Source organism: Triticum aestivum, chromosome 3D (genome assembly GCF_018294505.1).
Source record: "Triticum aestivum cultivar Chinese Spring chromosome 3D, IWGSC CS RefSeq v2.1, whole genome shotgun sequence".
Classification (NCBI taxonomy): domain Eukaryota; kingdom Viridiplantae; phylum Streptophyta; class Magnoliopsida; order Poales; family Poaceae; genus Triticum; species Triticum aestivum.
The window spans coordinates 424,861,742-424,933,830 of NC_057802.1; positions in this window are offsets into that span (position 1 = coordinate 424,861,742).

Genomic DNA, 72,089 nt, shown 5'->3' on the forward strand with positions numbered 1-72,089 from the left:
AGGAAGAAGAAGAGGGCGGCTCCGGTGCATCTGGAGGCGGAGGCACCCAAAAAGGGGAAGGGCGTTCCGGCGGCCAACACCGCGTGGGACGTGGACAGTAGTCCGGAACGACGCCCCCGCACAAAGCCCCATGCCGCATCGTAAGTGACATGGCTTATTTATGCGCACATCCAACCCTTTCTCTCCATTATCTTGATGCAGTTAGCTGTACTATTGCAGTCCGGCCCGCGACCTAATCCAGCGATCCTCGTCTGGAAGTTCGTTGGCTCCGTCGGAGATGGAGAGCCAGTCGCCACCGCCCGCTTACTCCCCCGGGGCCGGGGACGACACCGAGGTGCTATCCTGGAGGGCTGATCCGAGCCGGGGAGGAACCCAGGACGCTATCCGGGAGGCGCCACGAGGCGAAGCCTCCACTGCCGGACACATGGAGGAGACGATCCCCATGGAGACTGGCGAGGAGGGCCGCATCCAGCTTGGCCCTCAGCCGAATACGATTCCGGAGACCCATATGGCTCCGGAGTCGGGCGGGCAGCCCCCTTTGAAGGAGGGGGTGCACCATTTCCGCGGTGGTCCCTGTCCATCCAGGGGCGCCGGATAACCTGATGGAGGTGCTACGAGGCACCTCCGTTAGGGACGAGCACCGTGTTCTCATGAGCGCGGTGATCGAGAAGGTTCAGTCTGCCAAGAGTGGACTGAACGAAGCCTGCAGCAACCTGTTGACAGGTTTCAAGGTAAGTGACAGAGAAAAAAACCTATAGTCAGTAGCCCCTGAGACACTCTCCGGTGCTTGGTAAGAGGAACCGGACAGAGGATCAATCCTCTAGTGTAGGAGACTAATGTGGTATGTGTGCATGAGCAGACGTCGCTGTTGGCCGCGACATCACATGTTGCTGAAGTCTCTGAACTGAAGCAGAGGCTGGAGCGGACCGAGAACGAGCTCGGCGAGGTTAGAGTGCAGCTGCAGGAGAAGCAAGGTAAGTAACGTCTTGCTGTGTGTTTGGAAAGCGGAGCGCTGTGTATTGACTGTAATGTCAAAATGTATGCAGGAGCCGCGACCGAGGTTGAGGCCCCAAGGAAGGCCCTGGGCGAGGCCGAGGAGAAGGCTGTCTAGCAGCAAGCCGCCCGTAAGAAGCTCGAGGCCCGTGTCAAGGAAATCTAGCAGGAGCTCCAAGATGCAGTGAAAAAATGTGAGACCTTGGAGAATGATGCGTCGGCTCAGGAGGCCGAACTCACCAAGGCTCGTCAGGGCGCGGAGACCGCGTGGAATGAGGCCCAGGCCGTCATCCAGGAGATCCAGGAGGCCAGGAAGATCACGGCGGGTAAGGCTTTTAAGATGCAAAGCAAGTATGTGGAGAGGCAGTACCTTTTACTAACCCGAGTTCGGAGTTCCCCAGGAGCTTTTGCGGATCTACCACACAGCGTATCAGACGCTGCAGCGTTCTACCGAGCCGAAGGAGGAGGTTCTACAGAAAAGCTATTCTGGTCACAGTATGCGATGCCAGAGCATCCCGTGTCCTTCACCGATCAGCTGAAGCAGCTGGTTGAGCTGCACAGGGTGGCCGAACTAGCCATGAAGGATTTGACAATCCGGCCATGGCCAGCCAAAGCTATACCCGGCAGCTACTTCGGACTCGTGAGGCGGCTAGTGGAAGCCTGTCCGTGTCGTCAAGCACTCTGCATGTATTGAAGGCGCCCGTATGGCCTTCGCTCGCTGCAAGATGTGGTGGGCAAAGATGAACGTTGTTGAAGTGGCCAGCGGGCCGCCGGAGGGCAAGGAGCACCGCACACCCGAGAAATATTTTGCGGATGTCATAGAAGGGTCTCGACTTGTGGCAGCTCAATGTTCGCAGGACGTTATTTTCGAATGAATACATTCGTATTGAGCCTTTGCCTTGTATTGTAAAGACAGAGCCTGTTTTGTAATGTAATTTCATTATGCTTTAAATTGTTTCCTCCTGTGCGGCCGTGTTATATGCAATCTGAGGGTTGGCCAGTCGTCGGCTTCTGCCCTCGCGTAATTAGTACGGAGGTGTTCGGGATGGGATCTAAACAATCTTGATCCAATTGTATGGTCCTTGAAGGAGTTGTTTAGCGCAACGAACAAGGCAATCAGACTATACGGCTTAAACGCCCTCACTTAGCCATAGGAGTTTTATAATTAAGCAAGTGCACAGCCCCTGGTCCAAGCCAGGGTGCTGTCAGCATCTGATCGGGAAGTGCCGATCCTTCGCGTGAGGCGGAAAAAATCTCCAACGATTTTGTAACCCATGAACAGCTGACTGGCTCTCGCCGTATCATGACAGTCAGTTTTTGGCTTTCTCTACTGAGGTGCTCATTCGGTCAAGGCCAGGGCACAATCGCAGTAGTTCTCCCTTTACTACCCTAGCCGATAGAGCGGAACGTAGGGTAGCAAGCACAGGAGCCGGGCAACCCAACTATTGACCAAAGACATGATTCAGAGCCAATGCATATAATGCTAAATTCGGGGTGCCAAACTTTTATACAAAAAGTGTTCAGACTTATTGTGGGGCGATAAGCAGCCCCTGGCGAATATGAAACATATAAAAGAGTATCGATGTAGCTAATAAGCAGATCGAAATGAAATGAAGGGGCGAAAACCACAAAAACTGGGCCACAAATCATTATCATTATAACTGAATGGATACGTTAAGGCGTATCTTGTACAAATAGCGTGATAAGCACCCGGGCTCTGTAATATGCCGGAATCAAGAGGGGGGCAGCGTACGATTCTGAGAAATAAGTAAAAATACCATCAAGAAGAACGTATGGAGTTTACCCTACGCACCTATGCTGCATGTCCCCTTTGTATGCCAATCCTTCGAAGGGGCTTGTGATCAGGCTCACGGGAAAAGGAACCTGAAACAGAAAGAAAAAGGTGTATCCGGGGTCGGCCTAGCCGAAGTGTAGGTCCTGGTTGAGCTTGGGCCTCCGTTGATGTCCATGGAATCTCGAGTGCGTAATTATGTACGCGTGGTACGAATGCCACTACTTCATCCGGACTGGGACGGAAGCCGAATTGCTAGTCGAGCTCTTGACGAGCCTTGCTGTCCTGCTGCAGTGTAGTTCGAGACCTCTTGATGGTGTCCAGGGGCTCGGTAGCCGCACTATGGTGCTTCTTGAGAAGGCCGCTCTGTACCTATGCTGCTAGGGCGGCGGTGTGCTCCTCTGTTCGGAGAGAGCGTTTTGTGTTGCCATTGACTATTATGACGCCGCGTGGACAGGGCATCTTGAGTTTGAGGTAAGCGTAGTGTGGCAGTGCGTTGAATCTAGCAAACGATGTTCGTCCGAGTAATGCGTGGTAGCCGCTGCGGAAGGGGACGATGTCGAAGATTAACTCCTCGCTTTGGAAATTGTCCGGAGAGCCGAAGACCACTTCCAGCGTGATTGAGCCCGTACACCGGGCCTCGACGCCTGGTATGCTCCTTTGAAGGTAGTCTTTGTTGGTTTGATTCGTGAGGGGTCAATGCCCATCTTCCGAACTGTGTTTTGATAGAGCAGGTTGAGGCTGCTACCACCGTCCATTAGGACTCGTGTTAGGTGAAATCCGTCGATGATTGGATCGAGGACCAATGCGGCCGAACCGCCATGACGGATACTGGTTGGGTGGTCTCGACGATTAAAGTTGACCGGAACTGACGACCATGGATTGAATTTGGGGGCGACTGGCTCTACCGCGTAGACGTCCCTGAGTGCACACTTACGCTTCCTTTTGGGGATGTGTGTAGCGTATACCATGTTCCCCGTTTTGACTTGAGGGGGAAATTTCTTTTGCCCCCGGGTGTCCGGCTGCCGGGGCTCTTCGTCATCGTCCTCGCTCTGTGATTCCCCTTCTTTGTTTTTGCTATTTACCTTGCTGGCTTGTTTAAAGACCCGACAATCTCTGTTAGTATGGTTGGCCGGTTTGTCTGGTGTGCCATGTATTTGGCAAGGACGATCGAGTATGCGGTCCAAGCTAGATGGTTTTCCACTGCTCCTTTTATAGGGCTTCTTTCGCTGGCTGGACTTGGAGTCACTGAATCCGGCATGAACTGTTGTGTCATCGGTGTTATCGCCATTGCTTCGGCGTTTGTTTCTGTTGCACCGGAGTTTGCCGGTGCTATTTTTGGCCTCGGAGGGGCTTGTTTCATTGGCCGTGTTTATACTTAGAGCCAGCCAACTATCCTCTCCCGCGCAAAAGTGGGTCATGAGTGCCGTGAGGGCTGTCATGGACTTCGGCTTTTCTTGGCCGAGGTGGCGTGCTAGCCATTCGTCATGGATGCTGTGTTTGAAGGCTGCCAAGGCCTCGGCATCCGGACAGTCAACGATCTGGTTCTTTTTGGTTAGGAACCTAGTCCAGAATTTTCTGGCTGATTCTCCAGGTTGTTGAACTATGTGGCTTAGATCATCGACGTCTGGTGGCCGGACATATGTTCCTTGGAAGTTGTCTAGGAAAGCTTCTTCCAAGTCCTCCCAGCTGCCGATAGAATTTTCAGGCAGGCTGTTAAGCCAGTGCCGAGCTAGCCCTTTGAGCTTGAGTGGGAGGTATTTAATGGCGTGGAGGTCATCTCCTCGAGCCTTGTGGATGTGGAGGATGAAATCCTCGATCCACACTGCGGGATCGGTTGTGCCGTCGTATGATTTGATATGGACGGGCTTGAATCCCTCGGGGAATTCGTGATCCAGTACCTCGTCCGTGAAGCAAAGAGGGTGTGCGGCACCTCTGTATCGGGCCGCATCGCAGCGTAGCTCTGATGGAGTCCGTCTGCGGCATTCGGCCCGGGCGTGGTTAGGTTTGTCACGTCCGAATAGGTAGCCATCGTCGCGACTTGAGTTACGTCCGTGCGATCCGTAGATTGATCTTGTATGTCCTGCCTTTTTGTCCAGGGTCTGCCGAAGGTCATATGTGTGACCCCGAACTCTTTCGTCTTTATTTTTTTTGGGGTGGTGGGCCAGGCTGCTGTTCGGCCTGAGTTGCCGCTTTATCCCGACCGCGGGGTGGCCGGTCGGCCACCCTGTCTCGACCACGCGGTGGTCGTTCCGCATTACGCGAGGGAGATGTGTACTCCGGTGCTTCCTCGTCGAATTGAGGTAGCAGTCTGCGTTTCGGGCAGCTCTTAGCTGGGCGCTTGAGGCCGTATTCTTCGGCAGTCAGGACATCAGTCCATCTGTCTACGAGCTGATCTTGTTTGGCTTGAAGCTGCTGCTATTTCTTTTTCACGCTCCTTGCAGTGGCTATGAGCTAAAGCTTAAAGCGCTCCTGCTCCACAGGGTCCTCCGGCACGATGAAGTCTTCGTTGCCGAGGCTTGTCTCTTCCTCGGAGGGTGGATGGTAACTATCGTCCTCTGAGTTATCTTATGTGGCCTGTTCATCAGGGTTGTCTTGCCTGTTGTCATGTTCCTCCTGTTCGGATGCCGCATGATGGGGTCTTCATTGTTTTCGGCGTCACCCGGAGTGCTATTTTCTCCGGTACCAGTGTTGCCATCCTTTGAGCGACGAGGCTTAGAACGGCGTTTGGGGCGCAGACGCTTGGACTGCGTCTCAGAGGGTTTGTTCATATCCGGCTCTTCTTTGTCGTCGCTGGATCCTCTGGGTGTATCAACCATGTACATGTCGTACGAGGAGGTGGCCGTCCAACGTCCAGTGAATGGCGGGTCTTGGCCTTGCTCATTGTCGGCATCGTCGTCCATACCTGTGATGTCTTTGGAGCCGTAGTCAAGCACGTCGGTTAAGTCTTCGACGGTGGCTATGAAGTGGGTGGCGGGTGGGAAGCAAAATTCCCCGTCGTCCGCCTCTAGCTCAAACCGAATATAGTTCGGCTGTGAGTCTTCCTCCAGGGTCAAGTTCTTCAAAGAATTTAGTACGCCACCCAAAGGCGAATCCTGGAAGATGTCTGTGGCGCTAAATTAGAAAATCGACAACCAATCCTGTTGAGGATATAACCATTAGAGTCACCCGCCCAGGAGGGGCCGGGTTACGTCATAATGGTCATCATGCGAAGCCCAGCACCAAACTTGAAGACGGTGGGTCAATAATGGGCTTAAGACCGGGAGATGGCTTAAGGCCCGTAGTGTTAACCGCCGTTAGGGTGAAACTTGTAGTGTAAGGCAAAAATAGTTAAGAGTCCGAGCCGGACACTGTTATGAGCCGGTCGGGGCTCTGAGAGCCGCTGGGCGTCAACCTCTCTATATAAAGGGACGACCCGGCGGCGGTTTAGGGACAAGTAAGACAAACTCGATAACCAGGCAGGACGGTTTAGCTCCTGGTCATCGAAACCCTAATCAATACCACCTCAACTGGACGTAGGCTTTTACCTTCACCGTAAGGGGCCGAACCAGTATAACCCTCGTGTTCCTTGTCCCGTTTAACCCCTTTAAGCTTCCTAGCTGCGATGGCTCCACGACTAAGTCCTTGCGCGAGGACATCTGCCGTGACAATTCCACGACAGTTGGCGCCCACCGTGGGGCCAGCGCACGGTGGATTTGAGTTCTTGAAGGGAAGCTTCGAAGGGCTCAAGGGATACGCTGTGGGCCGGATGACCAAGAGTCGTCGCGGCAAGCTCTACATCGACGATGCAAACTGGGGCCCCGATGCCGGCTCAATTGAGTATGGGTACCGGGTCCCCTTCAGCGGAATTCATGTCTTCATTGGCAAGATTGGTGAGCCGGGCCCTGAGCCGGATCTCTGCGCCGATCTCATCGAGACGGCTCAGCGTGCACGACCCGCCCGGGCTTTACCTGCCTTGAAGCATGCTTTCATGGGATGTGTCCATGGAGGACTCTCTGAAGGATCTGGATCTGGTGATGAGACGGACGCCGGCTCTGACGGCGAGTCGTCTACGGATGAGTCAAACTCGTTGTATCAACTTCAAGATGGCAGGCTCAGGGGTTGTTCCGATGGCGACAGCATTCCGGACCCCTTTGAGCCGCCGAGCCGGGTTGGAATCTTCATGGCCGGCGCGCAACCTGTTCAAAACCCCGCCTCCGGGTCAGGAAGCCCGGTGCCTTCGCCGGCTCAGGTGCTTGATGGATCTCACAGACAAGATGACGGTCCTGTTGACCGTTACGGTTGCTCCGGCGGATCAAGTTCAGCATGACGCGGAGGTGGCACAGTTAAAGTTGGATCTACAAAGGCCAAGGAGGATCTGGCGGCGGAGGGGATCAGGATGGCTGCAGAGAGGGCGGCTCTCGACGCCCAGACTCAGCTGATTCAGGCACAGTCCTTCCGGCTCACGATGGATCAAAACGCGTCCAATGAGGTCATGAGAAGGAGGCATCAAAAGGCCCAATCTCGACTCCCTCCAGTTTACGATCCTCGAAACCTCTTCAACACGCCGGGTGCAGGGTCTAGTAACCCGCCAGAGATCATAGTGCCCGGGGCTGGGACGCCAATTCAGCCCCAAGTGATGGGACCTCCCTGGGTGAACCCTGCCCCGCCTCAGTACGTACCAATACCATCGGGTCATTATGCCAACCCGTTGGAAAACATGGTCGCCGCGGCGGCGCGGCTGGCGGCTCTCCCAATTGAAGGTGACTCTCCAACGGCGGTTGAAACCCGTCGGGTTAGAGAACTCCTTCAGACGGCTTTGGCGCAGCAAGAGGCATATTCTTATAGCCGGGACAGGATTCATTCAACCCCTCGTCCAGGCCAGAGCCCGAGTTATAGCAGACACATGGTCTCAGCGACCGGCTCAAGTAATGTCCGACGCCATGACTTGCCTCCTGGCCACGGCCCGGCTCATAACGGGGCCTTTCACGCGGCAGACCAAGACAGAGCACGGCAAGAGGCGGAGCAGGTGCCTCAGTTGACGGCTTACCAGCCACCCCCGGCTTATCCGACGGCTTCCATCGACGTGGGTATCCCTACGAGGACTGGAGGTGTCCCTTGTCTAGTGCCGGCTCTCCGCAATGAACGTATGCCCAAGGATTTCAAAGGGCCTAGGAAGGTTCCTAATTACACGGCTGATTTACAACCCGGAGCCTGGATCGGGAGTTATGAGATGGCCATGGAGTTGCTGGAGGTCAGCGAAGCGGCAATGGCCAAGTACTTGACCATGATGTTAGATGGGACTGCCCGCACTTGGTTGAAAGGGCTGCCACCAAATTCTATTGGGTCTTGGGCTGAGCTGAAAGCCCGATTCATCCAAAACTTCAAAGATACCTGTAGGCAGTCTATGTCAATTGTGGATTTGACTAACTGTAAACAGCAGGAGGGTGAGTCCACAACCCATTGGGTTCGCCGGGTCAAAGAGATAATACATTCATCTGATAAGATGGATGCCGGCTCTGCAGTCTTAATGTTGGAGCAGAATTGTCGTTTCCTGCCCCTGAAGATGAAACTCGGGCAGCTCAAGCGCGATTGCAATGATATGGGTACGTTGATGGCGGCTCTCGTCAAGTACGCCGACTCTGATAGTACCAAGGACCCTGCGTCAGATGATGAAAGGACAGGGAAGGGAAAGAAGAACGGCAATGGCAAGGGTCCTCAGCATAACCCGGTGAACCAAGGAGGTAGCAAGCGTAAGGCCGATGGCAGCATAGATTTTGTGGCTAACGCCAGCTCACAGGGTAACAACCAGCGACGTAAGGGGAGGCCACCTCCCCGAGCCGGTGGGTCAGGCCCGACGCTGGATCAGTTGTTGAATGAGCCTTGTCCAAGGCATGGCTCTAGGGAGAAGCCAGCTACTCATCTATGGAAAGATTGCGCAATCATGAAGGCCTTTAAGAATTACAATGCCTTTAATGGCAACAATGGCTCGGGCGGCGGCTCAGGCGCTGGCGGCTTTCATGGCCCAGGCGGCGGCTCAAATTCCAATCCTCAGAATGTTCAAGGGGGCTTTAATCAGCAGTCCGGCCAGGGTCATCAACAGCAGCAGGGGGGATACCAGACCAATCCAAAGAAGCTCAATGGTGGACAGTATCATGTGTTTACCACCAGTCTGTGTAAGCGAGATCAGAAGCTTCATAAGAGGGCTGTGAATGCTGTTGAGCCGGCGGTTCCACGCTATTTAAGATGGTCTGAGCAGCCTATTGTGTGGAGTAGGGAGGATCACCCTCCCCGGGTTGATAATCCGGGTCACCTGGCCCTGGTGGTGGCTCCTCAGGTGGGAGGATATAAGTTCACTAAGGTGCTCATGGATGGAGGCAGCAACATCAACATCCTCTATTATGAGACCTTCCGTCGTATGGGGTTGACTGATAAGAACCTCAGCCAGTCCAATATTGTTTTCCATGGTGTGGTGCCTGGTAAGTCGGCTTATCCAGTTGGTAAGATCGAGCTGGAAGTGGCCTTTGGAGATGAGTACAACTACAGGGCGGAAAAATTGACCTTTGAGGTGGTCAAGATAAGAAGTCCGTATCATGCCATATTTGGGCGGCCGGCTTACGCCAAGTTCATGGCACGACCGTGTTACGTATATTTACAGCTCAAGATGCCGGGTCACAATGGGACCATTACGGTTCATGGCAGCCGAAAGATAGCCTTGGAGTGTGAGGAAGGCGACGCGGCTTATGCAGAATCTGTTTGTGCAACAGAGGAGTTGAAGTTTTAGAAGGACAATGTTGACCCAACAGATATGACATCTCTGAAAAAGCCGACCACGGAGCATGAGCCGGCAATGAAATTTAAGTCAGCTGATGAGACTAAACTTGTTGATTTCGTTCCAGGTGACTCATCTCAGCAGTTTAGCATCAGTGCCAATCTGGATCCAAAATAGGAAAGTGCGCTCATCGAGTTCATCCGTGAGAATAGGGACATTTTTGCATGGAAACCTTCTGACATGCCAGGTGTACCTAGAGAACTTGCTGAGCACACTCTCAATATTGATCCGAAATTTAAGCCGGTCAGGCAATTCCTTCGGCGGTTTAATGAGGAGAGGCGGAAAGCCATTGGTGAGGAGGTGGCCCAGCTCTTGGCGGCCGGGTTTATGGTCGAAGTCTTTCATCCAGAATGGTTAGCTAACCCGGTGCTCGTGCTCAAGAAGAATGGCACCTGGCGGATGTGTGTGGACTACACGGACTTAAACAAGGCGTGTCCGGCTGATCCTTTTGCTCTTCCCCGTATTGATCAAATCATTGATGCTACGGCAGGTTGTGAGCGCTTAAGTTTCTTGGATGCTTATTCTGGATACCATCAGATTAAAATGGCAGTTAAGGACCAGGAGAAGACGGCGTTCATCACTCCCTTTGGAGCCTTCTGTTATGTGTCTATGCCTTTTGGACTCAAGAGTGCACAGGCGACTTATCAGCGTTGTGTGCAGAATTGTCTTCATAACCAGATTGGGCGCAATGTTCATGCCTATGTGGAAGATATTGTGGTTAAGTCCAGGGAGAAGGAGACCCTGGTAGATGACCTTAGAGAAACCTTCGATAATCTTCGGGTTTACAAGATGATGCTTAACCCGGCCAAGTGTGTTTTTGGTGTTCCCGCAGGCAAGCTCTTGGGTTTCCTGGTTTCTAATAGAGGCATTGAAGCTAACCCGGAAAAAATCAAGGCAATCACCTCTCTGGCTAAGCCGGCGTGTATAAACGACGTCCAGCGTCTGGCAGGCCGCATCGCTGCTTTGAGCCGGTTTATAAGCCGTTTGGGTGAAAAGGCCATGCCACTGTACCAGTTGATGAAGAAAACTGATGACTTTATCTGGAATGATGCTGCTAATGCTGCTTTTGAGGATTTGAAGAGACAGATGGCTGAGCCCCCAGTTCTTGCTGCTCCGGTTGACAAGGAGCCCTTATTGCTGTATGTAGCTGCTAACACACGAGCCGTCAGTGTGGCTGTGGTGGTGGAGCGCAAGGAAGAGGGTAAGGAGTATCCGGTTCAGCGGCCGGTTTACTACGTCAGTGAAGTGCTCATCGAGTCCAAACAGCGGTATCCACATTGGCAGAAGCTTGTTTATGGTGTGTTCATGGCAAGCCGGAAGCTTAAGCATTATTTCCAGGGTCACCCCATCACTGTGGTTAGTTCTGCTCCCCTTGGAGATATCATCCAAAACAGAGAAGCCACAGGAAGAGTGGCTAAGTGGGCTATAGAGCTTGGGCCTCATGGTCTGAAATACGTACCACGCACTGCTGTTAAATCTCAATCTTTGGTGGATTTCATCAACGATTGGACAGAGCTACAGGTGCCTGAAGAAAAGCCGGATAATACAGATTGGACTATTCACTTCGATGGGTCTAGGCAATTGGAGGGCTCGGGGGCTGGAGTTGTATTGACTTCCCCTAAAGGTGACAAGTTCTGTTATGTGCTACGGTTGATGTTTCCTTGTACTAACAATGCGGCTGAGTACGAGGCCTTGCTCCATGGTCTTCGGATGGCTAAGGAGATGAGCTTGAGCCGGGTAAGGTGCTTCGGCGACTCAGATTTTGTGGCTCAACAAGTATCAGGCAAGTGGGATTCCAAGGACCCTCTCATGGCGGCTTATTGCCGTGAAGTTGATGCCATTGCTAGACACTTTCAGGGTTACCAAGTAGAGCACGTTGATCGCAGGAAGAACGAAGCGGCTGATGCATTAAGCCGGCTGGGCTCTCAGCGAAAGCCGATGCCGCCTAATACTTTTTTGGACATTTTGCATAACCCTTCTGTTAAGTTGCCTACAGAGGAAGACTTGGCTGTCCCTGACCCGGAGGCACAGTTGGTGGCGGCTCTCCACATCACCCCAGACTGGACAGTACCATACTTGGCTTACATGACCCGGGGAGAGTTGCCTGAGGATGAAACTTTGGCCAGACAAATAACCCGGCGGTCTAAGTCAATGATAATTATCAATGGTGAGCTACATCGCCGCAGTGTCACTGGAACTTTCCAGCATTGTGTTTCCCCTGAGGAAGGCCAAGATATTTTGCATGAGATTCACGAGGGGGATTGTGGCCATCATGCCGGCTCAAAATCTCTTGTGGCCAAGGCTTTTCGTCATGGTTTTTATTGGCTGACGGCTCATGCTGATGCGGAGGACTTGGTCAGTGGATGTGACGGTTGTTAGAGGTTCTCGCGACGGGCTCATGTGCCGGCTCAGGAGCTGAGGATGATTCCAATTACTTGGCCATTTGCGGTCTGGGGGCTTGATATGGTTGGGCCTTTTAAAAGGTCCAAGGATAAGAAGACCCACCTTTTGGTGGCAGTTAACAAGTTCACAAAGTGGGTTGATGCAGAGCCAGTTAGCAAGTGTGACGCAGCCACAACGATTCAGTTCATGAAAAAGGTGATATTTCACTTTGGTTTCCCACACAGCATTATAACTGACAATGGTACCAATCTGTCTAAAGGCGCCATGGAGGAGTTTTGTCAATGAGAGCATATTCGACTTGATGTTTCATCAGTGGCTCACCCTCAATCCAATGGTCAAGCTGAGAGAGCTAATCAGGAGATTTTGAAGGGCATTAAGCCCCGGCTTTTGGTCCCTTTGCAACGGACGCTGGGTTGTTGGGTGGAGGAGTTACCCTCCGTGTTATGGAGCATTAATACTACTCCTAACAGACCTACGGGTTACACGCCTTTCTTCATGGTTTATGGAGCGGCAGCAGTCCTCCCTAGCGACATCCGTCATGACTCACCTCGAGTGGCGGCTTATGTTGAGGCGGATAATGAACGGGCGCGCCAAGATGCTCTTGACTTGTTGGACGAACAGCGTGATGTGGCAGCAGCTCGCTCGGCGATTTACCAACAGACCTGCGCCATTATCACAGCCGCCGGGTTAAGTCCCGGGTCTTCCAGGAAGGTGATCTGGTGCTCCGGCTCATCCAAGATCAAACAGATGCACACAAGTTATCCCCGCCTTGGGAAGGGCCCTTTGTGGTCAGCAAGAACTTGCACAACGGGTCATACTACCTTATCGACGTTCGGGAGCACAAAGATTCACGCAAGTCGGAGGAAGAGACCCGTCGGCCGTGGAACATAGCTCAGCTTCGGCCTTATTACACTTGAGCCACCGGCTCTCATAATGTACATATTTCTATATCCATGTATATATTATGATAAATAATAAAGCGGGACCTCTGTCCTTTTCTCCTCCAAAGGTAAAACGTGTTATTTCCATTACAACATCACATGGTCACTTGGAGGTGGATCTGGCTTATGATCGTATTCGAATCTAGCCGTAAACAATATGATCACCTGGGGGCTTCCTGTTCAAACATAGGCCGCATTCGAACCAAAGAGAACATAGCTGTCGATACCCACTTGATTGGCAAATTGCCGAGTTCATTGGGGAGTTTTCTTTGATCATATTTGAATCATAGCTCAACCCCCTTTGGGAACCGACGTGGATCGTATTCGAATTAGCGTCGTTAAACAACTCTTAAGGTCATTTGGGGGCTTCCTGTTCAAACATGGGTCGTATTCGAACCAAAGAGAACATAGCTGTCGGTACCCTCTTGATAGGCAACGGAAAACCCACTGGGGGCTATATGATCACATTTGAATCTTAGCTTAACCCCTTTGGGACGGTTCTTTGGTCGTATTCGAATCAGAAGCCCTTAAGTTTGGATCTTTTGGTTTACAACAAGTTATTTTGATCATGTCAACCGTGTGCAAGGGCGATTCTGGCTCCGCCGGCTTAACTTTGGTAACACGCGCTTTACCAATGCTGGTGAACAGGAGTTGAGATATCAACCTCATTATTCGGGTTACATAAACCGGAAGAATATTTGAAGGCTTGTAAGTATGCTATTATGGTTACATCGAGGATATAATTGAGGGCCAGTCTTTGGTGACTTTGGTTCATATTCCGGGTTATATATAAGGTCTGGGACTCTCAGTGCGGTAAGCCGCCCAGAGACTTGTGATTTGTTTTCTATGCAGGATGGTTAAAGACAGTTCTTCAAGCATAAGGAAAATAAATGATCAATTGTAACCCGGAGGAATATAAAGAAGCAACTTCAATGGAGTTAAGCATTCAAAACGTGCACGATGGCACGACAAAGTTAAGTGTTTGTCCTACTCTATTACAAGACTCCCAGAGTCCAAAGATGAGGCATTGTTTTTAAGGCATGTCTGTAAGCCGCCTAACAGATCAAGGAGCTAGTTGGGTCGAAGCTTCCGGCTCATCCCTCTCCGCTTCTCCGGCTGTTCCCATGACCTAGAAGGTTGATGATTTCCAGTCAACGCCGCTCAAAGCCTCAAATTGAGCCTCATCATCAATTAACCCAGCCGGGTCAACTTCTGGGGCAAAGGTGTTCTTACGAGTCGGCGGAATCAGGCTGATTGCTTCATAGCGTGGAGTTGGGATCGTCTGATTCTCCGTGTCATAACCCGGCTGATACTTGGTAAGATCTATGTCGTTCCCGATCATGGTAGCCACCGGGCGCACGCTTTTCACACAGGTGGCAAAGTCTTTTTGGTCGAAGGGGGTGCCGTCTTCCTTCAGGCTGGGGTATCCAAGAGCGATGTCGGCCGGGTCTAGCTCCGGGAGCAAAGCCTTGGCCCGGCTCAGTGCAGCTATAGCTCCGGCTCTTGTAGAGGCCCGTCTTAGCTCTTGGAAGCGCTGAGGAAGAACGGCAAGCCGCCTGAGTACATCCGCCAGGTGAGTCGGAACCTCGTTGGACAGGGCCACAACGGCTAACGCACGCTGTGACCCGGTATAGAGTTGCTCCACCAAGGTGTACACGGCCTTCAGCTTGGTCAGAACATTCTGGTTAAGGTTGGAGCTTCTGGGACCTGTTTAACAAAGTCAGGTAAGCCGATGGCAGTAGTGGGACTTATGAGACATAAAGAATGAAAACTTGTTAAAAGCTTGCAGAATGACTTACCGAAGATTGCGGAGACCATCTGGGACACATGGCGTTTTAAGCAGGAGAGTTCGGCGGTTCTCTCAGTTAGAGCAGCCTCTGCTTTTTCGGCCCGGCTCAGCAAGGCGGTTCTCTCCTCGGCCCAAGTTTTTCTTTCTGTTTCAAATTTCTTCTTCAGCTTTTCCTGTGCAGCAACACTAAACTCGAATTTAGCATTGGCCTTCCGGGTCTCAGTTTCCTGAGTCTTCAGGCGGTTCTTCAGCTCAGAGATCTCCAATTCAAATGTCTTGCAGGCAGCCTGTACAAATTCCGGATTACAGTGTGAATAATTATCATGCAGCATTGAAGTCCCAAGCACTTTGCAAAGCAAAGACACTTGGCACTTGGGGGCTAATGTATGTTGAAAGACTATTTATAATTGCCGGTTCATGAAGGTAAGCCGGAAGTTAAGTCTACAACCTATTCTATCATAAGTAATAGACTTGGGGGCTAGCATGGTAAGGATGTTTATGGAGTAAGCAAGAGAGTTGTACCTCAGATTTTTGCTGCAGCTGCTTCACCATGTCAATCTCCAGGTCCCGGCTGTTGTGCACTTGACTAATGTAACCCAAAACAATGTCTCCAATGCTCAAATTCGCATAGTCGGTAATCTCCAGTCTGGCCCTGCGGCGCTCCAGCAGTTATTCTTTGGCAGAGCATTTGGCCAGCACAGTGGGTCTCCCCGGTTCGACAAATTCTGTCCGGGTGATTACAACGTCCGGGTCATCGGCCGACTGAGCTGGGCTGGGGATCTCCGGGTTAGTAGAAGCCTCTATGACTGGCTCGTCAGTTGGAGCAGTGGCTTCAGGATCTGAGGCAGATGGCGGCTCTTGAGCAGAAGCCTCCGGTTCAGTCAGGACCGGTTCTTCGACCGGTTTGTTCTTCTTCGCCCTCTTGCTGAGCTTTGCTTGAGCACTGAAAGGACAAAAGGTTAGTACAAAAGCATGAGTAAAGATAAGCACAACAAAAAGATGATCATCATTACCCGGGTGCGGTCTTGAAAGCCGGCAGGTTAGATTGCATAGAGTCACCAGAGGAAGGCGAAGTTTCCTGATAATTTGAATCAGACGAATTGAGCGGTTGACGAGTGACACCCGCTAAAGGATAAAAAGGGTATAAGTTGGAGATAACCTCGGTCCGGCGTTTCCTTGATGCTTCAGGTAAGCCGGAGGAGAGGTCTGCATCCTTGTTTGCCCGGGTTTGTCTCCGGCTCTCATGAATCTGTTGCTTCAAAAGAAATTGAGGATCTTGATAAGCTAAAGGATGTGAAAATCTTACTTTCCGGGTTACTCTTCGGACTTTCGGCCTTGGCAAGGGCTCCGAGTCGGAGGAAAGTATAGTTACCTCTTCAGTCACCGGGTTACTCGCTCCTGTGTCATCCTGCTGATAATCAGTGTCGATAAGGCGGTTAAGAACAAACAAGAAGCAAAGGAAGAGCCTAAAGAATCAAGGTTTACCTCTGACTCGGAGCTATCATCTAGCTGAAGCAGCTCTGAGGCGCTAGGCTTACTCCCCTTCTTGCGGGGAGCGGCTCTCCTGGCGGCTTTCTTAGCCTTCCTGGCCTTTTTAGCCGCCTCATGGTCATACTTGACCTTCCAGAATTTATCATTAGCCTGAAAAATACGACAAAGATTTCTTAAGGTTCAGAGGCAAACTATTAAAAGGGAAAGCAAGGTGCTCAGGTCAGTGGCTTACCGCCGGAGCCGGGTTAGCATGGCAGAAGGGGCTTAAGCCGGTCCTCCCGCAATCTGCTAAGCTCTCGTTCAAGAGGGACTTGGTCATGTCGTCAACAACATCCTCAGGAAGGTCGTTGGGGCTGTGCCGCAGAGGATCATCCTTCCGGCCCGTGTAATCACAGATTAAGCCGGGGCGGCGGCTCAAGGGAATCACCCGCCAAGAAATCCAAACCCGGACCAGATCAATGCCGTTGAGGCCATTTCCCAGGAGAGCCTTAATCTTGTTGATGGTGGGGATCAGAGGTTGACGCTCAGCTTGAGATAGTTTATCTGGCAGGGGGTGATTTGGCTCCAGACGCTGGGCACGAAAGCCGGGCAGAGGGTTCTCATCAGCCGGAGAAGTATCCTGGCAGTAGAACCATGTCTGGTTCCAGTCCTTTCGGTGGCTTGGCGGCTCAGCGTAAGGAAAGAGGCAGTCTCTCCGTCGTTGAATGGAGATTCCGCCAAGTTCCAAGCTAGACCCGTTGGCACACTCGTTCTGGTGGTTCAGATAAAACAGCTCCCTAAAGAGCAGTAGGCTGGGCTCTTCTCCAAGATATACTTCGCAGAATACTTGAAAGTTACAAATATTGGATACGGAATTGGGTCCTATGTCTTGCGGCCGCAGATCGAAGAAGTTCAGAACATCTCTAAAGAATCTTGAGCCGGGAGGTGCGAAGCCCCGGCTCATGTGATCAGCAAATATCACGACCTCTCCATCTCTTGGTTGAGGTCTCTCTTCCGACGGGTTAGGGGCACGATAGGACATGACCTCCTTTTTTGGCAGATAACCCGTCTTCACGAAATCAGCTAAGGTTTCATCAGTAACATTGGATCTCATCCAGTTGCGCGTGATGGGTGCCTTGGGAGCTTTGGGCGGCATTGTGAAAGATGAAGCCTATGACAAAGGAAATGTCTGGTTCAATTATAAGCCGGAAGAAGTTTACAGTTCAACACTCAAAATGGCGGCTTATGAAGGGGCCTAATGACATATGGCTAATTGCGTCGGGTTATCTAAGCCCCTGTGGGCATCGTGAGTAATTCAAGTTGTCTACAGCTTTATCATAAATGAGCCGGAAATTTTGTAGCGCGTGGCCTCTTTTAAGCCGGAGATATGAGCCGCTATAGCTAAACATATGCAATTTTTGACTAAGTGTGGCGCAAACAAGTTTCACAGATCGCAGTAATTATTTTGGATCAAACGATCGGCTAAAAAGAAGAACTTCTAGACCTAGAACTGACACAGATGAAGTTCATAGGCTCGAACGGGGCCTCTGTGCAATGGAAAGGATCTATGTGCATTCGGAAACGGGTGCGAAACGATTACCGCAGCAGTTTTATGCTGCCTAAAGATCAGGAAAAGGTGGTAAAGGTGGAATCCATCAAGTGTTCGTGACGAACGGTGATGAACACCGACGAACTCGAAGATCACTAATGCGGATCTAAGGAACAGGGAGGGGAAAACTTACAGATGCAGAGTTACTGCAGAGATCCGTCGCGTTTTTCTGGTCAAGTCAGGTTGATGCAGCGGCCTGAGTTGGTGAAGACGAGGAGATCCGCGGCGGCGGCGGTGGAGCTCGAGCGGCAGTACAGTAGCGAGAGGAGGAAGACGATGGAGGCGACAAGTGAATGAAGGCTCATGGGCCGGGCTTATTTATAAGGTGCGGCTAATAAGTGGGCGCGAGAAACGAGGAGGCCACGGCGTGATTATCTCGCCACAGAAGCGCCTCGATTTTCGGGATGGCCATTAAAGATAAGATCCGTTGGGATATGACAGAATAAAAAATGAACTTAATGGAAGATGACGTCATGGCGGGTTATCAGGAATCCAAAAGATGACGTCACGTCGGGTTAAAACCTTCGCACAAATATAAGTCGGCAGATTTTCTCTCAAAGGGATTGAAGATTGACATGAACCGGTTCAAATCAATCTGGGGCCTAATGTTGAGGATATAACCATTAGAGTCACCCGCCCAGGAGGGGCCCAGTTACGTCATAATGTTCATCACGCAAAGCCCAGCACCAAACTTGAAGACGGCGGGTCAATAATGGGCTTAAGACCCGGAGATGGCTTAAGGCCCGTAGTGTTAACCGCCGTTAGGGTGAAACTTGTAGTGTAAGGCAAGAATAGTTAAGAGTCCGAGCCGGACACTGTTATGAGCCGGCCGGGGCTCTGAGAGCCGCTGGGCATCAACCTCTCTATATAAAGGGATGACCCGGCGGCGGTTTAGGGACAAGTAAGACAAACTCGATAACCAGGCAGGACGGTTTAGCTCCTGGTCATCGAAACCCTAATCAATACCACCTCAACTGGACGTAGGCTTTTACCTTCACCGTAAGGGGCCGAACCAGTATAACCCTCGTGTTCCTTGTCCCATTTAACCCCTTTAAGCTTCCTAGCTGCGATGGCTCCACGACTAAGTCCTTGCGCGAGGACATCTGCCGTGACAATTCCACGACAGATCCAGCTCGGTGTCCGCAGGTGTATCCGGTCCGGACCGTGTAGCCGGAGACGAGTCCGGGGTTCTATTGGCGCAAGCATTGCAGGATGTCGAGTCCGTGTGCGGCTCCAACACCGCGGACTTTATGGCCTCGGAGGGCATGATCTGCTTTGGCTCTAAGGCCGTTGTAGCCACAGGATCCATCTCCTAGATGTGATCCGATGACAGATTTAAGTCAAGTTCATCGGAAAGAGGGGGAGTGATCGCTGCGGTCTCAAATCCATCGAAGATCAAGTCTCCACGGATATCCGCGACGTAATTCAAGCTTCCAACTCTGACCTGATGGCCAGGGGCGTAGCTATCGACCTGATCCAGGCGGCCAAGCGAGTTGGCCCGCAGTACGAAGCCGCCGAACACAAAGATTTGTCTGGGGAAAAAGATTTCTCCCGGAATGACGCCATTGCCGGTGATTGGAGGGGCATCGAGCCTTACGTCGACGACACAGTGGAACTCTCAATGAAAGCACCAATATCGGTGTCAAAACCGACGGATCTCGGGTAGGGGGTCCCAAACTGTGCGTCTAGGATCGATGGTAACAGGAGACGGGGGACACAATGTTTACCCAGGTTCGGGCCCTCTCTATGGAGGTAATACCCTACTTCCTGCTTGATTGATCTTGATGAATATGAGTGTTACAAGAGTTGATCTACCACGAGATCGTAATGGCTAAACCCTAGAAGTCTAGCCTATGAGTATATGGTAATGAATCTGCCATCCAGACTATATGCTCCCCGGTTTATATAGACACCGGAGAGATCTAGGGTTACATGGAATCGGTTACATAAGAGGGAATCTTCATAATCAGCCGCCTAGCTTGCCTTCCACGCCAAGTAGAGTCCAATCCGGACACGGGTATAGTCTTCGGCCTTCATGTCTTCATAGCCCACTAGTCCGGCCCAGTAGATAACAGGCCGGATGCCCGAGGACCCCTTAGTTCAGGACTCCCTCAAGGGGGAATAAGGTTCCCTGTGCCGCAGTGTGGCATTAGCCGTAGTTGTGCGGCGTCCGCCAGAGTAGTGCGTTGGACGGACCACCATGGAGCAGCTGCTGGAGACCATGAGAATGAGGGGCGGCTCCAAAGGGAGGAGCAGCCGGGGAGATTTGGTCCTACCCACCGGCCATGTAGCCTAGCTGGACAGAGCATCGTCGAGGACCAGGCTAGATGGGACCAGCGGCAACAGCTCGCTGGAGGAACCCTAGCGCTGCAAGCACGTGATCGAGGTAGAGGGAAAGGGGAGAGGAGATGCAAGCGGGTAGGGCAATGAACGCTTGCGTGTTTGTTTTTACTTGAGGGCCAGGTGTGACACAGGCGTGAGCAGTTGCATTTTCAGTGTAATATAGGCAGACAACAGAGTCATTTCACTATTCCCCTTCCCTTCAATTTTTAGTGAGCTTCTACCCGAAACACCCCCCTCCAAAGTGAAATAAGTTAAGCCCAAGCCCATAACTCAAAAATGACTTCTTTACACCTTTTATGGCTTATTTTGACAATAAGCACTGAAAAGGCGGAATAGAACTGGCCCTTAACCTGCAATTCAATTGTGCGTGCAATGATGAATCACTCCTGCCTGCTATAGTGTACATTTAGGCATCATTATACATGGCATAACCTAATACATGTGCATTCCATTGTAGAATCTGGAATATGCAATGTTTATGTTAGTTCATACGTTGCACATGATGTTTAAATGCCCCTTAAATCTGGTCAGTCAAGTGATGGTCTTTAAGCCTCCTTCTTTGCTTCTTTTCTTGATACTCCCTCCTTCCATCTATATAGGGCCTAATGTGTTTTTCGAGACCTCCTTTGACTATTGATAAGACTAATAATACATGAGATGTATAATGTGAAAATTATATCATTGGAAGCTCCTTTCACGTACGAATTTGACGGTATGCTTTGTGTAACTTGCATGCCATATATTATTGCTATAACACTTGGTAAAAGTTAGCCTCGAAAAATGATTAGGCCCTATATAGATGGAAGGAGGGAGTATGTAAGATTTGCTCACATATCTGTTTAATTGCTTGTTTGCATCAGCCAGCCATACCAGGACTGTTTGATTTGATTACTTGTTGTTCTTGACCTAACACTAACAGAGTTTGTCAACGATTTAAACACTAAGGGCTACTATAGTGGGGGCTTGTCTAACTCATAGGTGACATAAAGGTTTGGCTGTACACTAAAGTAGGCTCTCCAAGAGTACCTGGAGATCCAATTCGAAGGTATGCCTAGTTTTTACATAGTGCACACATAGTAAATGCTCATTTCATTGTGTGCAAGTGCAAGAGATGTGGCATGTTTCATTATGTGGTGTTGTTTTGTTATAATCTCATCCTTTTGTGTTGTTCAAAGACTGAAAAATATGCATATTTATCTTCCAAGGAGACGAGTAACTAGTTTGTGTCACCTTGTAGAGGGGGTGCAATGAAGATAAGATTGAGGATTTCCAAGTACAAGATGTTAGGAAGGAGCCTTGCAAGAGAAGTAGGAGCAACACTGAGCCTATTCAACCAGTTATGGTAAGTCACTGTATCCAACTCATCAATTCAATTCCTTGTTTGTTTCAGGCATAGTTAATTTGCTCTTTTAAATTCCTTTATTTGTCCTCAGTTAATGAGATGCCCAAACAATGATGCCTGGCGACTCACTAAGTGACCCGCCCGAGCCCGGCCGGACTTGGCGACTCACTAAGTGACCCGCCCGAGCCTGGCGACTCATGGGTGACCCGGCAAACGGGTTAGAGGAACGACGAGACCCGGTGGCCTAGAAGGCGGTTTATGGAAGGCCGGTTCATGCTATGGTGGGCCGGTTTATGAGGAAAGCATAAGGAATATTCTCCTACAAAGGAAGCAAGACTAGGACTCCACTTGTAATAGAGTAATCCTAATCCAACTAGGACTAGTCATGTAAACCGCCCCTTCAACATATATAAGGAGGGGCAGGGTTCCCCAAAGAGGAAGAGGCAAGAAGAAACAATCTCTAGGGCTAGACACAAAGAGCCAGCTAATCCGGCGACTCCCTCATGATGATAATGAGACCTAGCCACAAACAGCATGTAGGGCTATTACCGGATGATGTTTCCCGGGGCCCGACGTTGTCTAAACCCTTGTCTTGTGCGTTGATCCGCCCTGCGTATCTCATCCCAATCACCCCCTTTCAAGCTACCACAAAGATGCGCTGGCCTCACGACTAAGTCCTCACCCTAGGACATCTGCCGTGACAATTCCACGACAGTTGGCGCCCACCGTGGGGCCCGCGCATGGTGGTGTTGAGTTCTTGGAGGGATCTTTCCTAGGGTTCGAGAAGCTCGTAGTTGTCCGAAAAAATTCACATCGTCTCCCGGTTCATCAGTTGAGACTAAAAGGAATTGGCGAAAGATGCGATCGGTCCGCCGCCACAATTGCGTGATCCGCCATAGCACAGTTGTTTTTTCTGCAGACGTGATCCGCCAAGACCAAAAGAAAGTCAATCTCCGTCATTGCATCATCATGCAAAGGCATATACTATGAATCAAATCGCTGGGCCATCGATCATAAAAGCGCGCATGCATAATCTTGAGTTAAGATCCGCCAAGACCAAAAGTTTCATTGCGGCGGCAGCAAGCAAAACCAGAAGTTATTTTGTCATTAAAGTTTTCCATGAGAAGGCAAGATTGCTTAATCAGATTGGATGTAGTACTAGTCTAGATGAGAATCAAATCAGCAAGTCACGTCAAGGTGAATCAATTATTACCAAGTGAAAGAAGGCCACAACTACAGTTTGGTCAACTCATCATGACTCGGAAACGGATATGGCCGTAGTTGGGTTTTCGAGCCGCTACCCGCGGGTTTCACTTTGGCCGGAGTTTCAAATCGCGGCGAGTCCGAGTCGCCTCTCCGGTCCTTAAATCGCCTCCCCAGGCGCGCATCCACACCGGTCGCCTCGCCTCCCGCTGCCATTTCTGCTGCGGCCCGGAGCCTCTTCGTGGTTACCCCTTGCCGCTGAGCCGTCCGCTGCAGCCACGACTACAGCCGACTGGCCGGTACCGCCATTTGAACTGGCTGCCTGCTTCAACACGCTTGTTCTGATCCGCCGCGCCGCTCGAGTCCAGCCTCTGCCAGCACTGCCTGAGTGGCCGCCGCCGTTGCCATCTTCGCTTCATCTGGCCCGTCGCCTCCGCCGGTTTCCGACCCTCGAGGCCGGTTTCGAGCCACCGCCGTTGAGGGGGCTGCCTCGCCTGCAAGCCCCGCCCCATCAGCCACCGCCGGCTCGTCCCTCTGCTTCGAGCCCGCTGCCGAGCTGCCTCCACCGGACGCCGCTCCTGCGGTCGCCTTCAAGTCGCCGCGGCGGCCTCGTCTCCGGGCCCGAGTCACTTTCTCTGCGCGTGGTTGCGTCAAGTTGCTCTGTCGGCCAGACCTCGTCCTCAAGTCACTCCGCCTCTGCACCAAAAATGCCACGGCTGCCGTGCCGTCTCTGTTGTCGTCGCCTCCAAGGCACTACCTCCGCGCTCGCTCTGTGTCCGCGCTACGGTTGACGCCGCCTCCGCGTCCAATCTGACGTGTGCGTGGCCATATTGAGCCGCTCGCCTCCGGTGTGGTTGTTGCGACCACGCCTCCTCAAGCCACCTCTGCACGGCCTCGCCTTTGCCCCTGAAGCTGTGTCGAGCCGTCGCCATGGCTCTCGTCTCCATCGACGAACCGCCCTTCTGCTTCGTGCTATCCTCGGACAAAACGAGCAGTGGCGGGGCTGCAGCAGTGCTTCCCGCGTGCACGGCAGGGTGCTGCATGCCCTTTGCCCTATCCGTTCAACCCATAAACCGTCGGAACAAAAATTGCGCAAGGATCAAACCAAGGCACTTATTGCTATCCTCGTGAAGGCCATGGTACGGGAGTACCAGTACTCAGACAACATCTGTCCAACTACATCCAGCATTATACGGTGCCAGTGTCCGCGTTCACCCGATAACAAATATCCGGTGCTATTTTTCCTTTATTTTTTCATCACATACATTATTTCATCCGAAAACAATTACTTTGTCCTGCAATATTTTTTTATGCAGGATAATTATCCATGACCGCGGTATAGTTATGCCGCGGATATGGAGCGCGCGCCAACATAATTTTACACTGGCATTATTCCGTGCCATGTTGCTCGACGGATACACGTGCAAGTCGCTGCCCCCGCTGTTCGGTTTACATCCGTCCGCGCCTGCGACCGACTAGCGCGTTTGCGCCGGCTTACAGCGTCGCGGTCGATTCTCCCGTCCATGCCGGTTTACTACACCAGTGCCGACTTCCCCGTCCGCACTGGCTTATTCCACAACCGACTCATTTACTGTCCGGACGAGTCAGGTGGTATCCATCTAAAGTTTATTTTTGGCACATATTGTTTTGTCAAAGAAACAATTACTCTGGTCGGCAATATATATTTTTTGCCGGATGATGATTCATTGTAAAGATGGCGTCATGCCGTATCCATGGAGTGTGCGGACGTACATAAGTCGCCGCCTCTACGGACCCGGTTTACATCAGCTTGCCGGGACCGCACCCGCGATTAACTCACCCGTCGGTGCCGATTTTCCCCGTCCGCACCGGCTTACAATGCCGCAGCCGATTCATCTGTCTGAGCTGCCTCTGATACTGCGGTCATCTTTGCTGTCCGTCTCTCGCGGCCTGGTCTACATCAACATACCGGGCCGCACCTGTCTGCATGAGCTGTTTATTGAGTATGAGCAAGTCACAACTTGGGCAGCCCAGTTTTCTTTCAACAAAATGGAGGCAAATTATCATATACTATCAACAGCCGTCTGCATTGGGTGGTTCAATGGGCAGGCGCACAAGTCGCCACCACTACAGTTTGGTTAACTTCAAATCGCCAGTTGGAAGGAACAATTGGCCCAGTTGCTGACACGGCTCATACGGGATCATTTATAACCCGCCGCGGTCACCTCAACCTTCTGTGGATTCACATCGTGCTATCAACACCAATGATATGCAACTTATGCTGATTTATATCGCGGTCAAATATGGAGAATCTCAAGTCAACTCCTCGAGTCACCTTGAGACTTGGGGGCTACAATGATATGACTCAGCAAATGTTGCCGGTTTTCAGTGAAGTCAAGAACCCCAGGACGTTGGAGGGAAAGGTAACCCGGTCCCGGAGGCTACTACCATATGGATGAAAATTTAAAGGCCGTCAGAAAATTTCCGGTTCAAAATGAAGAATGCCGGTTTAAAATCCGGTTCAAAGGAAATCTGTTCTCCCACAAAGCTCTGAAGCTCTCAAATCCGGTTTAAGAATTTCCGGTTCAAAAAGAATTAATCTCTCGCAAGTTCAAGCTGAAAGGCCGTCAGAAAATTTCCAGCTGAAAATGAAGATTCCGGTTTAAGATCCGGTTCAAGGGAAAGATGTCTTCCATAAAACATTAAAGCTCTCAATATCCGGTTCAAAAGAATTTATCTCTTGCAAAAAGTTAAAGGTTGCCGAAGAGGACCTGTTGCCATGATGCGCGGTTCAAACATGGGTATCCCGCCTTATTGGCCTATCATATTATTGATCACTTGGGGGCTTGGTTGCATTTGAACCATAGCTACACCTCTTGATCGGCGCAATGCCACAATATCACTTGGGGGCTTGGTCGTATTCGAACCATAGTCACACCTCTTGTTCAGCTCAAAGCCAAACTACTCCGGGGCCAAAGAGAGTGTTGCAAAACAACAACTGAAACATAGGCACCCACTGAGCACAGCTCAAAATGTTACTTGGGGATTCTTTGCTGTCGCAATGAACAAAGAATCTACACTTGTAATAGGCTATCAAGCCACGGCTTGGAAGCCTAGTGTATACACCTAAAACCCTGGGTTAGCCTGCCTTCTTAAGTAAGTCACTCCGCCCAGGTAAACCTGGTATGACCCGTCGAACTTTGACAAGTTACTCTGATAAGACCCTGAACTTGTCAAGTTAAAACGACGATTGGTTAAGGATTGAGGACCATCTTAAAAGGCTTTGTAAAATGGTTTAACTCAATGGCCTGGCAGCCCATGAAAAGCCTCGAATTTGGGGCCTGGCAGCCCGTGAAAAGCCTCGACTACAAGTTTTCATCTGCTCTTATTCGACAAGTTTTTTCTCCTCCTTTGATGAGATTTATAAAGTTTTTTGATAGACCGGCGTTCATTAGCCTGGCTTGACTTTCAGCTACAAGTTGTCAGTACATGATCAGTTATAATCCGGAGATTATTCACCCGGTCTGGTATCGACTATAAGTCGCCAGTGTTATATATGGATAATCCGGTGTTTATTATAACCCGGTACGGTTTTATCATAAACCGGCACAATATGGAAGGAGTTATTAGTACTCAAGATTGGGGTTATCACCCTTACTACAAAAACTTGGTAAACCAATGATGTGATTCAATGTCACAGGTATGATATATTTCATATTTGATTATTCTTAAGTGCAGCCTTGGTTATAAACCCGGTTTATATGTTGGGCATTATGACCCGTCCGGCGGTAAACCGCCAGGACACTTTAAACTTGTTGTATGCAGAAAAAGGTTGAATAAAGCATGATTATAAATCACCGGCATTTATTAATCCGGCCTGGCTTTTTGACTATAAGTTGCCAGTATGATGATAAATTATCCGGTGTTTATTAAACCGGCCTGGCTTGGGGCTATAAGTTTCCAGTATATATTTGGATTGCGCCATTGGAATCATGCGCTCATAAATCATTGGATTATATTATTCAAATCTTCAAATAGCCAACATGGCTGGATTTTATTATGGTTATCAATAACCAGTATTATGATTAAGGTTTTCAAAGTCGCTTTAGCGCAATGGCCATTATATTATTAATGGATATGATTTATTCTACAATGGAGGGAATAGTCCCGAGTCGCTGTAGGCTTACGACCCGGCACTTGGGGGCTATATTATTCACGTTGAGATTTCATCAAATATGCAAGTCTCAAGTCACTGCAAGCATGCGCCATGACACTTGGGGGCTAATGCAAAGTCATTTTTTGCTCACTTTATTGAAGACCCGACTCATCACATTGTAATGAGCCGGCCCTTGGGGGCTACCAATTGCTCCTGTCAACAATTCAAGGCACACAAGTCTTATTCATTATAATGAAGGGTCCACTTCTCACTTGGTAAAGCACAAATCTCTTAACCTTGTGGACGTGGGTTCAAGCCCCATGATGGGGGTTACATCATATGATGTTCTTTTCAAACAAGTATATACAAAGTCCCAGCTCAATATTATCTTACTGACCCGGCCCTTGAGGGCTACTAGTTGCTGTTCAATCTACATGATCATATTTATAAAGTCCCTGCTCATTATTGCATAATGACCCGGCCCTTGGGGGCTACACTGGTTGAAATTTTTTGAGCATCAGGCACTTACAAGTCCCAGGTTGCTGCAAGCATGACAACCCGGCACTTGGGGGCTACATAATATGGAGTATTCAGTTGTGACTAGTGACTGAGATGAACAATCTGGATTTCTTCAAGGTTGCAACATTTATATTGAAACAAGTCTTAAGCTATCACTATGTTCTTCTCTTAAGACTTGGGGGCTACAGGTAATATGCATATAAAGGAGGAACATCTTAAAATTCTCAGTTTTTGGGCAAATCAAGAAGATTAATTGTGTGACCCGGCATTGGCAACAAGCATAACCCGACGTCTATAAACGGTCATGACCCGGGATCATCAGTTTTTATAACCCGACAATTTTGGCAATGATAAACCGGCAAGTTCTACATTTTCAAACCGGCTGATATCAGTTGAATATTTGAAGACCAATATTTTTGTCAAATCAGAGCATTGAAGGCCATTTCAAATGGATTCTTTATTTACAAAATATCTTCTGCAAGCAAATTGATTATGAAGCTGGTATATTGACTCGGATTTTTCAGAAGGAAGAAATGACAAGGAATTAAAGATGATCAAGCGCCGTTTTAAGAATATTTAAAGCGGAGCACAACCCGCCAAATTTGTTCTTGTGTTTATGTTGCAGATCAGTTTAACATGGATAAATCCAAATTAAACTGGGGGCTAATGTCGGGGATATACCCCACGGTGTAACCCGGCCGGACTTGGCGACTCACTAAGTGACCCGCCCGAGCCTGGCGAATCATGGGTGACCCGGCGAATGGGTCAGAGGAACGACAAGACCCGGTGGCCTAGAAGGCGGTTTATGGAAGGCCGGTTCATGCTATGGTGGGCCGGTTTATGAGGAAAGCATAAGGAATATTCTCCTACAAAGGAAGCAAGACTAGGACTCCACTTGTAATAGAGTAATCCTAATCCAACTAGGACTAGTCATGTAAACCGCCCCTTCAACATATATAAGGAGGGGCAGGGTTCCCCAAAGAGGAAGAGGCAAGAAGAAACAATCTCTAGGGCTAGACACAAAGAGCCGGCTAATCCGGCGACTCCCTCATGATGATAATGAGACCTAGCCACAAACAACATGTAGGGCTATTACCGGATGATGTTTCCCAGGGCCCGACGCTGTCTAAACCCTTGTCTTGTGCGTTGATCCGCCCTGCGTCTCTCATCCCAATCACCCCCTTTCAAGCTACCACAAAGATGCGCTGGCCTCACGACTAAGTCCTCACCCTAGGACATCTGCCGAGACAAATCCACGACAATGCCTGATGTTGGGTACTTGTATAACTATTAGTTCACATAATTAAAGGCCTTACCATTTAATTACTATGGCGAAGTGTGCCTGAAGCTTTGAAGTCTATTAACAACCTATTACTGCATCAGGCTCACAATCTAGTTTATACTAGGCTAATGATTGCATAGTTTTGCTTGATGTAGTAGGTTTGTATGAATCCCTGTACTGTTCATTATGCTCCCTAAGACTTCAATTGAGCTACAGAATGGCCAACTTCTTGCTTACTTATACACAACATGCTGTCTAAATTTGTAAATTGTCTGTGTTTTGGATTTGGCCCCAACATCATGCTCCTCTGGTGAGCTAAGAGAGATTTCTGCATGCAGGCTGCATAGACTACCATTTTTATAATTTTAAAAAAATATCACCTACTTATGCTTCATGACGTGTAACATTATTGTTAGTCCTATTTTGCCATGTACAAAATAGTCTGTCTTGCTCGCTTCACTGTTGTAACTATATTTTTGCCCTAGTCATGTGTACTTACAGGAACATTTCAGGATGAAGTGACATCAACACAATGATCTATGAGCAGTGCGGAATGGTCGTAACCGAATGATTATGGATTGGAATTGGAATGTGCTGATGTTCTCGAGGATCAACTAGAGGTGGCAAGACAACATGTACATGATTCTCAACGTACAATCAACAAGTTGAGACTGGACATGCAGGTATTAGATGCAGGAGTCAAAAAATGAAACAAGACACTAAGGTAACCACGAAGGAATTGGAGATTTTGCAGACTGAAATTTATGCTATCTGAATCCGGCCAATCCTATTTTCTGAAGAGATTATAGTTCAAATGGTAAGTTATGTTGATGCGTGTCCATGATGTATGAGCTTTATTTGTCTAGTGTATGTAATTTGCAGTTTGTGTACGCTTTATTATCACTGGTGCCGAACTATAATGCCCAGTGGGTATATTCGGCTGTAATTTCTTTATTTTATAGTGTAGGATTATTCTACGTTTCTATGCCTTAGTCTTTTATTGTATAGTGTATGTTTTTTAGAGGCGATAGTATAGAGTAGGATAATTCTTGAATATGCTATCTCGTTGAAACGGGGGCCAACACGCCCAAACATTTCCTGGACGCCATACAAACGGACAAACATATGTAGTCAAAGCGGGCCTTAACTGGGCTGGTCAAAATAATATTAAGTGGATCCCAAATGACGTGACCCATCGTAACAACGGCTCTTAGCAGGCTGTTAACAGGCCAAAAGCTCGATAGGGTCGTATAAATGGAAATGGCCCGCAGGCCTCTAGCAGGCCGAAATAAATGTCAATTGTGTCTCGGCCCTTTTACTTTACGGGCCAGTAAGAGGCCGAAAGTGTTATGGGCCAAATGAGGTCCAATTTGCAAACTAGGCTTTTAACAGGCCGAAAGTCGCGTTGGGCTGAAATGATACCTTGCAGAACATGGGCCCCTAATGGACCTAAAGTCAAAGGCCCAACTATTGTGCGGGCCGTTAACAGGCCGAGAGCAAAATGGGTTAAGAGTTGGCCCATTTACCGAATGGGCCGAGGACAGGCCGAAAGTCACAGCGGGCTAGAATTGGCCCAACTTTAGAATGGGCCGAGAAAAGGCCGAAAGACATTCTGGGCCGTTAACGGGCTGGAACTGACGATGGGCTGCTAACAAGCCGAAAGAAGCTCGGGCCGCAATTGGGCCTAAAGATGTAGCGGGCCGTTAACAGGCTTAAACTAACGATGGGTTGGAAATTGTCAAATCTAGAATGGGCCTTTGATGGGCCGATTCTATGTAACTTGTATGGGTCGTACTTGTAAATGGGCCTGACTCAAGTAGGCCGCTAATGGGCCAGCCCGCTTATTTTGACAGGCCCAGCCTTTTAACCTGAATGGGCCACTGTTGGGCCGAGACACGTGCCGACATATCATAGGCGCGTTCCATCCATTCGCTGGATGACAACTGTCTGAACGCCGGACCGACACATGGATCTGTCGGCCAATGAGAATTTTACACGTGGAAAATCCCATTGGTCCGCGCTGTTAACGGGTTATCGGATCCAAAGCGGAACCCGACAGCTTAACGGCGACCCGTTACGGTGGATGCCACGTGTTAGTCACCCTTGACGAAAGCACTTCTATGACGCGTGATTTATCATCATGGAAGTGGACACTTCCATGATGATAATTTTGCTAATGTCATGGAACACTTCTACGACAGCACAGGTATGACTATCTTGATTCTGTCATAAAATGGTCATGGATGTACATGCATGACAGAAAACGTGACCTACTGTGACAAACACGTATCATCACGGAAGTGTATGTTTTTGTAGTGAATCAATATGATACCCCAATTGTCACCCCAAGTATTCATACCGCAAGACATATATCATGTGTTCTATTCTCTGAATATTCAATCCGACAAGACAAAACTTCAAAGGGTAAAGACTCAATTCATCACAACAAGAGTATAGAGGGGAGAAACATCATATGATCCGACTATATTAACAAAGCCCATGATATAGATCAGAAGAGAGAGAGAGAGATCAAACACATAGCTACTGGTACAAACCCTCAGCCCCGAGGCTGGACTACTCCCTCCTCATCGTGGTGGCCGCCGGGATGATGAAGATGGCCACCGGAGATGATCCCCCCTCCGGCAGGATGCCGGAACAGAGCTAGATTGGTTTTCGATGGCTACAGAGCCTTGCGGCAGCGGAACTTCTGATCTAGGTTAACCCCGAAGGGTTTCGGAATATTTACCGAGGTGGGCACAACCCACCTGGGCATGCCAGGGGGCCTGGCGTGCCCTGGTGGGTTGTGCCCCCCTTGGGGCACCCCCCAGGTACAGCTCTGGCCCATTGGGTTCCTTCTGGTCCATAAAAAATCTCTGTGGAGTTTCATTGCGTTTGGACTCCGTTTGGTATTGATTTCCTGCGATGTAAAAAACAAGCAAAAAACATCAACTGGCACTGGGCACTGGGTCAATAGGTTAGTCCCAAAAAATGATATAAAGTTGCTATAAAATGATTGTAAAACATCCAATAATAATGAAATAACAGCATGAATACTTCATAAATTATAGATACGTTGGAGACGTATCATCACAACTACTCTATTTTATACTTAAGAGTTCTTGCTTTAAAGAGTACTTGGGTGACGAGTCAGATCCAACAGTGAGCTGGGTCATAAGATCTTTGCATCTTTTGCCTTTTCATAGTTTGTCACAACATCAGTAATCCACATTGGTTTACTAGTGCTAGAGAATAAAGCTTGAAATCCATACCGAACTCTGGACAAAGCATCTACAACTCTATTGTGTTTTCCTTATTTATATTCCATTGAGAAGTTATATCCCAATAATTTAATCAGAAATATATGATGAATGCCTTTAGTGATTTTATGCTCTTGATGTATGATTGCGGCTTGAAGCTACGTCGGTATTTCCCCAAAGAGGAAGATATGATGCAGCATAGCAGCGGTAGGTATTTCCCTCAGATATGAAACCAAGGTTATCGAACCAGTAGGAGAACCAAGCAACACAATGTAAACAACCCCTGCACACAAATAACAACGACTCGCAACCCGACGTGTTAAAGGGGTTGTCAATCCCTTTCGGGCAACGACGCCAGAAATTGGCACGTGGACGGGAAAAAGTTGTAATAGATTGATAGATCGAACGCCAAATAAAATAAATAAAAATAAAATGTAGCAAGGTATTTTTGTATTTTTGGTTTAATAGATCTGAAAATAAAAGCAAAGGAAAAGTAGATCGCAAAGGCAAATATATGAGAAAAGACCCGGGGCCGTAGGTTTCACTAGTGGCTTCTCTCGAGAAAAATAGCAAACGGTGGGTGAACAAATTACTGTTGGGCAATTGATAGAACTTCAAATAATCATGATGATATCCAGGCAATGATCATTACATAGGCATCACGTCCAAGATTAGTAGACCGACTCCTGCCTGCATCTACTACTATTACTCCACACATCGACCGCTATCCAGCATGCATCTAGTGTATTAAGTTCATGGAGAAATGGAGTAATGCAATAAGAACGATGACATGATGTAGAAAAGATCTATCTATGTAGAGATAGACCCCATCGTTTTATCCTTAGTAGCAACAATACATACGTGTCGGTTCCCCTTCTGTCACTGGGATCAAGCACCGTAAGATCGAACCCACTACAAAGCACCTCTTCCCATTGCAAGATAAATAGATCAAGTTGGCCAAACAAAACCCAAATATCAGAGAAGAAATACGAGGCTATAAGCAATCATGCATAAAAGAGATCAAAGAAACTCAAATACGTTCATGGATATAAAAAGATATAATTGATCATAAACTCAAAGTTCATCAGATCCCAACAAACACACCGCAAAAAAGTTACATCATATGGATCTCCAAGAGATCATTGTATTGAGAATTCAGCGAGAGAGAGGAAGCCATCTAGCTACTAACTACGGACCCGAAGGTCTACAAAGAACTACTCATGCATCATCGGAGAGGCACCAATGGAGGTGATGAACCCCATCCGTGATGGTGTCTAGATTGGATCTGGTGGTTCTGGACTCTGCGGCGGCTGGAATTGATTTTGGTCGACTCCCCTAGGGTTTCTGGAATATTGGGGTAAGAGGCGGTCCGGGGGGCACCCGAGGTGGGCACAATCCACCAGGGCGCGCCTAGGCCTCCTGGCGCGCCCTGGTGGGTTGTGCTCTCCTCGGAGCACCCCCAAGCACAGCCTAGGCCCATTAGGTGTCTTCTGGTCCATAAAAATTCTCCGTGAAGTTTCGTTGCATTTGGACTCCGTTTGGTATTGATTTCCTGCGATGTAAAAAACATGCAAAAAATAGCAACTGGCACTTGGCACTATGTCAATAGGTTAGTACCAAGAAATGATATAAAATGACTATAAAATGATTATAAAACATCCAAGATTGATAATATAACAACATGGAACAATTAAAAATTATAGATAGGTTGGAGACGTATCAGCATCCCCAAGCTTAACTCCTACTCGTCCTCGAGTAGGTAAGTGATAAAAACAGAATTTTTGATGTGGAATGCTGCCTAACATATCATATCATATTCTTTTCTTTATAGCATGGACATTTGGACTTTTATATTGTTCAAAGCAGTAATCTAGTTTTGACATGATAATTTAAATACTCAAGCATATCAACAAGCAACCATGTCTTTCAAAATATCAATGCTAAAATAAGTTATCCCTAGCCCATCATGCTCAACCATTGATCCATTCATGAAATACACTCGCATATTAACTACACCCAATACTAAAGTACGATCATATTGCCTCCTAGTTGGTGATTTTATAAGAGAAGGTGGAGACTCAAATTCAAAATAAAAATTGCATAAAGTAAAAGAAAGGCCCTTCGCACAGGGAAGTAGGGATTTGTAGAGGTGCCAGAGCTCAAAGCGGAAAACTTAGAGATAAAAACATTTTTGGAGGTGTATCCTTCCCACCAACAAAAACGACTTAGAGTTCCCAACACTTTCCATGCTAGATATATCATAGGCGGTTCCCAAATAGAAAATAAAGTTTATTCCTTTTTCAACCATACTTTCACTTTCCATGGCTAGCCGTATCCACGGTTGCCCTCCATACCAACACTTTCCAAGGAATTTATTATTTGACAACATAAAGTAAATACATTTTTCATTTCGGGACTGGGCATCCCTAATACCTTTGCCTTACTCTCGTGCAATGACAAGTGAATAAACACTCATCCTGAGAATAACACGTCTATCATGGAAAATATTAGCCACCCCTCACCGCTCCGTGAGCGGAATGAACGCACAAAAGAGAAGTTTATTTTGAAAATTAGAGATGGCACATACAAATTTTCTTAGAACGGCAAAAGAATACCGCATATAAGTAGATATAGTGGACTCATGTGGCAAAACTGGTTTAAAGATTTTTGGATGCACAAGTAGAGATCATACTTAGTGCAGAATGAAGGCTAGCAAAAGATTGAGAAGCGACCAACCAAGAAACGAATAATCTCATAAGCAAGCATTAAGCATAATTAACACCGAATAATGCACCACAAGTCGGATATAATTTCATTGCATGACTATTGACTTTCGTGCTTGCATAGGGAATCACAAACCTTAACACCAATATTCTTGCTAAGGCATAATTACTCATCAACATAACTCACATATCACATCATCATATCTCAAAACTATTACTAAGAATCAAGTTTATTTTGTCCAATGATCTTCATGAAAGTTTTTATGATATCCTTGTTGGATATCTATCACTTTGGAACTAATTTTCATATGTTGCTTTTCATAAGCTCAAACAAATATAAGTGAAGATCATGAGCATACTTTTTTTCTTTCTCTCAAAATAATTTAAGTGAAGCAAGAGAGAATTTCTTGAAAATTTTACTAACTCTCAAATAAATCGAAGTGAAGCAAGACAGTATTTCTTCAAAAATATTAAAGCACACCGTGCTCAAAAAGATATAAGTGAAGCACTAGAGCAAGTCCATAGCTTATAAAAAAATTAACTGAAGCATAGAGAGCAATTATAACAAGTCATGACATAATTTTGGCTCTCTCAAATAGGTGTGTCCAGCAAGAAATCAAGACTTAAAACACAAAATAAAACAAGCAAAGACTCATATCATACAAGACGCTCCAAGCAAAACACATAGTATGTGACGAATAAAAATATAGCTTCACGTAAAATATCGATGGCCGTTAGAAGAAAGAGGGGATGCCACTCGGGGGGGCATCCCCAAGCTTAGTTGCTTGCTCACATTTGGATAATAGCTTGGGATGCCGGGGCATCCCCAAGCTTAGGCTCTTCTACTCCTTATTCCTTCATCCATCGTAAGATAACCCAAAACTTGAAAACTTCAATCACACAAAACTCAAAAAACCTTTGTGAGATCCGTTAGTGCAAGAAAGCAAACCACTACTATAAGTACTGTATCAAACCAATTCATATTTTATTTTTGCATTATATCTACTTTAATCCAACTTTTCTATGGAAAAAACTCATCAAAGAAAACCATAGAGCCATCAAAACAAGCACACAATGCAAAGAAAACATAATATGTCAAAACAGAACAGTCTGTAGCAATCTGACTATTTCGAATACTTCTGGAACTACAAAAGTTCTGAAAAATTAGGGAAACCTGGATAATTTGTATATTAATCTACTGCAAAAAGAATTGGCTTTTTATCATGCTCTGGTGATTTTTAACAATTGTTTTCATGAGCGCAAAAGTTTCTGTTTTTCAGAAAGATCAAACAACTATCACCCAAGAAGATCCTAAAGGCTTTACTTGGCACAAACACTAATTAAAACACACAAAAAACACAATCATAACAGTAGCATAATTGTGCAAACACTCAAGAACAGAAAGCAAAAAGCAAAAAAAAAATTATTCATTGGGTTGCCTCCCAACAAGCGCTATAGTTTTACGCCCTTAGCTAGGCATAAAGCAAGGATCTAAGTTTTGCCAACCGAAGTTTCGCAACTTTTGTAAGGGTTTCCTCAAACCCGGGAGGCTCTTTATGCTTCCCTAAATTCTCCGGAAAAGAAACCATCTGTAGATCCAAAATATCCAATCGCTTGTTGCAAAGAGTAATCAAGGTATTCATGCGATTGATACTACCATTGAGATGTTCGAGGGGTTCATTATATTTTTGTATTTCAGCCATATGTTAATGCAAATCACCAAGTTTGTCCAACATTTGAACTCCCTCAGGAGTGAAAGAAAACCCCTTCTTTTGAGGTGGAACCCCCAACATTCCTTCAAAAATTTCATAGGCAGCATTGGCATCAAGCTCAATAAAATTCCCTTTAGCGGCAAAATCTAGAAGTTGTCTATGATGCAAAGCCAATCCTATGTAAATATTACGAAGCAAGATCCTAGCGCCCCCCTTTAAATTGCAAATACGATAAGATTCCATAAGCCTATACCAAGCATCTTTCAAATTTTCTCCTTCTTTTTTTTGAAGTAAAGAACTTCAAAATCCGGTGACAAAGGAGGTGTAGGAACACTATCCATCAAGACTAGAAAGCGAGAGAACGGCGAACGAAAAAGAGGGGCGAATAAAACGACAAATTTTTGTGAAGTGGGGGAGAGGAAAACGAGAGGCAAATGGCAAATAATGTAAATTGCAAGGAGATGAGATTTGTGATTAGGAACCTGGTATATGTTGAAGATCCTCCCCGGCAACGGCGCCAGAAATTCCTTTTGATTGCGGCTTGAAGCTACGTCGGTATTTCCCCAAAGAGGAAGGTATGATGCAGCACAGCAGCGGTAGGTATTTCCCTCAGATATGAAACCAAGGTTATCGAACCAGTAGGAGAACCAAGCAACACAGTGTCGGTGGGAACGACACCTATGGGATCACTGGAATCCCTTCTACGGTTGGCGGGCGCGGGGTTGTGAGAAGAGCGGGTCCAGGAGCCAGCACAAGGATCGTTTACCCAAGTTCGGGCCATGAGAATGCGTAAAACCCTAGTCCTGCTTTGGTGGATGTATTGAGTGTTCTTGAGCTTTTGAACTATCTACAGTGGCTGTGTAGTTCCAAAAAGCTGAATCCCCCTCCAGTATGCCTCGGGCCTCCTTTTATAGTCGAAAAGGGGTCCCCACAGTGGCACACAGGAGCTGGAAAGGCGTACAGTGCGCGAGCTTATCGCCTGGCATTACGGGACAAAGTGCATTAAATGCGCTACTTAGGTGTCCATTAGCTTTATCGGGGACGGGAACGAGGCCCGTCCCATCCGTCGCCGCTCCGTCCCGCTTCGACACACGCCCAGGCCAGCAATGTGTGCGGTGCCATGTAGGCAGGCAGGCTGCTTAGGTGGTGCGGTGGTAGGGTCTTCACGAAGATTTGCATGCCACCACGCAGGTGCTTGCTGAGTTGGTGTAGAGGCCGCCCGTCGCCACGCAAGTGCCTGCCCAGCTGGTTGAGCTGGCAGCTGCATGCGAGTGGCGGTGGAGCCTTGGCTGGTGCGGGCCTGGCAGTGGCCCCGCTGATGCCCTCGGCAAGGGTCTTGCCAGGGGCCCGGCAAGGGTCTTGCCGTGGCGTCACAGTTGTCCCCGGCAAGGCTCTTGCCGGGGGTCTTGTGGATCTCCTCGGCTAGGATCCCGCCGAGGGTCACCGTCTTCTGGTCCTCATTTGATCTTTTGTTTTCATGATCTTGACGAAGATCTGCATGCCACCACAAAGGCGCCTCCCGAGCCCTGGTTCCAATGTAGTTGGTTCGCTGGTGTTGGGAATCCACGGGCTCAAGGGTGGCCTGCTCTGCCTGCATCGGGCAAGTTGCCACGGCAAGGCTCTTGCCGGAGCCGCGGAGGCCGCCCCGGCAAGGGTCTTGCCGGGGGAGTCCACCTCGCCCCTTTGCTCTCCTGTGTTTCTGGTCTTGGCGTTGCCTCGGTTGTCTTGCGCTTCGGCTTCTCTCCGGCTTCCCTCCTCTGCCCTGCTAAGTGTGGTCGTGGCGCGCGGCTCTGACAGCCCATGCACAAGTAAAGGGGTCAAAAGAAGAGCCCCTACTTTTGTACACCGACAGGAGCCCCCGGGCCTGGGCTACACATAAGCGCGACGCGTTGTTGGGCCAGGCCCAGAACGGTGCGCGGGCAGGTGGGCGGATTTTTATCGCAGTAAAACGTGGAGGGGCGTGCGTGACGTGGGGGTCATGCGTGGGGCGGTTTTCGCATGCATGTGCCACATCATGGTAAAGAGGCGGCTCGCGCCTTCCCCATAAAAAGAGGGAGGCGTGGAGGCGCGGCTCATTTACTGGGTGGACTCAGGTTGCAGTCTTCAAGGCGCCCACCCCCCATGATCACGGGGCGGGGAACAGTCGCCTCACCCGTCTCCTCGACTCTACTTGCTCGCCATGTGTCCTTCATGCAGGTGGCAGGCGGTGGAGGCGGGAAACCGGGCCGTTGCTAATTGGGGCAGCGGGTCGGTCCTCATTCCCCGTGCCACTGATGGCTGGATTGGCCGAGTGGGGCGGTCGAGTCTCGACCCCGCCTCTTTATAAGGAGGAGGAGGGGGATGTCCCCCCACATTCTTCCATCATCCATCTTCTTCCGCTTCCACTCCTTCCTTCCTCCTGTCATGGCGAGAGGGGGCGCAGGCCCTTCGACGGTGGGGGCGAGGGTCGCCGCTCGACAGCGCGTTCCTCCTTCCCACGAGCTCGCGGCGGCGGAGTCGGCTACGAGAGGAAGGGGGAGGGGCGAGGCCGAGGTCGCCGTGGCGGTCGGGGGAGAGGGGGGCGAGGCGGCGCGATGGCCGTGCCTCCGCCAGCGATGCCTCCCGCGATGGAGGGCCACGCCGGGGACCAGCCCCGCGAGTTCTTCATCAGGCTGTGCCGGCCACCGCGTCTTCGTCTCCGCCTCCCCACCCCTTTTGCTCAGGAGATGGAGCTCGATCCACCTCAGACCCTCAGGCTGCACATGAGGGGCTGCGGGAACGGCGGCACACGGGTCGACGTCGACTTCCCCGCTCCTCATGTCATGTACCTCTGCCGTGGATGGAAGACGTTTGCTCGCATCCATAGCCTGACGGCGGGGCTCGTCCTCTATTTCAAGTTAATGGAGGGCGGCCTGCTGTCCGTCAAGGTCTTTGGAGATCTTGGAACTCGCCTAAAGTGCTGCGTGGAGCGCTCCTCCGATGATGAAGATTCCTCCTCAAGCGGGAGTGACGAGGAGGACAGCGACATCGACGACGAGGGAGTCGAGCGGCAGGATGCTGACTCCGACTTCGACTACCTGGGTCGCTCCTCCCTTGGCCACGCGCCCTGCCGAGGGTCTTCCTCGCCAAGCTCTCCATCGGGGCGCTCCCCGTCGTCTCCTTGGGCGGCTGGCGTAGGAGGGCCGGAGAAGGCGAAGAAGGCGGGTGGCGGCCGTCAAGTCGGAGTACGTGGGCACCGACGCCTTCGTCGCATATTGCCGGCCCGCTGCCTCGTCTTCCAGCTCCTTTCTCGGCACCAAGACGTTCTCTTGGTGCCTTCTGCTCCTTGCACCACGCCTAGGCGCCCCTTTTGACCTCCTGCTGTCTTGTTCCACCTTCTGAGGAGAGGGACAACAAAGGGATTACGGGCACCTTATCTCTTTTTAGTTTGTAAGCCTGTGGGCACTTCCTAATTTTAAGACTTGTAACCCCCTTGCTCATGTTTTTAATTCCATATGAACCGTACCTGTATGGGATGTTTTTAATGAAAAAGGGTGTTTGCCGGGTTCTTTGTGCGTGAGCGAGGCCCATGCCAAGGACGAATCCTTGTTATTTTTTAGATAAACATTGTTGCTCAGCAACAGGCCTTGCCGTCTCCTCACTTCAGTCAACCATTCTCGCGCTCTTGGCGGAGGCAGGGGCGAAGTAGAGTTAGGCCCCTCGTTCATTTCCTTGCCACCGCGACTACGACCAAATTCCGACCCAAGAGGTAGCTCTTGGGTACATGAAAGGGGGAGCACGGTGGTTTTAAGAATATAAACGAGGTTTCACATGTCCCAGTTCTATACGGAAATGCATAACAGGGGGGATAAAAGACTTATCTGAATCCGCAGCCTCCGGCAATCTTGGCTTGCCGTGGTTGGATCCTTGTGTCTTCAGCCCCCGGCAGTCTTGGCTTGCCGGGGCTGGAGCGCCGGTCCATTCCCTTTCTCCCAAACGGCCCGGCAGAAGTTTCCATATGCCCTGCGAACCAAAGAGAACAGAAAGACGCACACTCGACCTCTAGGCTAGGGGTTAGTCGCCGCTAAGCACCATCAACCCTAACTGAGGGAGAGACCTAACCTACCATGCATGCTAAAACTTGGGGCGCCAGCGCTTCGTTTATTTATGCTTAGGGTCTGCGCCTGGCATTGTACAGAGGGTTACATGCCTTGTTGGCAAAGCTTGCACAAAAGGTGGCTTGCCGGGAGGCCCGACAAGCCGCGCCTTATGGGTAAAATTTGCGAAGATGTTCGATGTTCCAGGAATTACTCACTGGGACAGCATCTTCGGTCTACAGGCGGACTGCGCCAGGCCTGGTGACTCGTATTACCCGATAAGGACCTTCCCACTTCAGCGTCAACTTGTTGGAATTCTTGGCCGACTGAACGCACCGAAGAACAAGGTCGCCTTCCTCAAAGCTTCAGGCATGAACCTTGGAGCTATGGTAGCGGTGCAAGGCTTGCTGGTAGCGTGCTGCTCTCACAGCCGCCCGAAGACGATCTTCCTCGAGGAGCGTTGCGTCATCTTGCCGCAGTTGCTCTTGCTCAAGCTCGTCATAAGCGAGCACTCGAGGTGACCTGTATGTGAGTTCTGTGGGGAGAACTGCTTCTGCCCCGTAAACCAGGGCAAAGGGTGTCTGGCCGGTGGCTCGATTTGGCATTGTTCTGATCAACCAAAGAACCACCGGCAACTCATCAATCCAGTGCCTTCCACTCTTGTGCAGCATGTCAAAAGTCTTTGTCCTCGGGCCTCGTAACACTTCAGCATTTGCCCTCTCCGCCTGGCCGTTGCTCCGTGGATGTGCCACGGAAGCGAAATAGACCTTGCTGCCGAGGTCTTGGATGTATTGCATGAAGGTGCGGCTTGTGAACTGTGTGCCATTGTCGGTGATGACTCTGTTTGGCACACCAAAACGGCACACTAATCCCTTGAAGAACTTGACGGCTGACTGTGCAGTCACCTCCCTCACTGCCTCCACCTCTGGCCACTTTGTGAACTTGTCGATTGCAACGTACAAGTACTCAAAGCCCCCGACAGCGCGGCGGAAAGGGCCCAGGATGTCGAGCCTCCAGACCGGGAATGGCCAGGAGAGAGGAATTGTTTGAAGGGCTTGAGCTGGTTGATGAAGCTTCTTCGAATGGAACTGGCACGCTTCACACCTGGTTACTAGTTCCATCGCATCCTGGAGGGCGGTGGGCCTGAAGAAACCTTGCCGGAATGCCTTGCCGGCAAGGGCCCTCGACCCTATGTGGGAGCCACATATGCCTCCATGTATTTCTGCCAACAGCCCCAGTCCTTCCTCCCGGGGGATGCACTTCAATTTCACACCGTTTGGTCTTTTTATATACAGGACGTCGTCGACGAACTGGTATACAGCAGACCGACGGGCTACTTTTTCCGCTTCTTCTTGCTCCTCAGGAAGTTCCCCTGTCTGGAGGAATCGGACAGTATGCTGTGCCCATGCCGGAGCCTGGGGCTCAACGGCAAGGACCAAAGGCATATCTTCTGCCATGGGGGCGGCCGCCTCCACGGTCAGGGCTTGATGGCCTGCCGGAGCCAGCTGCCCCTCGGCAGGCTCAGAATCCACGGTAACATCCTTGTCGGCGGCCCCTGGGGGCTCAGCGGGAAAGTACTTGCCGGGGCCTGATTTCCTCCGCTTGTTCTGCTCCGTTGATGGTTCGACGGATGGCTGAGTTAACCGAAGCAAAAAGGTACCTGGTTCCACAGGTAGCTTGAACGCAGCACGCTTTGACAGGTAATCAGCTATGTCGTTCTCCGCTCGGGGAACGTGCTCCGCTTGTATACCGTCGAAGCGCTCCTCCAGCTTCCTCACCTCATCTACGTAGGCCTCCATCAACGGGCTCTGATAATCTCTGTTGACTTGTCTGACGACAAGCTGCGAATCACCCCTGACGATGAGTTTCTTCACCCCGAGGTCTGCCGCGATCCTGAGACCGGCAAGCAGCCCCTCGTACTCAGCAGTGTTGTTTGTGGACATCTCCCTGGGAAAGTTCATCTGGATCACATACTTGAGGTGCTCTCCGGTGGGTGCGACAAGCAGCACACTAGCACTGGCGCCTTGCAGCGAGAAAGCCCCATCAAAGTACATGATCCAGTCGCGACTTGCTTCCTTGCCGGGGAGAGCAGTCTTCTGGATTTCTTCGTCGGGCGTTGAGGTCCATTCTGCAATGAACTCCGCCAAGACTCTGCTCTGGATTGTCGACGTACTTTCAAACTTCAACCCAAAGCTTGACAACTCCAAGGCCCACTCCACAATCCTTCCGGCTGCATCTGGGTTGTGCAGTATCCGTTGCAACGGGAGGCGGGTGACGACAGTGATCTCGTGGGCTTGGAAGTAATGACGCAGCTTCCTCGAGGCCACAAGGAGGCCGAAGAGCAATTTCTGCACACCGGAGTACCTTGACCTAGCCCCCTGCAAGAGGGAGCTGAAAAACTAAACCCGGTGCTGCATCATCTTCTTCTTCTTCTGCACCACTTCATTTGGCTGCGCGGGCCCTGCCCCGATGGTGTCAGACTCCGCCGGGGGCCTTGCCTTGCCGGCACCAGGCCCTGCCGGGAGAATTTCTGACGTGTCATCCGCCAGTCCTGCCGTCGCCACTGCCACTTCGTCGACCTCCCTCTGCACCACCAGCGCGGCGCTGACCACTTGATTTGTAGCCGCTAGATATGGCAGCAACGGCTCTTGCGGTTTAGGCGCCACCAGTACTGGTGTAGAAGAGAGGTACTTCTTCAGATCCTGTAGTGCTACTTCGGCCTCCGGGGTCCGCTCCATGGGGCCCGCCTGAGGGAGTCCTGGGCTAAGGGGTCCTCTAGTGTCCGGCCTATTATCCGTGGGCCGGACTGATGGGCTGTGAAGACATGAAGACCGAAGACTGTACCCGTGTCCGGATTGGACTCTACTTGGCGTGGAAGGCAAGCTTGGCAACCGATTATGTAGATTCCCTCTGATGTAACCGACTCCATGTAACCCTAGATCTCTCCGGTGTCTATATAAACCGGAGAGCGCAGTCCGGATAGGCGGATACTCATTACCATATTCACATAGGCTAGACTTCTAGGGTTTAGCCATTACGATCTCGTGGTAGATCAACTCTTGTAACACTCATATTCATCAAGATCAATCAAGCAGGATGTAGGGTATTACCTCCATAGAGAGGGCCCGAACCTGGGTAAACATCGTGTCCCTCGTCTCCTGTTACCATCGATCCTAGATGCACAGTTCGGGACCCCCTACCCGAGATCCGCCGGTTTTGACACCGACATTGGTGCTTTCATTGAGAGTTCCACTGTGCCGTCGACAAAAGGTACGATGGCCCCTTTAATCGTCGATAATGATGTTGTCCAGGGAGAAACCTTCCTCCCCGGACAGTTCTCCGTATTTGGCGGCTTCGTACTACGGGCCAACTCGCTCGGCCATCTGGAGCAGATCGATAGCTACGCCCTTGGCCATTAGGTCAGATTCGGAAGCTTGAACTACGTCGCGGACATCCGTGGAGACTTGATCTTCAACGGATTTGAGACCGCGGCCACCGCTCCCCTTCGCCCCGATGAGCATGGCTTAAACCTGTCATCGAGCCCCATCCAGGAGATAGCTCCTGCAACAACTTCGGCCTTAGATCTGGAGCAGATCGAGTCATCCGAAGATGGGAAGCTCAACCCCGTCACGGAGGATGCTGATCCCGCGGCGTTGGTGCCGCACACAAATTCTACTTCATATGATATCTGCATCAACGGAGCCCCGGACTCGTTTCCGGTGACAAGTTCCGAACCCTGCGAGCCCGCGGATACCGAACTCAATCGGTTATTGATCTTCAAGTTCAGCGCCGAAACGTCTTCCAACACTCGCCCATGGGCGACGTACTAAACTCACTAAAAAACCTATCCCTGGCAGGTGACTCGCCGCCGAACTATGTTCGGTTCGAACTTGCGGCGGATGATGGAGAATTTTGCTTCCCACCTGCCACCCACTTCATAGCCACTGTTGAAGACCCAACCAACACGCTTGACCCTGGCTCCGAAGACATCGACGGTATGGACGACGATGAGGGGCAAGGCCAGAACTCACTACCCGCTAGACGCGGGCTGGCCACTTCATGGTACGACGTGTGTATGGTAGACACACCCAACGACGCTCTCGACGATGACAAGGCTGACCCAGTTGAGGATAAACCTCATGGTACACAGTCCGAACACCGGCGTGTCCCGTGCCGCCCTAAGTCACGTCGCTCAAGAGAAAACAATACTAGCACCGGAGAAGATAACACTCTGGACAATGAAGACCCTGTTGAGGTAGGATCCGATCAGGAGGAACAGGAAGGCGGGCAAGACAGCCATGATGAACAGGCCACATATGGAGATTCAGAGGATAGCAATTATCTCCCACTCTCCGAGGAAGAGGAGATCCTCGGCGATGAGGATTTTATTGTGCCTAAGGAACCTCGCGAGCAGGAGCGCTTTAAACGCCGGCTCATAGCCACTGCAAGGAGCCTAAGGACGAAGCAGCTACAGCTTCAAGCGAGCCATGATTTGCTCAATGATAGATGGACCGAGGTCTTGGCCGCCAAAGAATACGGCCTTAGCGGCCTAGACAAAAGCCACCCCAAGGGTAGGTGGCTCCCTCAATACGATGGCAGGGCGTTGGAGCCCACACCACCATTGAATAATCTGGTAGGCCGACCACAGTTCGGTCTGGATAAAGCAGCAGCCCAAGCAGAGCACCATACCAACCCATCTGGCCATCAAAACAAAAACAAAACAGCTCGGGGGAATACTCGCGACATCCAACAAGACCTGGAGGGTAGAACAAGACACACAAAATCGATATACAGATCGCGGGGACATGCCCCGACCGGTGATGATGGTTACCTATTCGGACACAACAGAGCCGACCACACCCAGTCCGAACACCGTAAACGGAGTCTGCCGAAGGTGCTTCATAGTGTGGCCCAACATAGAGGAGCCACACACCCTCTCTGCTTCACTGACGAGGTAATGGAGCATGAATTTCTAGACGGGTTTAAACCCATTAACATCAAGTCATACGATGGAACAACAGATCCCGCGGTATGGGTTGAGGATTACCTCGTCCATATTCACATGGCTCGCGGAGACGACCTTCAGGCCATTAAATACCTACCTCTCAAGCTCAAAGGACTAGCTCGGTACTGGCTAAACAGTTTGCCAAAAAATTCTATTGGCAACTGGGAAGATTTGGAAGACGCCTTTCGAGACAACTTCCAAGAAACATATGTCCGGCCGCCAGATGCCGACGACTTAAGTCATATTGTCCAGCAGCCCGGCGAGTCAGCCAGGGAGCTCTGGACCAGGTTCTTAGTCAAAAAGAACCAAATCGACGACTGTCCGGACGCGGAAGCCCTCGCGGCCTTCAAACATAGCGTCCGGGATGAATGGCTAGCACGCCACCTCAGCCAGGAAGGACCCAAATCCATGACAACCCTTACTGCTCTAATGACTCGCTTTTGTGCGGGAGAAGACAACTGGCTCACTCGTAAAAGCAACAATGCCAGCGACCCGGGCACTTCCGAAATCTAAGACGGCAACGGTAAGCCACGACGAACCGAACACAACAGTCACAATAATACTGAAAGATCACGCGACACATCGATCAACGCCGGATTTCACAATCCGCAACCCGGTCAAAGGAAGAAGCCCCTAAAGGAAAACCAGGATGGACCATCCACCCTTGACAGGATAATGGACCGACCTTGTCAGATTCACGGCCACCCTGATAAGCCAGCTAATCATACCAACAGAAACTGTTGGGTCCTCAAGCAGGCAGGGAAGCTTAACGCCGATCACAAGGGGAGGAGGCCACCAGGCGATAAAGACGACGGAGCGGCTCGCCAGCCGAACACCAGGGGCCAGAAACAGTTTCCCTCGGAAGTTCGATCACTCCCGGAACGGAAATAGCAGTTCGGTTTCCGCCACCCACCTAACATACTGGCAAGATTTACACCACGCGTACATCACTACGCACTCAAGATACCATGGGCATCGGCGGAAGCACAATACGGACAACCCTGCAAGCATTCCTGTAACGTTTTTATCTGTTTTCCTTATTTTTCTATATCATCTCTTAAGAACAGGTGACCAATAGGACAACATCTACAACAGACTCTATCGGAGTTCGGATCTGTACACTCACCTAAGGGGCTACTTCCATTAAGCATTCCCCTCCCCGAGGACGGGCAGCGCAGACGTGTGACAGGAGGTCCAAAATAACTTTGTGTAGACAGCACTCTTTATTCCGAGCCTGTACTATCCCCTTTTTCCTCTGTTCCCGACCCCGAGCATGTCAAATAGCCGGGTTTGTGGTTTTTTTATATATACATAAATTTATCATTGGCATATTGCTCCGCTCCCAGTAAACCTCATCCAAACTAATCTTTCATACTCCTTCAACAATGAGTGTTGGCATTCTGGGAACAGGGGTCCCCAGACTTGCCTGCCTGCGGCCCACGGCGTGGCTGCGCTAGCAGGCCTGTACGACCCATCTTCATCAACAAGGCATTCAAGACCCTCGCGAGGGGCCAAGCCTCGCGAGGCGGACGATGCAAGACCTCCTCAAGAGCAGCCTCACCAGGCTGCCTCGCGAGGAGCGGAGATATCAAGGCGGGGCAAACCTCGCGAGGCTCTCGTGACGTGAGCCATGACGATCGACACCAGGCGGGCGCCAGCGCGTGCAGCGTCCTTGTTTCCTCTTTGGTGCTAAGGAGGCCAGCGCAGGCGCGGAGTACCGAGGCATCAGGCAAAGGTTTCCATATCAGTGCAACGAGACCAAGACCAGCAGGCCAGCAGGACGGAGGTCACCATGGATCCCAAGACGGCGTCATCACCAGAGCCCTTTCACAGGCGAAGACCGCTTTTGTCAGGATAGCTTGTACTAGCTGTCCCCTTTCAAATTGGCCACCGTTGTTGGCTCCCTTCCCGTTCAATATTTGGGGAGAGGACCAGGGCTTATATAAGTAGAACTAGCCACCACGGTAGGGAGCATCTTAACTTGATCTCATCAGATCGAGAGCCAACCCTCGGCCACACCAAACACAAGAACACCTCAACCTCAGGAGGCTGTTCTTCCCCTTGTACTGTTCATCATCAGCCCAAGAGGCAATCCACCACCACCACCACACTGGAGTAGGGTATTACACCACAACGGTGGCCCGAACTAGTATAAATCTTGTGTCTTTGTGTTGCTAGTTCGTCGAGTTCGTCCGCGAGATCTTAGCGAGCTAGGGCGTGGATCGGTAGGAGGGAAAGAACTTCGCGCGCACCCCAGAGTTTGAACCTTAAGGGTTTTGCCGGAACCCCAGATCCGACATTTAGCGTGCCAGGTAGGGGTGCGCCGTAGCTTCCTTCCGTCGACCGGTGCTCCATCGCTCCGTCGTCTCCATGGCAGACGCTCGCCGCGCTAGAGCTGAGCGCCGGGCTGCCCTCACCGCCCGTGTTGCTCAGACGGCTCCCGTCGGTGGGTCACCTCGTCATTCCTCGTCGCCTGCCGCCAACGCCGCCACCGGCCCGGCGGGGAACGAGCAGCAAGCGTCCTCGCTGCACCCATCGGTGCGGCAGGACGGCCGCACTGCCACTCCATCGCTGACCCCGCCGGTTCCTCGTCCCACGCACGTCGCGCTCCCCTGGACGCGCAGGCCATGCTCCCATGGACACGCAGGCCGCGCTCCTCATGGTGAACGAGCTCCTGCGCTACCGCCCGGTCGACGACCTCTACGAGGACTGGCTCGACCGCGTCGCCGAGCTCGTCCGCGCCGCAGGGGGCTCCCCTGCGTCGTCCCTCTCTCTGGCTCGCCCTCCGCCAGCCACGGGCGACGTGGCTCATGGAGCACCTCCACCACCCCTGCCCCAAGACGGTGCCTTGGCGCCAAGGCACGTGGCCCCATGGCACGATCCACCACGCCCGGTGCCCGCGCGCGAAGAGAGAAGCTACCAAGAAATTCCTTGGCCGCGATAAGCTGCACCTGCGCTCCCCACGCCACCTCGCCAAGACCGCGCGCCACCCGCGGTGGCGGCACGCGGGGCTCGTCAAGACCAAGCTCCACCTTCGAGACGGGCCCCGGCAATCACGGCCGACTGCCGCGCCTTCACCCCCGAGCTGCGTAGCGTCGCCTGGTCGGGCAAGTTCAAGCCGGATCTGCCTCCTCGCTACGACGGCATCCTCGACCCCGCAGAGTTCCTGCAGCTCTACGAGCTGAGCATCAAAGCGGCCAACGGCGATGAGAAAGTCATGGCGAACTGGTTTCCTATGGCTCTCAAGGATGGTGCCCGCTCCTGGCTCCTGAACCTGCCGCAAGGCTTGATCTCCTCCTAGGACGAGATGCGCGACCGCTTCGTCGCGAACTTCCAGGGCACTCGCGACCGCCCGCCGGCCGCGGGTGACCTGCACCGCATCAAGCAACAACCAGGAGAGACCCTCCAGAAGTACATCCAACGCTTCAACAACACCCGCCTCAAGATCCCCAAGGTGACGGATGAGGCCATCATCTCCGCGTTCTCCGATGGTGTCCGCGACATCTAGATAAAGGAAGAGCTCGCTATCCACGAGGAGCTGTGCACATCTCAGGAGCTGTTCAACCTAGCAACCAAGTGCGCAAGAGCTGAGGAGGGGCGCCTTTCCCTCCTCGAGCTGCCAGCTGTGGGTGCAGAGGAGAAGAAGGCCAAGGCCAAGGACGTGAAGTGCAATGAAGCAGCAGTGCTCGCAGCGGAGCCGGACACCAAGCAAGGCAGGGACCAGCCCGAGTCGTCCAAGAACAGTTGACCGTTCTGCGTCTTCCACAACCTGAACACCCACAACACCAGTGACTGTCAAGAGATCAGAGCCATTCGCGAAGGACGCTTCGGTCGTCGCCCCGAGTGCAGCGACCGGGGCTACGGCCGAGGAGGAGGACGTGGTGGCAGACGCTGGGACGACCGAGGCCCACACCAGGAGTGGCGCGACCGGCGTCGTGACGACCGCTGGCAGGATCATCCTCGCGGGGGCGCCTGGAGAGACCAGCCTCGCGAGGAACGTCCTCAGGGCAACGCCGGTCTTCCCCCGCTGCCGCCACCGCCAAGAAGGAACGACGACCACCATCAGGACATGGGGGCTGGGGGCTTCCAGGAGCCGCGCGCTATCGCCTGCATCTTGGGCGGAGCCCAGGCCCCAGTCTCGTAGCGCATCTTCAAACAGTTTGCTCGTGAAGTGAATGCAGTCCTCCCCAAGCTCGAGGCCACGCGCCCGCTCAGGTGGTCCCAGTGCGCCATCACCTTCAACTCGACAGACCAGCTCAAGTGCGCAGCCACTGCTGGCGCCCTCCCGATGCTTTGCTCACCAGTCATTAGCAACGTACAAGTCACCAAGACCCTCATCGTTGGTGGTGCAGGGCTCAACGTCCTATCCGTCGACATGTTCGACAACCTTCAAGTGCCCTATGACCAGCTTCAGCCTACCAAGCCTTTCTCAGGAGTGACCGACGGTTCCACCACACCGATAGGGCAGGTCCGCCTCCCTGTCACCTTCGGGGAACGCAAGAACTACCGCACCGAGCTCATCGACTTCGACGTCGCGCACATCCGCCTGCCATACAACGCCATCCTCGGGTATCCGGCCCTGGCCAAGTTCATGGCGGTGACCCACCACGGCTACAACGTCCTCAAGATGCTGGGAAGCGGCGGAATCATCACGGTTCCATGTGAAGAGAGAGATGCGGTGTGCTCCCTCGAGCGCGCCTTCCAAGCTGCAGCAATCGACGACCCCTACAGCAAAGGCGAGGGCCCTCCTGAGGCCCTCCCCGAGAAGAAGAAGCAGTTGCACCGTGCCGGACCTCAGGAGGGTGGCGACGCAGCTGTAGCCTCATCAGGATCAGCGCCCGCTCCAGGGGCGCCTCCCTCCATCGCATAGGAAGGCGCGCCCGGCGCCCTCCTTGGGCAGAGCTCGGGGGCTCTCTTCTGGAGGGCCTCAGACCTTGCCAACATCACAAGGGAGGCGCTTGGGCACCACTTGGAGGCGTGCTTCACAGCACGTTTCCCTCAGGAGAACACAGGGCAAGGGGCGCCCACCGCCCGGGAGTTCATCACCAAGACCACTCAGGAACTGCAAGACGCAAGGGCCATGTGCGGCAACCGCCGCTCACCAGGCGCAGCTCCCCATCCAGGCGAGGATGCCGGGCTGCGCGTCTGCATCGACGTTCCAGGGCTCAACAGGGCCGCATCTCAGGAGCCTTTCTGGCCTTTGCGCGTGGGCCGTTGCGAGGGTCCACCACACAGCTACGTTCGCATGCCCTTCGGCTTGCCGAGCATGTCGTCAGCCTATCAGCACAACATGCGGCGTGTCCTGGTGGCTCAGGAGGCCAGGCACCACGCCGTCCTGGCAGAGATGGAGAAGGTCCTCAGGGAACCACCTGAGCCCCCAGAGCCTCCCGAGGCTCAGGGCCCCGGTGGCTCGTGAGGAGCCATTCCTTCGCCGCGTACTTTCAGCTACCCCAACTCTCCTTCGCCGACAGAACCAGGTGACATTTTTCAAGTTCGTTTAGCTGGGAGCGCCCCTCGAGCTGCATTATTCCCAGGCCGCGTGGGTCCGTCCTTGTGGCGTGTGTCCTTTTCTTATGTCTTTAGCTTACCTTGCTGGGGGCGCCCCTTGGGCTGCATCATCCCCAAGCCGCTTGGGCCTGACCCATTGGCATGTATCTTTCCGCATTTACCCAAGCTGATTTGCCTTCCATGCTTAATCTGCCTATCATTATCACCTGCTCGATTGCACCCGCCACGGGTACATCCCTTCATCATGCAATTCGCTTGCGCGTTAAAAGGGGGGCTCCTGAGCATCGCGACTCAGGAGCTCTTACTGGCTCTCCAGCCCTCACCCCCTGGCCTTGACCACGGCATCGCGACCTGGCATACCAGCGGCGGTGAGCTCGCTCGAGGGCCGGGACCTGAGGACGTAGAGTGCTTGCACCTAACCGTCTCTCAGGAACGCACAGCTATCAAAGACTCAAGACCACGCGCAACCCGCCTTGAGGTAGGGCCTCGTGAGTCCCGCGCTGGCTCACGAGTGCCCAGATACACCTCACAGCCCTGCCGTGCAAGCCACGTGTCAGGGCGGGGCTGTACACGCCCCGGGGGATCCTCCCGGAGGGGGCCCCCCTCCCACGCACAAGTGGAAGCACCATGCTCCGCGCTGGCCGTCGACACTACCGAGGAGCGGCTATGCCCGTGCACAAGCGGAAGCACTATGCTCCGCGCTGGTGATAAACAACTGAGGGCGGCCCCACTGTCGTACCAACCTCAGGGAGCCCCAGTGCTCAGCGTCCGGCCTCACCGCAACGCCTCCCCTCGGGAGAGCCGAGAGAGCGGGCTGGACACGGGGGCTGCGCTCGAGTCACGCCCAAGCGTACGCCACCCAACCAGGTCTCCCGGACCTGGTCGTCGCACACCCCTCTCAAGGCCTCGGCGAGGGCAGGTATGGAAATTGTTTGCGCGTCAAGGGGGACTCCTGAGCATCGCGACTCGGGAGACTAACTAGTCACATAGCCCCTCACTCCTTGGTCCGTCCTGGTCTCCGGTCGGCCCAACGGCGGTTGAGGTATGCGCGGGGCCGGGCTCTGCCGATGTAGAACATTAATCTATCCTCGCGTACTCTTCCTGTAAGCTGTTTGCGCGTCAAGGGGGACTCCTGAGCATCGCGACCCAGGAGCCTAACTTGTCACGTAGCCCCTCACTCCTTGGTTCGTCCTGGTCTCCGGTCGGCCCAACGGCGGTTGAGGTATGCACGGGGCCGGGCTCTGCCGACGCAGAACACAAAGCGGATAGGAATAAAATCGCAAAATCTCGACGCAAATATTACAAAACATATTGTCCTCACAATATCAAATGAAAGTTTAACGCCTCCACGAGGCCTGATGCATATTACAGGAATGAAATAGGGGAGTAGCCGCAGGTCACCCCTGGACGCCGCCATCGCCTGCAGAAGGTGCTCCTCCTTGGCTAACAACGTCTTCACCTGCACCACCAGCCGTAGGATCGGCGGCATCGCCGGACAAGGGTGTGGAGGCAAAGCCGCGGAACTTCTTCAGCAGGGCCTCCACCTGACCTTACACGGCTGCGGCGGCGGCTGCGCAGTGATCATCAGCCATAGGCTCCAGCAGCTCGTCAAGACAAGCGCTGGGGTCGCGAAGGTGCGGATGGCTGAAGACACGAGTCAATGCAGCTGAAGACAGGACGCGAGCTTCTGCCTCTGCCATGGGACCGATACCATCCACAACTTCCTCAAGCGCCTTCACCAAGAGAGGAAGCAGCAGGGCAGGGCCGTCCTCATCGGTGGTCAGAGGCCTCTCCAAGCCGTGCTCGTAGAGCGTCTTCAGTGCCGCGCGAGACCTCTTCTCGAGATCGGCAAAGGCCACGTGGTCTTCGGCCAGGACCTGCGTCTTGGAGTCAAGATCGGCCTCCCTCGCCTTTACCTTCCGCTCCAGCTCTTCCAGCTGGCTGCGCTCGGCGGCCCGCGTCTTCCCCAATCCTCCAGCTCAGTGTCACGGTTCTTGACGGCGTCCTCTCGGGCCTTCATCTCCTCCTCCTTCACCAGGCGGCCGCGTGCTTCTTCGGCGTGCTTGTCGCGCAGGCTTTTCAGCTCGTCCTCCAGCTCTTGGAAGCGGTCGCGGGCGGCCTTGGCGTCTTTCAGTGCCGTCTCGCAATTGGCTGCAGCATTGGCGGCGCTCTGCTTCTCCTTCTCGGAAGACTCTGCGGCCTGGCTCAGCGTCGCGCGAACCGCCGAGTCGGAGTGAAGCCAACCGGAGGCCAACTCCACGCGCCTGGCCACCAGACGCGGGTCCGTGCTCAGGAGATCTGCCTACAGCTGGGTCATCTCCAAAAGAGCATGTTCCAGGACAGCAGCAGAGGCAGAAGTACCTGGGAGTGGAGGTGCAGCAGTGGGAGGAGGCGACGCCGTCACCAGGGCCTGGGATACTGCGGGTTCCGGAGCACTCGGGACCTCTTCAGCCGAGCCAGAAGCCAGCACTTCAGGAGCCAGAGGGGCCATGGGGGCTGACTCCTCCCGGCGATGCTCTTCTTGGCCTCGCAAGGGCGACCGGGCTGGGGAGGTGCGAGTGCTGCTGCCTCCTTTCTCTGCGGAGGGAGGCGCGGCCGCCGTATCCCCCTTCCTTTTCTTCGCCGAAGGTGTCGGCCTGATCGATCAAGGGTGAACGTAGGAAATAACAAGTACATGCAGGGACAAGACGAAGCTCAAGGCACTTACCGATCCAGCGCGACGTATTCCACCTTCCACTTGGGGAGCTTGAAGCCCGAAAGTTTCGGAGCTTGGGGAGTAGGCGCGCGGGTTCCGGGGGCAGAAGACGGCGCAGCAGGAGGGCTGGAGGTAGCCCCAGGCGGCCTCAAGGCGGAGGCAGCATCCCGAGGGATCAGTGACGACCTACTCCTCGTCGGGACGATGGGCAGTTCTCCCTCCTCCTGGCGGGCCTCGACCTCGGCGTCGTCAGGAAGGGCGTGGAGGATTTCAGCTTAGCTCAAGGGGGAGTTTTCCCCCATCTCGTCGAGGGTCGCCTCCGAGTCCCCCTCCTCTTCTTTCCCCCCGCGGGACTCGTCAGAAGATAGCTCCACCGGCTTCGGCACCACCGGGGCTCCGGAGAGCGTAGGCAGCACCAGCCCGCGTGCGTCGAAGGTCGGCCTGGAAGCCACAAGTGGCTCCCAGTCCTTGCGGAGGAACAAAGGAGTGAAGGCGCTCGGCGGGTACTCCTGGTTATCCCCAACCAGGAGGCGCAGGACAGCAGCCTGTTCGTCGTCAGGCAGGGCCCCCGGCCTCAGGTGGATCTTGTCTTCTCCATCTCCAAGCTTCCACAAGGGGCGCGTTCGCGCCTGGAGCGGGGCGACGCGCAGCATCAGGAACTCCCTCAGAAGCATGGCCATGTGACCTTCGCCGCCTTCGCGTTGCCCGGCTTTAGGTCAGTCTGCATCTGCACCAACACCGTCAACGCCCCCTCATCGGCGAGCTCTGCACGGGGCCACCCCTTGTCAGACTGGGGTGCCTCCGTCGGCAATGCCAGGCGCGGGTGGGCACGCTTAGCGTCCATCATGACCCATTTGGCCCGAATGTTGTCGGCTCTCTTCCCGGTGCTCGAGATTGAGTTAGCCTTGCCGGATGCGACGAAATTGGCGCACCCGAAGACGTGTCCATCGCTGACGCGAAGGAAGAAGAAGTGGTGTAGAAGCCCCACGGACAGCATCACGCCCAGGTACGCCTCGCAATAGTAGGCGAAGATGGACAGGAGGAGGATAGAGTTGGGATGGAGGTGCAACGCCTGCAGCCCGAAGTGGTCGAGGACCTCATAAAAGAAATCGGAGAAGGGGGAACCAACCCAGCAGCAATGCTGCTCGAGAAGAAGGGGAAAAAGGTGCTTCCCTCAGGCTCCGGCACGTCGGAGCCAGTCGGAGCTCGGTCTTGCCCCCTTCATTACTCTCCCCCGCCGTCAGCAGGCGCGCGGAGGCGAGGCCTTTTTCTGTGATGGTGGGTGCTTCAAGAGCTGGCTCGTACCAAGCTAGCGCCGAGGAGGACTTGACCTTGCGCGGCGCCATGGGTCGCAGGTGCGGAGCAAGGTTGGAGTGGATCTGGAGATTTCGGCGGTGAGGAGCGAGAAAGGGGATCTGGAGCAAGGCGAGGAAGAAGCAATGAAGGCAAGCACTGTCTGCGCCAACCTTTTGTCAAATCAAGCAGTTGCCGAGGCAGCATGGGGAAGTGGAGATGCCCACGTCCAATCAACCGCCACGCGTCGACCGAGGCCGCAGGCTTTTGGGGCCCGCGGCGCTACGCGCTTGGCCCTTGGCTTCGCCGTGAAGCCAAGCCCGAGCGCACCTTAGGCCCGGGGGCTATTGTCGGCGTTCTGGGAATGGGGGTCCCCAGACTTGCCTGCCTGCAGCCCACGGCGTGGCTGCGCTAGCAGGCCTGTACGGCCCATCTTCATCAACAAGGCATTCAAGACCCTCGCGAGGGGTCAAGCCTCGTGAGGCGGACGACGCAAGACCTCCTCAGGAGCGGCCTCACCAGGCTGCCTTGCGAGGAGTGGAGATATCAAGGCGGGGCAAACCTCGCGAGGCTCTCGTGACGTGAGCCATGACGATCGACACCAGGCGGGTGCCAGGTGGGTGCCAGCGCGCAGCGTCCTTGTTTCCTCTTTGGTGCTAAGGAGGCCAGTGCATGCATGGAGTACCGAGGCATCAGGCAATGGTTTCCATATCAGTGCAACGAGACCAAGACCAGTAGGCCAGCAGGACGGAGGTCACCATGGAGCCCAAGACGGCGTCATCACCAGAGCCCTTTCGCAGGCGAAGACCGCTTTTGTCAGGATAGCTTGTACTAGTTGTCCCCTTTCAAATTGGCCGCCGTTGTTGGCTCCCTTCCCACTCAATATTTGGGGAGAAGACCAGGGCCTATATAAGTAGAACTAGCCACCATGGTAGGGAGCATCTTAAGTTGATCTCATCAGATCGAGAACCAACCCTCGGCCACACCAAACACAAGAACACCTCAACCTCAGGAGGCTGTTCTTCCCCTTGTACTGTTCATCATCAGCCCAAGAGGCAATCCACCACCACCACATTGGAGTAGGGTATTACACCACAACGGTGGCCCGAACCAGTATAAATCTTGTGTCTTTGTGTTGCTAGTTCGTCGAGTTCGTCCGCGAGATCTTAGCGAGCTAGGGCGTGGATCGGTAGGAGGGAAAGAACTTCACGCGCACCCCAGAGTTCGAACCTTAAGGGTTTTGCTGGAACCCTAGATCCGACAATGAGTACGGCCTCAACGGCTGCTTTACAGATGCACCTCGGCATACCCTGACAGGGGCTTGGTATGGGAACGAATGAGTTGCGAGTAAAAGTCCGAACAGCTCTATAGCGTACTTCAGCGTCGCAAGTTTGGCCTTATATGCATCAGCTCCGAATCATTGTCTTGGGTCAATAGTTGGGTTGGCCGGCTCCTGTGCTTGCTACTCTATGTTCTGTTCTATCGGCTAGGGTAGTAAAGGGAGAACTACTGCAATTGTGCCCTGGTCTAAACCGGATGAGCACCTCAGTAGAGAAAGCCAAAAACTGACTGTCATGATGCGGCAAGAGCTGGTCAACCACTTGACGACTGCTTGGAATCCTTAGCGATTCTCCGTGTCACACGAGGGAACTTTTTTAGATCAAATATGTAAGGCACTATACGCTGCATACATACTAGGGGCTATGTCGTAGTCCCAGCATAAAACTCCTATGGCTAAGTGAAAGTGTTAACGCCTTATAGTCCGATTGTCTGGTTCGCTGCATTATCACCTCCTTCACGGACCAAGACGTTGGATAAAGAGTGATTAAATGCTTTTCCGAACACCCCCACACTTCCTACGAGGGGGCTGAAGCCGACAACTGGAAAACTTTCAGATTATATTAAAACGGCCGCATAGGTGGAATTCAAGCTTTTGAGCAAAAATATAAAAATAGCTCAATTATAAAATTGTCTTTTACAATTCTAATACACCTCACTCGAACATTATGTTCTTGGAGCATTGACCCTCTATCAGGCGGGCGGCTTCCAGGACGTCTTCAAAATAATGCTCCAGCTCACTACGGTCCTTGCCCTTGGGCGGACTCTTCGCCGCAACATCGACAGCCTTCATCTTCCCACAGAACGTCTTGACTCGAGCAAAGGCCATCCGTGCACCTTCAATGCACGCCGACCGCTTCGCAGCATCGATACGCGGCACCGCATCAACAAGACGCCGCACCAGGCCAAAGTAGCTCTTTGGAACAGGCTCATTCGGCCACAACCGGATTATGACGTTCTTCAGGGCGTCACCGGATATCCTATGAAGCTCGGCCCATTGGGACATCTGTTCATTCAGCAATAGAGGGCGCTTTGATGCGCCAAATTGTGACCAGAAAAGCTTCTCCGTTGCATACCCCTCTTGTGCTTGGTAAAATTGCGCCGCATCGAAAGAACTCTTCGGCAAGTCCAAAAATTCAGCCGGAGAACTCCAGACCTGGTTCAGCTGAGCATAGTTCGGATCGCCAAACTTAGTCTGAAGCAAAAAGGGCTTACCGGCCGCTATATCCTTAGCCTGCCGAATCTCTTCACAAGCTGCCCTAGATTCAGACCGAGCTTCACTCGCCTCTCGTACGGCCTTATCAAGTTCAGCCATTTTGGCTTTATTCTCCTTCTCAAGGTATTCACGGCGGCTGGCAGTATTCTTTAATTCAAGCGCCACTGCGGATATTTTCTCCTCATTTTGGCGCCGAGCTGCTTGTTCGGCTCTTAGCTCAGCCGATGCCTTCTCGGCAGCCGCATCACTACACCGGGCCTGCTCCTTGGCCTGGGCTAGCTCCGCCCGAAGAGCTTTAACGGCGGTAGCACCATCTGCACTCATGCACATTTCATATAAAACTCTTTTCGGCGTCAGGCCTAAATAACAAACACATTGGTGTAAGGAATCCTCGAAATACATACCTTGGGAGTCGTCAAGACGCCTGTTGATCAATGCAATGTCATCATCCGCAATATCCAGCTTTCGCTGCAGTTCGGCCACTTCCATATTTCGGGTAGCCGCAGGAGGAGAGACAGCCTGTATTCCAAGTTAAATCAAGGTTAGTACCTGAGCATATCTTTTTGATCCTCCGATCGCTTCCTTCGGAAGGCAACCCGAGTCTCAGGGGCTACTGCATATACAATAGGTGCATTCTGTCAATATTATTCAATTGGCAAAACTACATCACAAACCTCAAAACCTCTTAGAAGGCTCAAGGAGGCCTCGTTCAATCCGCTCTTCGCGGATAGAACCCTTTCGACCACCGTAACCATCAAGGCATGGTGCTCCTCTGAAATGGACGCTTGTCGCAGCATGTCCGTCAGCATTTCCGGCGCTCCGGGGTCTTCGGAAACCGTCGCCGAAGTACGACATTCCTTTGAAGGAATCCGTTTACTCGCCTCCAAAATCGTCTCCGGCTGTAAACTGGACGGTTCAGGGCCGTCATTCTTGATTCCTGAACCCTGAGTGACAGAGGCACCACCTTCGGGTAACGCCTTCTTCGTTTCCTGCACTACTTGACGATCAGGAGGAGCCCTTCGGGACAACACCTCGGTATCATCCCCCCTGTTGGGCGAGGAGGCCGGAGAAGACGTGTCACTCTCCATCATCTCCAGAAGAAGGTCTCCCGAGGAGGAGGACAATTGAGAAACACCAGGCTTTAACCTGCGTGGATGTACATATGTCGGATGATTACTTCGCTAATAGGAAAAGAATGAGGTACGTTTAAAAGTGCCCCAGCTTCACTTACGGTTTGGCCAGAGGTTCGTCCTCGTCATAAAGCCCTACGGCAGCCTCGCTCGCCCGGCCCAAGCCCCCCGACGATGGCATTTTTCCTCTCTTGGAAGGCTTCCCCTCCTGATCTCCGAAAGCGGCCCTCTTTTTGCCATGGAGGGTTTCCTCTGCACCTTTGCCCTTGGACAAAGGGGCTTCGGTTTCCCCCAACACAGCGACTAATTCATCCTCAGGGCGGGTATCACCTCTGGGCTCCCTGCTCTTGCCTAGGGATGGCAATGGGGACAATCCCCTATGGGGATACCTACAACATCCCTATCCCCATCTATTCCCTATAATCCCATCCCCATCCCCGTTTACATGACTGGGGATGAAATTTCCCCATACCCATGCCGCACTTGGGAACGGGGCCCCATTAGGGTCCCCATCCCCATAAAAAAAATACTCATATACATAATATGACACCCTATAATCAACATACATACATGGTGTTGTCCTTGTCCTGCTAATGCCTATCTAGGTCGTATTGACTTCTTGGTCATGGTGGGAGCTGAGGTGAGGATGTGAGATAGGTTTAAGGTTTTTTCAGAGTTTTTTTTGTTTTTGCAAGTTTGCTTGTGAATATTTTAAGGTTGACCACAGTATCACAGTTACTAACCGGGTCCCCGATGAGTATTGGGTCTGGGGAATAGGATATTGTCCCCATCCCCGTTGTACCCTATGGGGAATAAAATAGTTTGGTAAATATCCTCATGGGGATGTTTTCGCCAATCCCCACCCCCTAATAGATGAAATCCCCATGGGTTTGGCGGGTATGGGGCCCCGTTGCCATCCCTACTCTCGCCCCCCCCCTGCGGACACCTGGTACGGTGTCGGAATCAGCATTCTCGTCAGCAGGGCGGTCGCAGAGTCTTCGGGAAGGGGCGCCGGACACCAGATTAACACCGCTTTCTTTATCCAGTCCTGTATAGGAACGGATTGTTCAGTATCTTGTCAAGAGATGCTTGAATGGAAGGTGTTCGGAGATTGAATACTTACCGCATTATCCGGATGATTGCAGTCAAGGCCAACATCCTCGGTGGTGTCCGGCCATTGCTCTCGTTCCCCGGAATATAATTTCCACATTCCTTCGTGCTTGGTGCCGAAGAAGTGCTGAAGAGTCCGCCGTCCTTCTGGATTAAACTCCCACATACGGAGAGGTCGCCGCTGACATGGCAGGGTCCGGCGGGCTAGCATTACTTGAACGACGTTCACAAGATCGATGCCCTTCTCGGTAAGGCTTCGGATGCGACCTTCCAGAGTCTGCACTTCATTGACGGATCCCCAGTCCAATCCCTTATTGATCCATGAAGCAAGCTGAATTGGAGGGGCGGGTCGGAACGCAGGCGTAGCTGCCCACTTGGAGCCCCGCGGCTTGTTGATATAAAACCACCCCTGCTGCCATAGGTCGGAAGACTTGGCGAAAGATCCTTCAAACCAAACCGCGCTGGCAAGCTCGCCTATTATGACGCTGCCGCACTCTGCCTGCTCCTCCTCTGTCACCTACGGCCTCACGTCAAAGGTCTTGAGCCACAAACCAAAGTGCGGAGGAGTCCGGAGGAAAGCCTCACACGTGACGATAAATGTCGAGATGAGGAGAATAGAGTCCGGGGCCAGATCATGAAGATCTAGCCCATAGTAGAACATGAGCCCCCGGATGAAGGGGTTAAGCGCAAACCCTAACCCATGGAGGAAGTAGGACACAAATACTACCCTCTCGCCGGATTTGGGGGTAGGAATAACCTGCCCCTTTGCGGGAAGCCGATGAAGGATTTCTGGGGTCAGATACCTCGCCGCGCGGAGCTTTGCGATATCCTCCTCCGTGACAGAAGAAGCCACCCACCGGCCTGGACGGCTGGATCCGAACATGATTGGGGCTGGTGGAGGTTGGAACCCGAGGGTTAGAACTCGAGGTGGCTGGGGTTGAGGAAGAAGCAAGCGCAAAAGAAAAAGACGAGACTGGGTCCCTATATAAAGACCCCAAATACTGAGCGTCACCACCTGGGTCTCGAAACTTACCTATCCCCAAAGAGTTGTACCCGGGGGACGGTTGGGTTACCCACGCCTGCATTAATGAAAATCCCGTGAATAAGGGGACACGATCTCTGCCTTGACAAGACGTGCCAGTAAAACCGCGTCCCGAGACGTGGGTCGACGTGCTAGCCAACGGTTGGAAATAGTAACCAGGCAGGCGTGATACGACATCATAAATAGTTATCAGCAAATTGGACTCATGGAATATTGTATTCTCTGCAATTATATGCACAGGTCCGGATATACTTACTACATCCGAAGACTATTCTGGAGTTCGGAAGGAACCCGCCTTGCAATGCCGAAGACAAATCGGCGCGCCGGACTCCTCGTCATTGAAGCCAGGTTCAGGGGCTACTGAGGGAGTCCTGGACTAAGGGGTCCTCTAGCGTCCGGCCTGTTATCCGTGGGTCGGACTAATGGGCTATGAAGACATGAAGACCGAAGATTGTACCCGTGTGCGGATTGGACTCTACTTGGCGTGGAAGGCAAGCTTGGCAACCGACTATGTAGATTCCCTCTGATGTAACCGACTCCATGTAACCCTAGATCTCTCTGGTGTCTATATAAACCGGAGAGCGTAGTCCGGATAGGCGGATACTCATTACCATATTCACATAGGCTAGACTTCTAGGGTTTAGCCATTACGATCTCGTGGTAGATCAACTCTTGTAACACACATATTCATCAAGATCAATCAAGCATGAAGTAGGGTATTACCTCCATAGAGAGGGCCCGAACCTGGGTAAACATCGTGTCCCTCGTCTCCTATTACCATCGATCCTAGACGCACAGTTCGGGACCCCCTACCCGAGATCCGCCGGTTTTGACACCGACACCGCCTTTTTCAAAATCTTGAAAAGGGAAGGGCGCGCTCGGCAGACTTGGAGATGGATCGGCTCATGGCGGCAACGCAGCCAGTGAGCTGACGCACATCCTTGATCCGCTTGGGCGCCTCAATCTGCTCGATAGCCTTGATCTTGTGTGGGTTTGCCTCGATCCCACGCTGCGACACAAAGAACCCGAGAAGTATGCCGGACGGAACGCCGAAGACACACTTCTCAGGGTTCATCTTGAGGTTGATCTTGCGCAGGTTGGCAAACGTCTCTTCTAAGTCTTGTACAAGAGTTGCCTTGTCCTTGGTTTTGACCACTATGTGATCCATGTATGCTTCCATATTTCTATGTAGCTGGGGTTCAAAACCAATTTGGACCGCTCTTGCAAACGTTGAGCCAGCACTCTTCAACCCGAAAGGCATCCGTAAAAAGCAATACGTACCACATGGGGTGATGAATGTTGTCTTCTCTTCGTCTTCTCTTGTCATGAAGATCTGGTGGTAGCCCGAGTAGGCGTCGAGGAATGATAACAGATCACATCCGACCGTGGAGTCAACAATCTGGTCGATGCGCGGCAACGGGAATGGGTCCTTAGGGCAAGCCTTATTGATATCTGTGTAGTCAATACACAGTCTCCACTTCCCGTTCGCCTTGCGCACCACCACCGGATTGGCCAACCACGTTGGATGGATCACTCCCCTCACCAAGCATGTTGCTTCCAACTTCCTGATCTCTTCCGTGATAAACTCTTGCCTTTCCAGAGCCTGCTTCCTGACCTTCTGCTTGACGGGCCGCGCATGAGGACAAACAGCTAGGTGGTGCTCAATCACCTCCCTGGGAACACCGGGGATGTCGGATGCTTGCCATGCAAACACATCGACATTTGCCCGCAGGAAGGTGACGAGCGCGCCTTCCTATTTGTTGTCGAGGGTGGAGCTTATGGTGAAAGCCCCTCCCGTGCCATCCTCCCTAACGGACACCTTCTTGGTCTGTGGTGGCGCGGCTCTGGATTTCTTGCTCTTGCTGGTAGAGCTCTCTGGCACGTCCTCGACGGTAGCACAACACTCCGAAGAGGTGCGCTTGCCGGAGTGGGTGCGAGAGCTCTTGTCGGGCTTCTTCTTCCCTTCCGGGGCTTCAGCGGCAGGAGCAAGTGCCTTGGCGGCAGCTCCTGCAACCGCTTCCCGGTAGAGTAGGTCGGCGCAGATCAGCGCATCCTTCTTGTCGCAAGGGACGGTGATGATGGTCATCGGCCCAGGCATCTTCAGCGTGTTGTAGGCGTAATGCGATGCCGCCATGAACTTGTCTAGTGCCGCGCGGCCGAGGATCCCGTTGTAGGGCAAGGGGATCTCGGCTACATCGAAGACAATCCTCTCCGTCCTGTAGTTCAACTCGCCTCTGAACTTCACAGGCAATGTGATCTTCCCCTTCGGCTGGCTTCTTCCCGGGTTGACCCCTTGAAACGTGCCCGTCTCCTCGAGGTCTCCGTCGGGAATTTGCAGCCTCTTGATCACAACGGGCGAGATTAAGTTCAGACTGGCCCCACCGTCAACTAGCATCTTGTTCACCTTGAGGTTGCGTATCGTTGGTGAGACCAACAATGGAAAACACCCGACCGCAGTGGTGCGATCAGGGTGGTCCTCGGCGTCAAAGATGATGGGCGTGCTGGACCACTTCAGCGGCTTCTGAGCGTCGAACGATGGCTCCGCTGCTGTGATCTCATGCGCCCACTGCTTGAGCTGGTGGTGAGAAGTATGCAGCGAGGCGCCAGCATCGACGCACATGGCCTCCGTACCCTTCTGAAACTCTTGCTCGTCAGACTCGTCGTCCTCGTCATGATCATCATCTTCTTGCTTCTTGTCATGGCCCCGGGCGGGCCTCTCTTGCTGGTTATCCTTGCCGCGGCCGCCTCCTTGGCCGCCACGCTTCTTGTCGGATCCTTCGGCACCGTCTTGACCCTTCTCCTTGTCCCGCCTCTCATACTCGGCCTTTTGCTTTTCGGCCAGCAGCTCGACCTGTCGGCAGTTCTGGAGGTCATGGCCCTTGGTGCGATGGATCTTGCAATACTGCTTGTCGGAGCCCCCCGGCTTGTCGGCAGCCGCCAAGGCCCGGCAAGCGGCGCACCCGGCAATTTCCTTGCCGGGGTCATCTGCCTTGGCCTTCTTGGCGGCGCCGGTGCTATCGGATCCCTCGACGGCAAGCACGGTCTTGCCCTTGCGTTTCCTGTTGCGACGTCGGCCCTTCTTCGTCGGGGCGGTGGTGTCTTCATCAGTAGAGTCGGTTTCCATGTCGGCGTCCTCGCCGGGGTACTTCCTTCCCTCTTCAGCCCAGGCGCACCTATCGGCCAGAACATAAAGTTCGGCCACATCCTTAACCTTGTTCATCGCCAGCTCTTCGCGCATCTTGCGGTTGTGCACGTTCTGCGACGGGATGAACATCGGGGAGGTTGTACTGCACCCGGCTGAACCTCTGGATGTACTTGCGCAGGGTTTCCCCTTCCTTCTCGGGAATGATATGCAAATCACTGGCCTGGCCATGAGCTTGGTGGCCTCCGGTGAAGGCACCAACGAACTCATGGCACAGATCCGACCAAGAAGAAATGGAATCCGTCGGCAAGTGCATCAACCAAGACATGACGTTGGGCTTCAGTGCCAACGGGAAGTAATTGGCAAGCACCTTGTCGTCGCGAGCTCCGGTAGCTTGCATCGCGATGGTGTAGATGTTGAGGAACTCTGACGGATGGGTCTTGCCGTTGTACTTCTCGCCGACGACGGGCTTGAACGTGCGGTGGGACGGCCACTGGAACTGCCGCAGCTCACGGGTAAAGGCTGGGCAACCCACCTCGTAAGGTAGGCCGCCGGAGCCGCCCGGTGCTGGGTGGTCCATAGCGGGTCCCGCCCGCTTATCCGACTGGTGGCGTGTATCGCGCCGGCGCTCGATGGTGTTTCGAGCGTCTTCATGGGCTCGTTCTCGAAGAACTTGGCGCTGGTCGCGGTGGGTCCGTGGGTCGAACGACGCTATGGAAATGTTATCACATGCGTCGTCACGATGGATCGACACCGGCGGCAGCTGGCGCGGGGGAGGAGAGTGTACTGTGGCTGCAGCTCCCCCGGTCCTCCCAGCGCTGACATGTGGTGGCTCGACAGAGCGCCGGCCCGAGGGCCCCGCCGGTCGCGGATCATCTTTATTGGCGACGGCGACGAGGCTCTGGATGGTGGCTCTCCACTCGTCGAGCTTCTCCGCAGCAGGAGAGAAGTCGAGGAGCAGCTGCGCGTGCGCCAAAGCTTCTACTGGCGTGGGTGGTGGCGACGGCTGCGTGGACCGTGGCGCGCTTCGACTTCTAACCACGTTAGAAGGAGCTCTATCATGGCCCAGCGGCTGCCTGCCATTTTCGCCAGCACTTCGGCGGGCATGCTGGACTCCTTCGTCCCGTGGACGATGCACGGGGCTCTTCCCACGGCGGTGTCCAGGGTCATCGGCGTGGTGACGCTGCTCGTCGCGCACACCATGGGAAGAGCGCGCTGTGGGCGCCGGGGTGGGCGTCTTGGAGGTCGCTACGCCGCCCGTAGGAGGCACAACGACGCCCCTAGAGGGCCCCGCGCCGCCTGCGGGGGGGCCCAGCCCCGTCCTTGGATCTGGCGGCGTGCGACTCATCGTCTGGCGCACGAACGACGCCGCTAGCCAGGCTCTGACTGCCGGGGCGATGCTGGTGCTCGCGGGCCACGGCTCGGGTTCTGTCCGCGACCGGCCCGCTGCTCGCCCGCACTAGCGCGGGCCGCTCGGCTCCCGACGAGCCGATCGCCGTGATCGTCTTGTTCTTAGGAGCCAGGGCGACGAAGAACTGCTAGGCTAACTCCTAGACCAGATTCTCACAACTGCGCCCCCTACCTGGCGCGCCAAGGATGTGATACGTCTCCAACTTATCTATAATTTTTTATTGTTCCATGCTATATTATATTCTATTTTGTACATTAATGGGTTTTATTATACACTTTTATATTATTTTTGGGACTAACCTATTAACTGGAGGCCCAGCCCAGAATTGTTGTTTTTTGCCTATTTCAGAGTTTCGCAGAAAAAGAATATCAAACGGAGTCCAAACGGAATGAAACCTTCGGGAACGTGATTTTCGGAACGCATGTGATCCAGAGGACTTGGACCCTACGTCAAGACATCAACCAGGAAGGCACGAGGTAGGGGGGCGCGCCCTCCACCCTCGTGGGCCCCACATTGCTCCACCGACATACTTCTTCCTCCTATATATACCTACGTACCCCCAAACTACCAGATACGGAGCCAAAAACCTAATTCCACCGCCGCAACCTTCTGTACCCGTGAGATCCCATCTTGGGGCCTTTTCCGGAGCTCCGCCGGAGGGGGCATCGATCACGGAGGGCTTCTACATCAACACCATAGCCTCTCCGATGATGTGTGAGTAGTTTACCTCAGACCTTCGGGTCCATAGTTATTAGCTAGATGGCTTCTTCTCTCTCTTTGGATCTCAATACAAAGTTCTCCATGATTCTCGTGGAGATCTATTCGATGTAATCTTCTTTTGCGGTGTGTTTGTCGAGACCGATGAATTTTGGGTTTATGATCAAGTTTATCTATGAACAATATTTGAATCTTCTCTGAATTCTTTTATGTACGATTGGTTATCATTGCAAGTCTCTTCGAATTATCAGTTTGGCTTGGCCTACTAGACTGATCTTTCTTGCAATGGGAGAAGTGCTTAGCTTTGGGTTCAATCTTGCGGTGTCCTTTCCCAGTGATAGTAGGGGCAGCAAGGCACGTATTGTATTGTTGCCATCGAGGATAACAAGATGGGGTTTATATCATATTGCATGAGTTTATCCCTCTACATCATGTCATCTTACTTAAAGTGTTACTCTGTTCTTATGAACTTAATACTCTAGATGCATGCTGGATAGCGGTTGATGTGTGGAGTAATAGTAGTAGATGCAGGCAGGAGTCGGTCTACTTGTCGCGGACGTGATGCCTATATACATGATCATACCTAGATATTCTCATAACTATGCTCAATTCTGTCAATTGCTCAACAGTAATTTGTTTACCCACCATAATACTTATGCTCTCGAGAGAAGCCACTAGTGAAACCTATGGCCCCCGGGTCTATTTTCCATCATATTTAATCTCCCGACAACAAGCTATTTCTATTGCCGTTTATTTCGCTTTCTTTACTTTGCATCTTTATCATAAAAATACCAAAAATATTATCTTATCATATCTATCAGATCTCACTTTCGTAAGTGACCGTGAAGGGATTGACAACCCCTTTATTGCGTTGGTTGCGAGGATTTATTTGTTTGTGTAGGTGCGAGGGACTCGTGCGTGGCCTCCTACTGGATTGATACCTTGGTTCTCAAAAACTGAGGGAAATACTTACGCTACTTTACTGTTGGTGATCGTAGTAGAATTTTAAAATTTCCTACGCATCACCAAGATCCATCTATGGAGTATACTAGCAACAAGGGGAAAGGAGTGCATCTACATACCCTTGTAGATCGCGAGCGGAAGCGTTCCAATGAACGGGGTTGATGGAGTCGTACTCGCCGTGATCCAAATCACCGATGACCGAGTGCCGAACGGACAGCACCTCCACGTTCAACACACATACGGAGCAGAGACGTCTCCTCCTTCTTGATCCAGCAAGGGGGAAGGAGAGGTTGATGGAGATCCAGCAGCACGACGGCATGGTGGTGGAAGTTGCGGGGATCTCGGCAGGGCTTCGCCAAGCTTCTGCGAGAGGGAGAGGTGTTGCAGGGGGAGAGGGAGGCGCCAGGGGCTGTGGTCCTGCTGCCCTCCCTCCCCCCCCCACTATTTATAGGCTCCCTGGAGAGGGGGCGCCGGCCCTGGAACCCATCTACATGGGGGGGCGGCGGCCAAGGGGGAAGGGGGGGTGGCTTCCCCCCAAGCCAAGTGGGGCGCCCCCCACCCCCAGGGTTTCCATCCCTAGGCACAGGGGGAGGCCCATGGGGGGGCAGCCCACTAAAGGCTGGTTCCCTTCCCACTTCAGCCCATGGGGCCCTCCGGGATAGGTGGCCCCACCCGGTGGACCCCCCGGGACCCTTCCGGTGGTCCCGGTACAATACCGATAACCCCCGAAACTTTCCCGGTGGCCGAAACTGGACTTCCTATATATAATTCTTCACCTCCGGACCATTCCAGAACTCCTCGTGACGTCCGGGATCTCATCCGGGACTCCGAACAACTTTCGGGTTTCCGCATACTAATATCTCTACAACCCTAGCGTCACCGAACCTTAAGTGTGTAGACCCTACGGGTTCGGGAGACATGCAGACATGACCGAGACGCCTCTCCGGTCAATAACCAACAGCGGGATCTGGATAAGCATGTTGGCTCCCACATGTTCCACGATGATCTCATCGGATGAACCACGATGTCGAGGATTCAATCAATCCCGTATACAATTCCCTTTGTCAATCGGTATGTTACTTGCCCGAGATTCGATCGTCGGTATCCCAATACCTTGTTCAATCTCGTTACCAGCAAGTCTCTTTACTCGTACCGTAATGCATGATCCCGTGGCTAACTCCTTAGTCACATTGAGCTCATTATGATGATGCATTACCGAGTGGGCCTAGAGATACCTCTCCGTCATACGGAGTGACAAATCCCAGTCTCGATCCGTGCCAACTCAACAGACACTTTCGGAGATACCCGTAGTGTACCTTTATAGTCACCCAGTTACGTTGTGATGTTTGGCACACCCAAAGCACTCCTATGGCATCCGGGAGTTGCACGATCTCATGGTCTAAGGAAATGATACTTGACATTGGAAAAGCTCTAGCAAACGAACTACACGATCTTTTATGCTATGCTTAGGATTGGGTCTTGTCCATCACATCATTCTCCTAATGATGTGATCTCGTTATCAATGACATCCAATGTCCATAGTGAGGAAACCATGACTATCTGTTGATCAACGAGCTAGTCAACTAGAGGCTTACTAGGGACACGTTGTGGTCTATGTATTCACACATGTATTACGATTTCCGGATAACACAATTATAGCATGAACAATAGACAATTATCATGAACGAAGAAATATAATAATAACCATTTATTATTGCCTCTAGGGCATATTTCCAACAGTCTCCCACTTGCACTAGAGTCAATAATCTAGTTACATTGTGATGAATCGAACACCCATAGCGTCCTGGTGTTGATCATGTTTTGCTCTAGGGAGAGGTTTAGTCAACGGATCTGCTACATTCAGGTCCGTATGTACTTTACAAATATCTATGTCTCCATTCTGAACACTTTCACGAATGGAGTTGAAGCGACGCTTGATATGCCTGGTCTTCCTGTGAAACCTGGGCTCCTTGGCAAGGGCAATAGCTCTAGTGTTGTCACAGAAGAGAGTCATCGGGCCCGACGCATTGGGAATCACCCCTAGGTTGGTAATGAACTCCTTCATCCAGACTGCTTACTGTGCTGCCTCTGAGGCCGCCATGTACTCCGCTTCACATGTAGATCCCGCCACGACGCTTTGCTTGCAACTGCACCAGCTTACTGCTCCTCCATTCAAAATATACACGTATCTGGTTTGTGACTTCGAGTCATCCAGATCTGTGTCGAAGCTAGCGTCAACGTAACCCTTTGCGACGAGCTCTTCGTCACCTCCATAAATGAGAAACATATCCTTAGTCCTCTTCAGGTACTTCAGGATATTCTTGACCGCTGTCCAGTGTTCCATGCCGGGATTACTTTGGTACCTTCCTACCAAACTTACGGCAAGGTTTACATCAGGTCTGGTACATAGCATGGCATACATAATAGACCCTATGGCCGAGGCATAGGGGATGACACTCATCTTTTCTCTATCTTCTGCCGTGGTCGGGCATTGAGCCGTGCTCAATTGCACACCTTGCAATACAGGCAAGAACCCCTTCTTGGACTGATCCATATTGAACTTCTTCAATATCTTGTCAAGGTACGTACTCTGTGAAGGACCAATGAGGCGTCTTGATCTATCTCTATAGATCTTGATGCCTAATATATAAGCAGCTTCTCGAAGGTCCTTCATTGAAAAACACTTATTCAAATAGGCCTTTATACTTTCCAAGAATTCTATATCATTTCCCATCAAGAGTGTGTCATCCACATATAATAAGAGAAATGCTACAGAGCTCCCACTCACTTTCTTGTAAACACAGGCTTCTCCATAAGTCTGTGTAAACCCAAACGCTTTGATCATCTCATCAAAGCGAATGTTCCAACTCCGAGATGCTTGCACCAGCCCATAGATGGAGCGCTGGAGCTTGCATACCTTGTTAGCATTCTTAGGATCGACAAAACCTTCCGGCTGTATCATATACAATTCTTCCTTAAGAAAGCCGTTAAGGAATGCCGTTTTGACGTCCATTTGCCATATCTCATAATCATAGAATGCGGCAATTGCTAACATGATCCGGACAGACTTCAGCTTTGCTACGGGTGAGAAAGTCTCATCGTAGTCAACCCCTTGAACTTGTCGATAACCCTTAGCGACAAGTCGAGCCTTATAGATGGTAACATTACCATCCGCGTCCGTCTTCTTCTTAAAGATCCATTTATTTTCTATGGTTGGTCGATCATCGGGCAAGTCAGTCAAAGTCCATACTTCGTTTTCATACATGGATCCTATCTCGGATTTCATGGCTTCTAGCCATTTGTCGGAATCCGGGCCCGCCATCGCTTCTTCATAGTTCGAAGGTTCACCGTTGTCCAACAACATGATTTCCAGGACAGGGTTGTCGTACCACTCTGGTGCGGAACGTGTCCTTGTGGACCTACGAAGTTCAGCAGTAACTTGATCTGAAGCTTCATGATCATCATCATTAACTTCCTCCCCAGTCGGTGTAGGCACCACAGGAACATCTTCCCGCGTTGCGCTACTTTCCGGTTCGGAAGGGGTGACTATCACCTCATCAAGTTCCACTTTCCTCCCACTTAATTCTTTCGAGAGAAACTCTTTCTCCAGAAAGGACCCATTCTTGGCAACAAAGATCTTGCCTTCGGATCTGAGGTAGAAGGTATACACAATAGTTTCCTTAGGGTATCCTATGAAGACGCATTTTTCCGACTTGGGTTCGAGCTTTTCAGGTTGAAGTTTCTTGACATAAGCATCGCATCCCCAAACTTTTAGAAATGACAGCTTAGGTTTCTTCCCAAACCATAATTCATACGGTGTCGTCTCAACGGATTTCGACGGAGCCCTATTTAAAGTGAATGCGGCAGTCTCTAAAGCATAGCCCCAAAATGAGAGCGGTAGATCGGTAAGAGACATCATAGATCGCACCATATCCAATAGAGTGCGATTACGACGTTCGGACACACCATTTCGCTGAGGTGTTCCAGGCGGCGTGAGTTGTGAAATGATTCCACATTTCCTTAAGTGCGTACCAAATTCGTGACTTAAATATTCTCCACCACGATCTGATCGTAAGAATTTATTTTCCTGTCACGTTGATTCTCAACCTCACTCTGAAATTCCTTGAACTTTTCAAAGGTTTCAGACTTGTGTTTCATTAGGTAGACATACCCATATCTACTTAAGTCATCAGTGAGAGTGAGAACATAACGATATCCTCCGCGAGCCTCAACACTCATTGGACCGCACACATCGGTATGTATGATTTCCAATAAGTTGGTTGCTCGCTCCATTGTTCCGGAGAACGGAGTCTTGGTCATCTTACCCATGAGGCATGGTTCGCACGTGTCAAATGATTCGTAATCAAGAGACTCCAAAAGTCCATCTGCATGGAGCTTCTTCATGCGTTTGACACCAATGTGACCAAGGCGGCAGTGCCACAAGTATGTGGGACTATCGTTATCAACTTTACATCTTTTGGTATTCACACTATGAATATGTGTAACATCACGTTCGAGATTCATCAAGAATAAACCATTGACCAGCGGGGCATGACCATAAAACATATCTCTCATATAAATAGAACAACCATTATTCTCGGATTTAAATGAGTAGCCATCTCGAATTAAACGAGATCCAGATACAATGTTCATGCTCAAAGCTGGCACTAAATAACAATTATTGAGGTTTAAAACTAATCCCGTAGGTAAATGCAGAGGTAGCGTGCCGACGGCGATCACATCGACCTTGGAACCATTCCCGACGCGCATCGTCACCTCGTCCTTTGCCAGTCTCCGCTTATTCCGCAGTTCCTGTTTTGAGTTACAAATATGAGCAACCGCACCGGTATCAAATACCCAGGAGCTACTACGAGTACTGGTAAGGTACACATCAATTACATGTATATCACATATACCTTTGGTGTTGCCGGCCTTCTTGTCCGCTAAGTATTTGGGGCAGTTCCGCTTCCAGTGACCACTTCCCTTGCAATAAAAGCACTCAGTCTCAGGCTTGGGTCCATTCTTTGGCTTCTTCCCGGCAACTGGCTTACCGGGCGCGGCAACTCCCTTGCCGTCCTTCTTGAAGTTCTTCTTGCCCTTGCCTTTCTTGAACTTAGTGGTTTTATTCACCATCAACACT